The sequence below is a fragment of the Zingiber officinale genome, chromosome 3B (assembly GCF_018446385.1).
Source record: "Zingiber officinale cultivar Zhangliang chromosome 3B, Zo_v1.1, whole genome shotgun sequence".
Lineage (NCBI taxonomy): Eukaryota > Viridiplantae > Streptophyta > Magnoliopsida > Zingiberales > Zingiberaceae > Zingiber > Zingiber officinale.
The window spans coordinates 69327204-69399292 of record NC_055991.1 but is presented as its reverse complement, the minus strand read 5'-3'; the positions used below and the strand labels follow the sequence as shown (position 1 = coordinate 69399292).

The window sequence follows — 72089 nt, the reverse complement described above, 5'->3', positions numbered from 1 at the left end:
TTTAATTATGATTTTGAAATTAATCAAGTTAACTTAATTGAATTAATTAATTTGAGTTTGGGTAACTACTTTATGTTTTAAATATAGGACCATCTAACCTTTTTCTAGATTGAACCTTAATAGTTTTTGTGAGATGACTAATTTTATCTTTGATTTAGATTATCATCTAAGCATTGATTTATATTTGAGTTTGACTTAAATTTTACAATCAATCAATTAAATATTCATTTCATATATTGGCTTCCAGGCTATGGCGAGACACTAGACCTTCTTGGTATGAGATCCACTTCTAGACAAAGTCTTTCAAAGAAATTAGATATTTATTTTTCTTTTTGAAACCCCTAGGTCTAACTAGTCAAGTGTAAATCACGCCTAGGTCCTTATCTAGCTTAGTCTAAGCATGTATAATAAAGCAATAAAAATAAGCATTAAACAAATTTATTTATTGACAAAGATGGTCTCTCTATTGGCTCCCCCTAGATCATAAGCTCGATAGGGTCTATCAAGGTAATGGATCTGATCCTTAGGGATCCGATATTGACCAAGTCCAACTTGATTAACCAAGTTTGACTTGGGGGCCCATGCTTGGACTATTTTTCTATTAGTTCTATTTACAATTAATAAGTAAGACTTGTATTTTCTTTTAGCCTTAAATCCAAGTCCGGATCTGTTATATACTGCTCTTTGTTTTCCAAGAATCAGATCTAGATTCTTGGAACCCAAGATAAACTGTTCCAACATGTCCTTAAGTTTTTTAACTTGAATTTTCAAATTGAAATTTTCTTCCTCAAATTTTTGGACTTGAGTTGAACTTCCATTTTGAACTGGCTCAATCAAAGAACTTAGTTTAGTCTCCTCCTTAAGGAGTGTTACCTCCTTTTGGAGTGACTGGACCCAGACGTTGGATTTGGCTAACTTACGCATAAGATAATTAACTAAGTTATCCAGTTTAGTTATATGAGAAGTACTTACAGTGGGGTTATGCCCTTTGGAAATAGATATGGATCTGTGCCTTCTCTCAGACTCTGTTTCTGAATCGCTCTCGGTTTTTGATTCGTCGACTTGTTCCCAAGCCATAAGCATGAGGAAGCTCGTCTGTTCGAGCTCTTCGTCAAAATCTTTAAAGGAAGACCCATCCCACGTCGCTTGTAGTGCTTCCTTTTGATTCGGGCAGTTGGGTTTAATATGTCCCTTCTTATTGCATCCATAGCAGGTTACCTCGGACTTTACTCTTGGACTTGATTGTACATCTTGGACTGAAACACCTTCTTGATGTCCTTAATGGTGAATCCTTTCTTCTTCTTGTAGAACTTTCATACTAGTGATGTGCGTAGATTATATACTCTTTTATGCATGTTTTTACGCACATTTACATACTTTGAGCATGCTTGATCTATGCATTTTTATACTTCCAGCTTTCCTTTTAGCATATTTGTGTTGGGATCTTAGATGGCTAGAGGGGGGGTGAATAGCTCCTTTAAAAACTTAAACGAAAACTTCTACACAAATAATCGTTAGCACAGCGGAATTGGACAACTAAAGGAGAGAAAAACACAAGCACACTAACACTAGGATTTACGAGGTTCGGGGATAACTTGCCCCTACTCCTCGGCGTGTCCATAAGGTGGACGACTCCTTGATCTTCGGTAGATCGCACCCCGGATAAACTCCGGCTAAAGATCCTCCTTCTCGGTGGAGTAACCTCTCCACAAAGATCACAAGAGTAGATTTGAAAGTGAAGCACAATTACTTACAGAGTGTGGCTAAAGGATTGAACAGTTTAACTTACAGCCACGAAGCAGAAAAACAACGACAGGAGGAATCAGCCAAGAGCTCAACAAAAATGCACAGCCTCTTGCTTGAACGACAGAGAGAATTTTTCCAGAGTTGTTAGCTTTCCTCTCCTCTTCCTCCTTCTTATTTCTATGCTTTCTTCACTGCGTTTGCCTGCATCGAATCACTGCAAACCAGTAGCGTATCACTGTCGCCAAACCAGGCGTCGCCAATCACACTTCTTCCTCATCTGAACTCACACCAATACCATCCTTGGTCTTCACTGGTGTCTCTGAGCTCGAACCAATAAGGAAGAGTCAAGCTGATCGCAGCCAGTGAGCCAACTGAACAAGCCAGTGAACGTTGACGCTTCTTTTGCACAATTTGCAGCGATAACCAGTAGAAAAACTATTTTGTTTTATTCCTTTGATAGTCATTGATTTGAATTCAAACATCACCATGGTACCGCAACTCAGTAACTCAAAAAGCTCACAAGCGGATGTTAGATCGATGCATCGAAATGAATCCGAAATAGCGAAGTAGTAGAAGCCATGCGACATCATCGTGGATCGGTCGCAGACCGATCCATAGCCGGACCGATCGGGACACATCCCGATCGGTCCGGAAGATCCTCGACGGCGTGGACCGATCGGACTATGTGGATCGGTCCACGCACCGTTCCACGCTTTCTCGCGTTCGATCACTTCTTTCGATCGGTCGTAGACCGATCGAGATAACCCTGAAATGCTTACGTGGTTACCGATCGTCCACGATCGATTAACCCACGTATACGTGGTTACCGATCGGTCCACGATCGATTAACCCACAGAATACTTCTGTGTGATTACTGATCGGTCCACAGACCGATCAGTTAACCCACAGAAAGTTTCTGTGTGGATCCTGATCGGTCACCAGACCGATCAGATAGCCCACAGAAAGTCTGTGTGGTTACTGATCGGTTACCCGACCGATCAGTGATCTTGGAGTATTACTGGATCGGTCTGCAGACCGATCCAATGCTACCGAGTGAGTTTTGCAGCTTCCCAGCCCGAAACCCTGAGGTCTTCCTGGTCCCGAGAACGAGCTACCGAGCCCTCTCTGACCTAGTCTGGAGAACGAGCTACCGAGCCGTCTCCGACTCCGTCCGGTCCAGAGAACGAGCTACCGAGCCTTCTCTGACCACTCCGTGCCAAGTCTCCATACTTGGACTTTTCCCATGCCAAGCTCCCTGCTTGGACTTTTCACCAGATGTCTGGTCAACCTTGCCCCATCTGGATTTCCCTTGCCTGGCTTCACTCACCAGGACTTTCCCTCCCAACGGATCAACCTCGATTAGTAGTCAGTCTGAGTTTGATTAATATCTGATACAAACTTAAATCAGTGTCAACATCAAAACAACAGCCAGGTCAGACTGTATCAACAATCTCCCCCTTTTTGTTGTTTGACAACACGATTTAAGTTTAGATCAGAATTGTTCAAATTTTCATAATTTTAGGGGAATCAAGATCCTCCCCCTAAGATGGATACTACACTATATGAGGGTCTTCAAATTTCAAATTTTCATTCATCTAAACTTAGTTATCTTCTCCCCCTTTGTCAAACACCGAAAAGGTGCGAATACGTTAAGATAACTAAAAGAGCTCCCCCTTAACCCTTACTGTCTGTCTCGTAAAGCACTTAGAATGCCCTCTAAGTGTCTCGTAAAGAAATAAAGGACAAACAAGACATGCAAGTGAACAGCATATTTATATCCAATAGAAAATGAAGCATAATAAAGAGCAAGCAAATAGAAAACGGAGTAGCATAAATACAGGAGTAGCATCAGAAGTGCAAACATCCAGGTCAGTCATAAAGACTAACAAATAACATCCAAAATACAGACAGCCAACAAACAAACTGTATCAATCAACATCCTCACACTGAGGAATATCACCATCATCGACAGGAGGGGTGAAATCCTGAGGCGGCATGCCGGAGGATGAATAGCCTGGGTAAGACTGCGGAGGCGGGTAGCATGCCATCCATCCGAGTAGCAACTGCTGTGTCACCACCTGATGACTGCACATATCATCGAAGCGCTGGTCAATATGCCCGCGCAGGTCATCGTAGCGCCGGTCTATCCGAATACGTAGTCCATCGAACTCAGCAGCCACCATCTCCTCGTGTCGATTAAAGCGACTCTCCAGCTCGGCAATCTGCCAGCGCAGATCAGGATCGGCCTCTCCATCGTCAGTAGCAGGCGGAGCAGCAACAGGAGCAACCTGTCGTCGAGGTAACTCACCAAGTGCCCTCCCATCCTTCCACCTAACTGTCCCAGCCTGTCCTAAGATTCCAGACTTAGAAAACGCATGTTTCCCAAGTCAACAATCCTGCTTAACCATTTTTACTATCCTCCCCTTAGAGACGTCAATACCCAGTGTCTCAAGCCAGTCAGTAATTATATGCCCAAAAGGTATATAGATGGTGGAACCGCTCGGCTCGCTATGGGATATGATAGAAGTATAGACACTCGACATGACATCAAAGTCAAGACGCCTACGCAACCCGTAAAGCATCAGACAATGATACGGTTGAATCTCTGCCAATGGTTTGGAAGTAATAGGTAGAAGATAGTTTGTGACAATTTTGAAAAGAATGTAATCAGGAGCAGAAAGGCCAAGGGCTGCAAATGTAGGAAAGTCGACATCTAACTCATCTAATCCATCCGGTCTCGGATGTCCAAAGAAGTACTCATAAATCGAGTCAGAGGAGACATCAAGAGGATGAGGCACGGGTTCAGGCAAAGAAGGATAGAATGAGAACACCGTCCCCGAACACAAACGACAGCCTAAATAATCAAAGAAGGCAATTAAGCTAAAATCAACGTTTTGCTTAGCCACTCTTGATCTATAACTACCATCAAGAGTCTGATGAAGGTTGTTATAGAATTCAGAAACGAGGTCAAGGTTGATATCTCTCTCTAAATATACCAAGGAATCAAGTTTATAGTAGGCTATAGTCTCAGTGATTGCTGGACAAAACTCGTTCATGTATTTTCTATCGACTGATCTACATGGGAGCAACTTGAAGGTCCTTTCCTTAAAAGATTGCTCAAACTGTTGGTTGGGAAATCTTCCCGAACTGGATGGTTGAGGTCGGGAAGGAGCAGCAGGAGCTTTGGATTTGGATTTCTTGGTTGGTTCCTTAGAGGTTCCCTCACCACCAGTGGGTTTCTTCCTAAGGGGACACAATGGGAAAAACGAAAAGCACAGGAGCCACCAACAATTAAGAACCGAAACAACAAAACAACATATTCAGTGAGAAATGAAAACACAATGTCATGTTTTAGAGAGGAAGAAGTTACCTTGGTGTCATTTGAACTTTAGACTAGGGCTTCCGAGGGCTAGAGCTTCGGCTAGGGTTTGGCGTGCAAAGAGAAGAGAAAGGGTAGGCTGGTGGGAAGAGTCGGCTAGGGTTTCGCGTGAACGAAGAAAAGAAAGGATCGGGAGATTTTAAGGGTTTAGATGGGTGTACAGTGAAGAAATGATCAGACGGTTGTCCGATCCAAAGGTATCAGAAGCCTCCTGATCGATCCCTGGACCGATCCAGGAACATCCTGATCGGTCCACGGACCGATCAGGAGATGATCAGTACGATCAGCGAGCTTCCTGATCGGTCGGTAGACCGATCAGAGATTGATCAGTGGCTTTTGTGCCAAATTGATCTGATCGGTCTCCGGACCGATCCAGGAACATCCTGATCGGTCCACGGACCGATCAGGAGACGATCAGTACGATCAGCGAGCTTCCTGATCGGTCGGTAGACCGATCAGAGATTGATCAGTGGCTTTTGTGCCAAATTGATCTGATCGGTCTCCGGACCGATCAGGGATCTCTCTGATCGGTCTGTAGACCGATCAGAAAGGGATCAGTAGCGTTCCAGGTTGATTTGATCGGTCCATAGACCGATCAGTGTCTGATTTCTCCCGTAAGTTCAGTAACTGAAAGTTGTAATTCCAGTAACTGAAAGCTGTAATTTCAGTAACTTGTGTTTGATAATTCGTGGAAGTTTCTCTAGGGAAACGTCCATGTTCAGAGCCTAGAACCTACAAGCATAACTCTTACCTAAAAGTTATGGTCTGAACTTGTTTATAGCCTTGAGGTTTCAGATTCTTATCAAACCAAAAACCGCACACTAACTCCAACCATATGGAGTTCTGTCTTCTTGGTCCTTAAGAGTTCAAAACATACTTTTGCTAAACCCATCTCTATGATCAGGTTCAAGTTTGTCAAAATATAAACAACTTGTCCTAATTTTCAAACAAGGCATGAAAGCTGAAATTCTTGATCCTTGTTATGTTTAGTTTCAAGTTTGTCAAAATATATCCAAGTTGTTATTATTTCCTTTAATAACCTATCGTTTTATCAATCAAAGTCATGACATGAACCAAGCAACAATACCAATCAACACATCAACCATCAACCATGATTAGAAAATTTCTAGGCAAAAGTCCAACCAAGATTCCTTGGTTGGAATATATGAGTAAGATCTAGGAGCCAAATACATATGAATTATGTAATGGCCTTCCCCATACTTAATTAATGTCTCTTCAACCTAATTATTCAAGGGATGCATGATACATTTTGAATAATTGGGTTGATCCTAGCATCTCACCCCATTTCTAGCAAACAAAAATATTTTGTTAAACCTTATAGTTTGTGTGAGATGTTCCCAAGTTGCCCAAATTATTGTCCCAATTACTCTTGTCATTTTAATAGTCCTTATTGATCATGGTGAAGTTCTAATGACCTAAGGAGCCAAACACATTCCCAACTCCCTCCTTAAATGACTAAATTCATTCTCCGGAAGGGGTTTGGTGAAAATGTCGGCTAGGTTTGACTTTGACTCCACATATGTGAGCACAATGTCTCCCCTAGCTACGTGATCTCTTATGAAGTGATGACGCACCTCAATGTGTTTGGTCCTCGAATGATGGATTGGATTTTTAGTTAGGTTGATCGTGCTAATGTTGTCACATAGCACTTATACACCCTTATAGGAAAGTCCATAATCCTCTAGAGTGTGAATCATCCACAACAATTGTGATACACTCTCTCCCATGGCAATGTATTCAGCCTCGGTCGTGGAGAGAGCCACACAATGTTGCTTCCAACTTGACCAACTAACTAAAGATGAACATAAAAATTGGCAACCCCCACTAGTGCTTTTCCGATCCAATTTGCACCCAGCATAGTCGGAATCGGTATAGCCTATCAAGTCAAAAGACTCTGTACGAGGGTACCATAGACCTACTCGAATTGTGCCCTTAAGATATCTCAAAATTCTCTTAACTGCAATTAAATGAGATTCCTTGGCACAGACTTGATATCTAGCGCACATGCCCACAGCAAAAAGTATGTCTGGTCGACTAGCTGTGAGATATAGAAGACTACCAATCATGCTTCTATATTGCGTTAAATCAATTGGTTTTCCACTCTCATCATTGTCAAGGCGAGTGCTTGTCGCCATTGGAGTGGACACTTCCTTAGAGTCACTCATATTGAATTTTCTAAGCATCTCTTGAGTGTATTTTGCCTGATGGACATAAATTCCATCTCGAGTTTGTTTGATTTCAAGTCCGAGGAAGAATGTCAACTCTCCTACTAGACTCATCTCAAACTCACTTTCCATGTGAGAAATGAATTCATTCAAATAGCCCTTGTTATTTGAGCCACAAATTATGTCATCGACATATACTTGGGCTACAAAAATGTTTTCACCATCTCTACGTAGAAATAGTGTTGGGTCTATTTGACCTCTTACAAATCCCTTCTCTAGTAAATATGTTGACAACCTTTCGTACCAAGCTCGTGGTGCTTGTTTAAGCCCATAAAGTGCTTTCTTGAGCTTGTACACGTGGTTTGGAGCTTCGGTACTCACAAACCCCGGTGGTTGTTCAACATAGACCTCTTCTTTAATGAAACCATTTAAGAAGGCAGATTTAACATCCATTTGATAGAGCTTGAAACCTCTATGTGCAGCAAAAGCTAGCATCAAACGAATGGACTCTAATCGGGCCACGGGAGCATAAGTCTCATCATAATCGAGACCTTCGACTTGACTATAGCCCTTGGCTACAAGTCTTGCCTTGTTTCTTACAACTTCTCCCTTTTGGTTTAACTTGTTTTTGAAGACCCATTTAGTTCCAATAATGGTGGTCTTTTTCGGTCTAGGAACCAAGTCCCACACTTGGCTCCTTTTAAATTGACCTAATTCGTCTTGCATAGCTATGATCCAATCAGGATCGTGCAATGCTTCATCAACTAGTCTTGGTTCAATCTCTGAAATCAATGCAACTTCATTTGACTCATTTCTAAAGAATGACCTAGTCCTAACACCTTGTTGGATATCTCCCACAATTTGATCTTGGGGATGACTAGTGGTTATCCTAGATTGTCTTGGTGTTGGTGGTGCCTCATGAATGGTCTCACTAGGCACAGGCAAGGACTCAATATCAGGCAAGGGATCAACCGGAGCCCTTTGTTGTCTTTGCTCATCGTCATCAGAGTCAACCTCGACTCTTTCTTCATTTTGATCATTCAAACTTAGATTTCTAAGTTCAAGTTGAATTTCTCCTACATCCCTTGATTGTTCATTTGATTGAGGGATTTCTTCAAAAGCTACATCAGAGGACTCTTCAATCAATTTAGTCCTATTGTTGTAGACTCGATAGCCTTTGCTGGTGAGCGAGTACCCGACCAGTATCCCTTCATCAGCCTTGGCCGAAAATTTTCCAAGATGGTCCTTGGTGTTCAAAATAAACACCTTACAACCAAACACCTTAAGATGTTTAATTGTAGGTGGTTTCCCAAACCAAAGTTCATGAGGAGTCTTTCCTAAAAACCTATGTATCAGGATTCGATTTTGCACATAGCAAGCTGTATTCACAGCTTCAGCCCACAAGTAACTCGGTAGTGAGTACTCATTGAGCATGCTTCGTGCAACCTCTTGTAAGACTCGGTTCTTTCTCTCCACAACCCCATTTTGCTGTGGGGTCCTTGGAGTTGAGAACTCATGTCTATACCCTTTTGCTTGACAAAATTCTAAGAACCTATGGTTTTGAAATTCACCACCATGATCACTTCTAATGGTTTTAATTGTTGTTGATTTTTTATTTTCAGTTCTTCTACAAAAAGAAATAAAAATATCTATGGTTTGATCCTTAGTTTTCAAAAAGAAGGTCCATGTATATCTAGTAAAATCATCAATAATTACTAAACAATATCTACTACCATTCAATGAAATAACATTGTTACAATCAAACAAGTCCATATGTAATAAGTCTAAGGCAGTAGATGTACTCACAATGCTTTTACCTTTATGAGATGCTTTTGTTTGCTTACCCATTTGGCATGCATCACATAGTTTGTTCTTTTGGTATTTGATGCTTGGTAAGCCTCGTACTAGTCCTTTGTTGGCCAACTTCCGAATGTTCTTCATGTTTACATGTGCCAACCTTCTATGCCAAAGCCAAGACTCTTCTTCTTTTGACATGAAACACTTAATCAAAGCATTAGTAGCACTTTTAAACGATACTTGATAAATATTATCAACCCTTGTGCCTACTAGTACCGTGTCAAGTGTGTCAATGTGTTTAACCAAACATTGACTTGAATGAAATTCAATTGTGTAACCTGTATCACACAATTGACTGACACTTAGGAGATTAAAAGTCATCCCCTTGACTAGAAGAACATTCTTGATGTGGAGGCATTCGGATATATGAATGTCTCCAACCCCTATAACCTTAAGACTACCATTATTGCCAAAAGACACATTATCTCTATTTTTATTTTGTATGGTAGAGAATAGTGACTTGTCCCCTGTCATGTGCTTGGAGCATCCACTATCAACAAACCAAGTTGATAGACGCTCCCCCTCGACCAATGCCTACAAGACACGAAAGACGGATGTTTTAGGTACCCAAATTCTGGGACCTAATGCATCTACAATGAGAGACTTAGGCACCCATGCCTTAGTCACCTTCTTCCTAGTCTCATGAACCCTAGAAACATGTGTTCTATGAAATTGGGTTCTTGACACTAAAGAAATAAAGCTAGACTCCTTAGGTTGGTATCCTAATCCAGCCTTGTTGTAAACCGCCCTTTGGGCATTTAGAATCATGTCTAAGGTCTTAGAGCTGGTTGAGAATTTCTCAAGCATTTTCTTGAGCTTCTCAATTTCACCCTTCAAGGTTTTGTTTTCATCCTCTAGGGCCTCTTGATAAAGGTCATCGACCTCATCTTCCCTAAGGGCCCTTAATTTCTCTATTTCATCTTTTAGCAGTTTAGTTTCTGTTTTTGATTTTTTAAGGGAAGTAGACAAATGTGCAATTGTTTTATAACACTTTTCTAAATGGGGAGATGTTACCTCTTCATCATCCGAAGATGATGAAGTCGCGGCTGAAGAGCTTGAGTCCTCACTCTCGGACTCGGACTCCTCTCTTGCCATGAGGGCTAACTGCCGTGTACTCTTCTCCCTCTTCTCTTCCTCAGATGAACTTGAAGAAGACTCATCCCATGTAGCTTTTAGAGCCTTCTTCTTCTTGACTCTTTCCTCCTTCTTTTTGGCTCGTTCCTCCTTCCTTTTTAATTTTGGACACTCGCTCCGATAGTGTCCCTTTTTGCTGCACTCATAACATGTAACATTAGTTTTGTCAATATTTTGTTCACTAGGTTTACCTTTCCCTTTGTATCTTCTGCTCCTTCTCATGATTCTTCTCACGAAGTTGGCCATCTCGCTTGATGATGATTCACCTTCATCATCGGACTCGGAGGAGGATGAAGATGAAACAATTTCTTTCTCCTTCTTCTTTTCTTTCTTCCTTCTTCCCTCCTTGCTCTTTTCTTCTGCAACCAAAGCAATACCTTTCTCTTTTTGCCCTTTGTTAGCAAGTTCATGTAATTCCATTTCACAAAAAAATTCATCTAACTTAACAATGGAAAGATCCTTGGATACCTTGTAGGCATCCACCATAGATGACCACAAGGCATTCCTAGGAAAAGCTTTTAGAGCATACCTTACGAGGTCACGGTTTTCTACTCGTTCATCCACCGAATGGAGACCATTGATGATCTCCTTGAACCTTCCATGTATCTCACTTACAGTTTCATTTTCCTTCATGACAAGGTTCTGTAGTTGGTTTAGGAACAAATCCCTCTTGGCGATCCGAGAGTCTCGAGTCCCTTCTTGGAGCTCGATGAGCTTGTTCCATAGATCCTTCGCACTTGTGAAAGGACCAACCTTGACAAGTTGATCCTTGGCTATCCCACATTGCAAAGTGACAGCCGCCTTGGCATCGGCTTGTCCCTTGCGAGTTTGCTCGGTTGACCATCTCGATGAGTCAAGTTCCTTACCTTCTTCATCCTTTGGAGGTGAGAATCCCTCCTTGACGGAGAACCACATGGAGATATCGGTCTTGAGGTAATACTCATTGCGGCTTTTCCAGTATTGAAAATCTGCTCCATCGAAATAAGGTGGACGGTTGGTGCAGAGTCCCTCCTTCATGGCCATTGTTTAGCTCTTTGGGTTGTTAAGCCGTAATGAAGAGCACCAGGCTCTGATACCAATTGTTGGGATCTTAGATGGCTAGAGGGGGGGTGAATAGCTCCTTTAAAAACTTAAACAAAAACTTCTACACAGATAATCGTTAGCACAGTGGAATTGGACAACTAAAGGAGAGAAAAACACAAGCACACTAACACTAGGATTTACGAGGTTCGGGGATAACTTGCCCCTACTCCTCGGCGTGTCCGTAAGGTGGACGACTCCTTGATCTTCGGTAGATCGCACCCCGGATAAACTCCGGCTAAAGATCCTCCTTCTCGGTGGAGTAACCTCTCCACAAAGATCACAAGAGTAGATTTGAAAGTGAAGCACAATTACTTACAAAGTGTGGCTAAAGGATTGAACAGTTTAACTTACAGCCACGAAGCAGAAAAACAACGACAGGAGGAATCAGCCAAGAGCTCAACAAAAACGCACAACCTCTTGCTTGAACGACAGAGAGAATATTTCCAGAGTTGTTAGCTTTCCTCTCCTCTTCCTCCTTCTTATTTCTATGCTTTCTTCACTGCGTTTGCCTGCATCGAATCACTGCAAACCAGTAGCGTATCACTGTCGCCAAACCAGGCGTCGCCAATCACGCTTCTTCCTCATCTGAACTCACACCAATACCATCCTTGGTCTTCACTGGTGTCTCTGAGCTCGAACCAATAAGGAAGAGTCAAGTTGATCGCAGCCAGTGAGCCAACTGAACAAGCCAGTGAACGTTGACGCTTCTTTTGCACAATTTGCAGCGATAACCAGTAGAAAAACTATTTTGTTTTATTCCTTTGATAGTCATTGATTTGAATTCAAACATCACCATGGTACCTGCAACCTGTAACTCAAAAAGCTCACAAGCAGATGTTAGATCAGATGCATCAGAAATGAATCAGAAATAGCAGAGAAGTAGCAGAAGCCATGCGACATCACTGTGGATCGGTCAGTAGACCGATCCATAGGTTTCTGGACCGATCAGGACACATCCTGATCGGTCCGGGAAGATCCTGATCGGTCTGTGGACCGATCAGACTATGTGTGGATCGGTCCACAGACCGTTCCACGCTTTCTCAGCGTTTCTGATCACTTCTTTCTTATCGGTCTGTAGATCGATCAGATAACCCACAGAATGCTTCTATGTGGTTACTGATCGGTCCACAGACCGATCAGTTAACCCACAGAATACTTCTGTGTGGTTACTGATCGGTCCACAGACCGATCAGTTAACCCACAGAATACTTCTGTGTGATTACTGATCGGTCCACAGACCGATCAGTTAACCCACAGAAAGTTTCTGTGTGGATCCTGATCGGTCACCAGACCGATCAGATAGCCCACAGAAAGTCTGTGTGGTTACTGATGGGTCACCCGACCGATCAGTGATCTTGGAGTATTACTGGATCGGTCTGCAGACCGATCCAATGCTACCGAGTGAGTTTTGCAGCTTCCCAGCCCGAAACCCTGAGGTCTTCCTGGTCCCGAGAACGAGCTACCGAGCCCTCTCTGACCTAGTCCGGAGAACGAGCTACCGAGCCCTCTCCGACTCCGTCCGGTCCAGAGAACGAGCTACCGAGCCTTCTCTGACCACTCCGTGCCAAGTCTCCATACTTGGACTTTTCCCATGCCAAGCTCCCTGCTTGGACTTTTCACCAGATGTCTGGTCAACCTTGACCCATCTGGATTTCCCTTGCCTGGCTTCACTCACCAGGACTTTCCCTCCCAATGGATCAACCTCGATCAGTAGTCAGTCTGAGTTTGATTAATATCTGATACAAACTTAAATCAGTGTCAACATCAAAACAACAGCCAGGTCAGACTGTATCAACAATTTTCTCTTTTGGTTCGGAGATCTGCTTTTTGTGCATTTTCTGTACACATGAGTTGATTTGGTGAAGAATCTACATCTTTGGGCATGCATTGGAGGAAACAAAGGGAGAAAGCACAGGGCCGTGTACCTCACACGGCCCTGCACTGATATGGAGCTCGGGCCGTGTGGAGTTTGGCACCAACAGAAGAGGAAGATGACACGGCCGTGTGAACCTCGCACGGCCGTGTCAAGATTTGAAGCCAACCAGAGCAGAAGCCTTACATGGTCGTGTGGATCTACACGGTCGTGTGAGGTTTCCAGAGACCAAGCAGGCTGTGGCCGTGTGCACCACACGGCCGTGTAGCTTTTTCAGAGAGTAGAAGGGTTCTGGCCGTGTGGAGTCACACGGCCGTGCAGCTTTGGCAGAGAGGGAACTGGACATGGCCGTGTGAATCTCACACGGCCGTGTCACGGGGCCGTGTGGCGCCCGATTCCCTCCTCTATTTAAACCCTTCTTCATGAATTGAAAGGGGATCTCTCCCCCTTTGGGAGAAGGCAAGATTTGGTGGTTTCCTCCCAATCTTGGGAGGATTTCTGGGCGATTCAAGGGGAGCTCTTGACGATTTCGGCTCCGGAGCGAGGATTGGATCCGAAGACGAAGCTTCTTCGTAGATAAGTTTTCTCTTTCCCCCTTTTCTTGGTTTCTTGGATTGGGGATTTAAGAAATGCTTGTATTCTTTATTTCTTCGGGTTTTCTTCCTCGATTCATGGAGTAGATCTTGTATTCTAGGAATGAAGGGATTATTTGTATGATGGATTGATGTAATCTCTTATGGATTTGCCATTTTCTTGTTTCAATGACATTATCTTGCTTGTATCAATTAGATCTTGAATGATTAATGGTGATTCGTGTTTACTTCTCATTCTTGATTAATTGTTTCGATTTCTTATGGACTTTGTAAAGATAAACTCTCACTCGATCATCCGAGGGATCCACGTGACAGGTGCAAGCCCGTGTAACGACGTTTGAGAGACAATCTTGAAGAGGAAATAGGAATATTCAAGAGAGTAGGATGGATTTTGTGATTAGGTTATTGTATCTTAATAGATTAATAAGTCGTGGGCTTCTACGTTGATATCCGAGGAAGGCATAGTAATAGGTGCACTTCTGTGTAAGGACAACATAGGTTCATGTTTAATTAATCCTATTTAGATACATTTCTCAGTCCTTAGCCGGTTGTCTATTGCAAGAGAGAACCGACAACTTTCTACATGTTTGGCAATTGAGGGATAAGAATTGGTGGACCATTTACATTCGAGAAATCCTACAAAGAAATCGAAACTCCTAGAATCTCCTTTATCATAACCTAAAACTCCAAATTCTTGTTTGTTGATCTTTAAGATTAGATTTGTTTACCTTTACTTTGCTTTTGAAACGATTGGATAGTTGTTTAGCTAACTCGCATTGAGACATTTCTAGTTCTTATTCCAGTCCCTGTGGATACGATAATCTTTTATATTACTTGCGACATTTCCGTACACTTGCGGAGCGTGACAAGTTTTTGGCGTCGTTGCCGGGGAACTGCGCTATAACATTAGGATTTATCAATTGAGTTAGACTAAACATAACATTTGTTTTCCTTTCATATTGCATAGTTGTAACTAATCATTAGATTTCTGTTTTTACTTTCTTGTATAACTTTCACTTCTTGTTAGTTCTTTTTGTTCTAATTCAATTCTGCATTTTTGATTCTTCTATTTTTCTTTTTGTGTCGAATTGCCATTTGCTATCTTGTTCTTGTGTATGCGAAGATCTAACTTTGCAGGGCAATTCTTTCCTTTTGACCCTGAGATTGATAGAACTTTCCATTAAAGAAGAATTCTGCAAAGGCGAATCGAAGAACAAGAATATCTAAACATGGTGTGCAAGTCACTAGGAGATTTTGGAGCTCCGAAGTCTGCAAAACAAATGGGAGCAATTGTTTACCCTAACATACAAGCAAGAAATTTAATACTCAAACCATCTTTTGTTTCCATGGTTCAGAAAACTCAGTTTGGAGGATTGGAGATTGAAAATCCTTATTCCCATTTGATGGAGTTTTATAGATATTGTTGTACTTTGAAATATGAAGAAGTTTCATCTGATATTATTCAGCTGCTTGCTTTTCCTTTTAGTCTGAAGGGTGATGCAAAAAGATGGTACAATTCTCTAATGTCTCAAAGTATCAGAACATGGGATGAGTTAGAGCAAAAATTCCTTGACCAATATTTTCCTCCAAGGAAAACTACTTATTTGAGAAGTCAAATTTTAAATTTTAAGCAATTGGATGGAGAAAAATTGTACCAAGCCTGGGAAAGATATTATTCTCTTCTGCAGTTATGTCCACATCATGGAATTGAGAAGTGGTTAATTATGCATTTGTTCTATGTTGGGCTTTCTTTCTCAAATAAGAATCAACTGGATTTAGCATCTGGAGGATCATTTTTGAAAAAAAGTCTAGAAGAAGCTTTTGAGATAGTTGGCAGAATCACGCAAAATTCCAATGATTGGGCAGAGCAAGATAGTTCATTCTTGACAATGGATATCATTAGAGGAAAGGATGATGTTGAAAAAGGGCTTATCTTGAATCAAAGTGATTTCCAAACATTATTTCCTTGGTGTTGTGCATCATTATCAAAAACGTTTGGCGAAAAAGCATTTTCAACAGAAAAGGGGGTATGTCTTGGTGATCATAAGGAGGAAGATCTATCTTTAGACAATGAAGAGTTGTTAGAAGAAAGCTTGGCTGAGGAGGAGACTATGTTGATAGAACAAGAGCCAGTTTTTCCAGAAATAGTACCCACCTAAACTTGAACTTAAACCATTACCCCCAAATCTTAAGTATGAATTTCTTGGGCCGAATTCTACTTATCCAGTTATAATTAATGCTCAGTTAAATGAGTTTGAAACAAAGAGACTGTTGGATGAGTTGAGGTTGCATAGAAAGGCCATTGGATATACAATAGATGATATAAAAGGGATTAGTCCATCTCTCTGTATGCATAGAATTTTACTTGAAGAGGGGTACAAGAACTCAATTGAGCATCAAAGGAGACTAAATCCAAATTTAAAAGAGGTAGTAAAGAAGGAAGTGATTAAACTACTTGATGCGGGGATTTTTTACCCAAATTCGGATAGTGCATGGGTGAGTCCAGTCCACGTGGTTCCAAAAAAAGGAGGAATGACTGTTATCAAGAATGAAGAAGATAAGCTAATTTCAACACGAACAGTGACAGGGTGGCGAATGTGCATTGATTATCGGAAGTTGAATAAAGAAACAAGGAAGGATCATTTCCCTTTCCCATTTATTGATGAAATGCTTGAAAGATTGGCTAAACATTCTTATTTTTGTTACTTGGACGGATATTCTGGATTTTTTCAAATTCCGATTCATCCTCAAGACCAGGAGAAGACTACTTTTACTTGTCCTTATGGTACCTTTGCCTATCGTCGGATGCCATTTGGGCTTTGTAATGCTCCAGCCACTTTTCAGAGCTGCATGATGCCAGTTTTTTCAGATTTAATAGAGAAAATTATGGAGGTTTTCATTGATGACTTCTCAGTTTATGGGAATGACTTTGATTCTTGTTTGTCAAATCTTTCTACTGTTCTAAAAAGGTGTGAAGATACAAACCTAGTGTTGAACTGGGAAAAATGTCATTTTATGGTTAAGGAAGGAATAGTTTTGGGGCATAAAATTTCAGAGCGTGGTATTGAGGTAGATCCAGCAAAAGTGGAAGTAATAGACAAATTACTCCCACCCATCAATATAAAAGGAGTTAGGAGTTTTTTAGGACATGCTGGTTTCTATAGACGCTTTATTAAGGACTTTTCAAATATTTCCAAGCCATTAACTAATCTGTTGATTAAAGATGTTGAGTTTTGTTTTGATAGCGAATGTATTGAAGCCTTCAATAAAATCAAGAGTGCTCTTACAACAGCTCCAGTCATTCAAGCACCTGATTGGGATCTTCCTTTTGAAATAATGTGTGATGCTAGTGATTTTGTAGGAGTTTTGGGACAGCGAAGAAATAAGATTTTGCATGCGATCCATTATGCAAGTAAAACACTTGATGCAGCCCAAGTAAACTATTCTACTACGGAAAAAGAATTATTGGCAGTGGTATTTGCTATTGATAAATTTAGATCTTATCTAGTGGGATCAAGAGTAATAGTATATACTGATCATGCAGCTATCCGGTATCTACTTGGAAAGAAGGACGCTAAACCTAGGTTAATCAGGTGGATTTTACTTTTGCAAGAGTTCAACCTTGAGATTAGGGATAAGAAAGGAGCTGAAAATGTAGTAGCGGATCATTTGTCTAGAATATCTCAAAAGTCAGAAAATGAGGTGGATGTTGATTTGCCTATTGATGACATATTCCCGGATGAACACTTACTAGCCTTATCAAGTGTGAAAACTCCTTGGTACGCAGATTTTGTGAATTTCCTTGCTAGTGGAGTGTTACCTCCGGATTTTTCTCATCAACAAAGGAAAAAGTTTTTTTCAGAAGTTAAGAATTATGTTTGGGATGAACCTCTCCTGTACAAGAAATGCAATGATGTGATTTATCGAAGATGTATACCTGAAGAAGAGGTTAGAGATATCTTGTTTCATTGCCATTCTTCGTCCTATGGAGGACATTTGGGTAGTTCAAAAACGATTACGAAAATTCTTCAAGCAGGATTTTATTGGCCAACCTTATTCAAGGATGCTAAGTTGTTTGTTCAATCTTGTGACCAATGTCAGAGAACTGGGAATATAACTAGAAGAAATGAAACGATGTTAAATTACATTCTTGAGGTTGAGTTATTTGATGTTTGGGGAATTGATTTCATGGGACCTTTCCCTCTTTCATATGGGAATAGGTATATTCTTGTGGCGGTAGATTATGTGTCCAAATGGGTAGAAGCTGTGGCATCTCCTACGTGCGATGCGAGAACAGTTATCAAATTATTTAGGAGTATTATCTTTCCAAGATTTGGGGTGCCAAAGGCAGTCATTAGTGATGGAGGATCACATTTTATAGAGAAACAGTTTGAAAACTTACTTAGAAGATATGGAGTGAAGCATAAAGTAGCAACACCTTATCATCCTCAAACTAATGGGCAAGCTGAGATATCTAACCGGGAAATTAAGTCCATATTGGAAAAGACTGTATCTACTTCAAGGAAGGATTGGGCGTTGAAACTAGATGATGCTTTATGGGCATATCGAACTGCTTATAAAACTCCTATTGGGATGACCCCATTTCGATTAGTTTATGGTAAGCCTTGCCATCTTCCAGTTGAACTAGAACATAAGGCTTATTGGGCAATTACAAATTTGAATATGGATTTAAAAGAAGCAAGGGAGAAAAGGAAGCATCAGTTGAACGAACTTGATGAATTAAGGATGGATGCATATGAGCATGCTAAATCTTACAAAGAAAGGACAAAGAAATGGCACGATCAACACATTCTTCGTAAAGACTTTAATGTGGGAGATTTGGTTTTGTTGTTCAATTCAAAATTAAAACTTTTTCCTGGGAAGCTTAAGTCAAGGTGGACGGGTCCATATGAGGTAAAGAAGGTTTATCCTTTTGGAGCTGTAGATATTTGGAACGAAGATTTTGGGATAATTAAGGTAAATGGTCAACGACTGAAAAAATATATTCATGGCACGAAAATAGAAGAGGTACAAAGGTTGTATTTTTCTGAACCTCGCCCTCCAGATTGAATTCTTTTAGCTAGTATAAATTCATTTTGTTGGTTTTTACTTGTTTTTGATTTTTGTTTTCAGGATTAGATGCAAAACAAAGCCCGACCGTCTTCTATACACGGCCTGGCAAAGGTTGCAGAGAAGGGAAGTGCTGGGGCCGTGCCACCCAAACACGGTCGTGTAAAGAATCCCGAGGAGAAAGATGAATAGGCCGTGTCCCAGACACGGCCGTGCGAAGTTTGGGCCGTGTCTCAGACATGGCCCGTGTCTGGAATCCAGAGAAGAAAGGGAAGGGGGCCGTGTCACAGACACGACCGTGCGATGAGAAATGATCATGGCCGTGTGATATCACACGGCCTGATCCACATCTTCTTAAGGAATTAGGGCACGGGGTGGGGGCGGCACACGGCCGTGTACCGCCGCTTGCTCCTTTTCCCTATCTCCCCATTTCTAAAGGATTGAATTACTTCTTCCAATTTTTCCTTCTCATTCTTCTTTAGGAGATTTGATTTTCTTCCATGGAAAACGTGATTGAGGAGACTTCGGCCACAAGAAAAGGGAAGGAGAAGGTGGTTGCAAGAAAGGAGAGGAATGTTTGCTTTAAAGGTATTTCTAATGACTTTGGTATTGTTTTCTCTAGTGATGAGCAACGGTATAGATATTCGTCTTTATGTAAACGACCTCTTTTAGGCACTAGGTTTCTTGATGTTGAAACTTTAGAAACTTTGGGGTTTAAGGATGATTTAGTTTGGCTATTTGAAAGGATAGGATGGAGTGGTTTAGTGAACATGAGATATCCTACTTATCCTATAATTGTTTTTGAATTTTTAAGCTCAATAGAAGTTGATAATGTTCAAGGTGGGGGGAAGTGTAAATTTCGATTGTTTAATGAAAATTATGAATGAACGTTGGGAGATTTTAATACTTGTTATGAGTTGCCAAAGAATGATGTGTGTGTGATTTTGCCCCAATTTGAGAATTCACATTTTTGGCAACAAATTTCTGAACAACCGTTATTTCATCCTCATAATTCCAGAGTTTGTCAAATTATCAATCCTATTTTTAAATATGTTTATTTGGTCATGAAAAACACTATATTGGGAAGGGAGGACAAAGAGGGATCGGTAAGACTTGTAGATTTGTATTGTTTGTGGGCAATGGTCGAAAATGTTCCAATTAATTCTGGTTATTTCTTTCTTAGACATTTGGAAAAATTAGGGAAATCAAATTCTACGACACCTATTATTTTGGGGGGATTACTTACTCAATTGGCCTTAGTATTAGGATGTGATTTGAGTGAATTAGAGGTGGTGGAGAGTTCTTGTACGTTGGATTTCAATTCATGTTTAGCAATGAAAATGATTAAGCATGAAGAGCATGGATTTAGTTTAGTCATTAAAAATGGTTTCCCTTTAAAATTGCCCAATCATGATTTTACTACAATTCATAATAAAGAGAATTGGTGTTTAAAGTTAGCTAGGCAACAATCTAGAGCTTTGTCAACTTTTACTCAAAAAAATGTTTCTAAGGGTAACCAAGAGATTCATAGTTTTATGTTTCAAGAACTTAATTCTGCTTTAAAGAATATTCATAGTGATTTAGATTCAACTAATGAATTTCTTGAAGATAAGGAGCTTATGGAGGAGGAACTATTTAAAAAGCTACAAGATTGTTTCAAGAGTGAAAGAGAATTGTGTGATAAGATTTCTAAAATGATGAATGCTTATAGGGCTAAAATGGAATTTCATGAAGATCTTAGATGTTGTATGAGATTTGCGCAGGATGATATTGATAAATTGTTTGAATATCATAATTTTTTCAGAAACGAAGTTAAATGGTTTGTTAAAGTTTTGCATCTTCCTTCCCTGATTTTCCTGATCTTCCACCTCCTCCACCATATTGATTTCATCGGGACGATGACAAGTTTAAGTCTGGGGGGGTGTCATATTGTTTAGTTTGGTTTTCAGTTTTTAATTTTTGTTAGTTTTTCATGTTGGTTCTTATTTTCATTGCTTGTTGCTTTATTTTGCTTGTTTTTGAAATAATCATGGCAAAAAAAATTTTTGAGAACATCAAATCTTCACTTATATGCTTTCTTGGATTCAAGTGAAATGTTAGCACGATTATTGTCTTGATTCATGATGTTCGAATGATGCTAGTAGTAAACTTTGTGTAGTTCTTTTTTCTATCTTGGGAAGCATTAATAAGCTAAGAATCTTATGGTGATGAGTTTTAGTTTTGGTTCAACCTTAAGGATTTTATCTTCACTACACTTATGCTTAACGCTTGAATAGTTGATGTCATTGAAATAGTCATGATTCATCTTGTTTGCTTAGTACTTGGTTTCCATGGTGATTTCTCAACTTTCATTTTGGTTACTGGATGAGGCTCAAATCATTAAAGCTCATTTGGAAAAATCAAAATATCCCAACATGTGTGCTAAAAGTACATTTGTGAATAAGTTTTGCACAATGCAAACACTTATAAAAAAAATAAATAATAAATAAAAGAATAATAAGGGATATAAAAAATAGTTGTCATGAGTGGAATCTAGCAAGTCACCCCTTTGAGACCGAGTTAGGTTACTGGGGAAATGACTGCTTAGCTTCTCTTGAGATTGAGCACACCTTTGAGACCTTGGGTTAGTTGAGAAATATGAACCAAGTGAATGGTGAGTAAGTGCCTATCACTGGTTACTTGTCTTTCACTGGCAACACTAGGAATTCAAATTTGATGACGACTTGACTAGGACATGGATTGAAACTTGAAGGGTGTTGAGTTACTTTTACACTGCGCACAAGATTCTTATGCTTGAACCATACTTTACTTGTTTGCATGATCATGCTTGTTAATGAAACTTTTTGATAGAGTTAGGAAAGTGCACTGGGTTTTATGAATGTGTTGTAGAACATAGGAATTTAGACTGCAGCATTTTGCTTGACGACAAGCAAAGGTTTAAGTCTGGGGGTGTGATGTGCGTAGATTATATACTCTTATGCATGTTTTTACGCACATTTACATACTTTGAGCATGCTTGATCTATGCATTTTTATACTTCCAGCTTTCCTTTTAGCATATTTGCTCTTTTGGTTCGGAGATCTGCTTTTTGTGTATTTTCTGTACACAGGAGTCGATTTGGTAAAGAATCTACATCTTTGGGCATGCATTGGAGGAAACAAAGGGAGAAAGCATAGGGTCGTGTACCTCACACGGCCCTGCACTGGTATGGAGCTCGGGCCGTGTGGAGTTTGGCACCAACAGAAGAGGAAGATGACATGGCCGTGTGAACCTCGCACGGCCGTGTCAAGATTTGAAGCCAACCAGAGCAGAAGCCTTACATGGCCGTGTGGATCTACACGGCCGTGTGAGGTTTCCAGAGACCAAGCAGGCTGTGTGGAGTATTTCCAGTGAGCAGAAGGGTTCTGGCCGTGTGGAGTCACACGACCGTGCAGCTTTGGCAGAGAAGGAACTGGACATGGCCGTGTGAATCTCACACGGCCGTGTCACGGGGCCGTGTGGCGCCCGATTCCCTCCTCTATTTAAACCCTTCTTCATGAATTGAAAGGGGATCTCTCCCCCTTTGGGAGAAGGCAAGATTTGGTGGTTTCCTCCCAATCTTGGGAGGATTTCTAGGCAATTCAAGGGGAGCTCTTGACGATTTCGGCTCCGGAGCGAGGATTGGATCCGAAGACGAAGCTTCTTCGTAGATAAGTTTTCTCTTTCCCCCTTTTCTTGGTTTCTTGGATTGGGGATTTAAGAAATGCTTGTATTCTTTATTTCTTCGGGTTTTCTTCCTCGATTCATGGAGTAGATCTTGTATTCTAGGAATGAAGGGAGTATTTGTATGATGGATTGATGTAATCTCTTATGGATTTGTCATTTTCTTGTTTCAATGACATTATCTTGCTTGTATCAATTAGATCTTGAATGATTAATGGTGATTCATGCTTAATTCTCATTCTTGATTAATTGTTTGGATTTCTTATGGACTTTGTAAAGATAAACTCTCACTCGATCATCCGAGGGATCCACGTGACAGGTGCAAGCCCGTGTAACGACGTTTGAGAGACAATCTTGAAGAGGAAATAGGAATATTCAAGAGAGTAGGATGGATTTTGTGATTAGGTTATTGTATCTTGATAGATTAATAAGTCGTGGGCTTCTACGTTGATATCCGAGGAAGGCATAGTAATAGGTGCACTTCTGTGTAAGGACAACATAAGTTCATGTCTAATTAATCCTATTTAGATACATTTCTCAGTCCTTAGCCGGTTGTCTATTGCAAGAGAGAACCGGCAACTTTCTACATGTTTGGCAATTGAGGGATAAGAATTGGTGGACCATTTACATTCGAGAAATCCTACAAAGAAACCGAAACTCCTAGAATCTCCTTTATCATAACCCAAAACACTAAATTCTTGTTTGTTGATCTTTAAGATTAGATTTGTTTACCTTTACTTTGCTTTTGAAACGATTGGATAGTTGTTTAGCTAACTCGCATTGAGACATTTCTAGTGCTTATTCCAGTCCCTGTGGATACGATAATCTTTTATATTACTTGCGACATTTCCGTACACTTGCGGAGCGTGACAACTAGATTGACGAGTTCGGCTGCTATCTCGTCATCGTTGTCTTCTAAGTCCGGTTCTTCGTCAGACTCAGGTTTAGTTTCACGCTTTGCTTTAGCTTCCCATGTTTTGCTCGTACCTACAATCAAGGCAATACCTTTCTTAGCCATAGGTGTATTTGTTGGTTGATACTCGGAATATCGTACCGGTTCCCCTGTACAAAAATTTTGTACGAGTCCTGAACCTTTCCTAACAACCTATTGTGTTATTTAGAAATTAAACTTCGAATCACAAATAGAACTTAACAATATTGATTCAAATTTAACTTATCTGTTCTTAGAGGTTTAGACTTGGATCGCAAATGATGCTTAACATTATTGATCCAAATCCACCCATGTTACAAATTCGATTAAATATTTATTTCAAAGATCGGCTCCCAGGTCAAACATGGTGAGGCACATGACCTTCTTCGGTATGGGATCATCCACCATTGCCTTGACAAAGCCTTTCAAAGAAATTCAATATTTAATCTCCTTATAGTAACCCTAGGTTTAACCATTAAGAACAATCGAATCATAAGATCAAAAAAGAACAAAAGAAACATAAATTCGAATCACAAATCTGAAACCTAGAATCACTAGCCTCTTGTGTTTGGTATTTCAAGATCTAAACAAAAGGATGAACTAGTTATGATGTGGAAACTAATAACTAGTTATACCTTATGTAGCTAATAGAGCTCACGATCTTCTGTCATATTCTTCCTCTTATCTCGGGCGTCGTGTGGGCAACGATCTACCGAGACGAGCATCCACCCAAGGCTCCTTCTTCTCCTTGCAACTTTCGGCCACCAAGAATCTCCTAGAGATGAAGGTCTTCGGCCACCAACCAAGCTCCAAGGGATGGAAAGAAACAAAGCCTCTTTTCTCTACTTCTTCTCCAAGCAAAATCCAGCCACCAAGAGTCTCCGAGAGAGTTGATGCCGCCGGCCAAAGAAGAAGAAAAGGAGGAGAGGATGAGGGTCGGCCACACCAAGGAATAGAAGAGATGAATACTAGATCATGTGTTGTGAGGTGAGGCACCTTTACCCTCTCTTTTATATTCCTTGGTCTTGGCAAATAAGAAAAGTTTTATAAATAAAACTTCCTTATATTCCTTCCCAATGTTTAAGAAGAAAAATTTAATTAAAATTTCCTTATTAAACCTCTAATGGTCGGCCACCTCATTGTCCTCCAAACAAGGAACGTTTTAAAAAAAAATTAAAACTTCCTAATTTATTTCTGGAAATTTTTAAAATAAAAATTTCTCTTTAAAAAATTCCCTTCATGGTTGGTTATAAAAGGAAACTTTTATAAATTAAAATCTCTCTATTAAAAGATGTGGATGATAACAAAAAGGAAAGTTTTCTCCAAAATTAAAATCTTTCTTTTAACTACAAATAAGGAAAGATATTAAACCATTCTCTTAATCTTTTGTAGAAACTATAAAAGGAAAGATTTAATTTTAAAACTCTCTTTTAAACCATGACTTTCACATAAGAAAAGATTTTAAAAATAAAATCCCGTTTAATTTTATTATGGTCGACCACCAACTTGGGCTCCAAGTTAGGGTCGGCCACCAACTTGATCCATCCAAGGATTGATCTTGGTTGGCCCTTGCTTGGGCTGCAAGCTTGGCTTGGTCGGCCACCTTAGGATGGGCAAGAAGGTGGGTATCAGACTTTATAAATAAGGGGCTACGACAGAGACCGAGAGGAGGAATTGATTTTGGTCTCCCGATGAACTTGAGCTTCCCGTGTTCGCCCCGAACACCCAAGTCGGGTTCATCGATAATAACTCATACCACTAAAGAGTTATTATTGAACTACCACACCAATCCCATATTACTATATGGGCTCCTTATCATAAGTGTGTTAATCTCCCTGTGTTTAAGATATCGAATATCCACTAATTAAATGAGTTACTAACAACTCACTTAATTAATATCTTGCTCCAAGAGTAGTATCACTCAACCTTATTGTCATGTCGGACTAAGTCCACCTACAAGGTTTAACATGACAATCCTTATGAGCTCCTCTTGGGGATATCGTCAACCTATATTGCTTGGACACAGTTTCCTTCTATAATCAACAACATACACTATAAATAATATCATTTCCCAACTTATCGAGCCTCTTGATTTATCGAGCTAAATCTCACCCATTGATAAGTCAAAGAAATAAATACTAGATATATGCGCTTGTTATTATATCATGATTAAGAGCACACACTTCCATAATAACAAAGGTCTTGTTCTTTTATGTAGTCAGTATAAAAAGAAACTACCTTAAATGGTCCAGCTCAATACACTCTAAGTTTACTAGTGTAATTTTATAGTCAAGATAAACTAATACCAAATTACACTACGACTATTCCAATGGTTTGTTCCTATCCATCTTAGTCGTGTGCAACTATTTATAATTTATAAAGAACTGATAACATGATCTTCTGTGTGTGACACCACACATCATGTTATCTACAATATAAATTAAATGAACAACTGCACTTAACATATAAATATAGACATTTGACCATTGTGATTCTTTATTTCAAAATAAATGTTTACAAAAAACTAGGCTTTTAGTATACACTCTAACAATCTCCCACTTTTACTAAATGACAATGCTGTTATAAATGCTGCCATACCTCTGATTCCCATTCCTTCAACATGTCGATCCTAAGATTTTGCCGGAAGGGCCTTAGTGAAAGAATCTTCCAGGTTATCTGCTGATGCAATCTTAGCGACAACAACTTCTCCTCACTTTATGATATCTCGTATCAGGTGGTACTTGCGCTCTATGTGTTTACTCACCTTATGGGCTCGTGGTTCCTTCGAGTTTGCTACTGCAGCGCTATTATCACAATAAATTGTGATGATTTTGGGCAAACCAAGAATCACATATGAGTCCATTAGGAAGTTCCTAAGCCATACAGCTTCTTTGGCTGCCTAAGAGGTTGCCACATACTCAGCTTCCATGGTTGAGTCTGAAACATATTTCTTCTTAACACTCCTCCATGCAATGACTCCACCTCCTAAAGTAAACACATTGCCTGATGTAGACTTACTATTGTCCATATCTGATTAGAAGTCAGAATTCCTGTAACCCACTGGGAGCAAATCATCTGCTTGGTATACCAGCATATAATCTCTAGTCATTCTCAGGTACTTTAATATATGTTTTACAGCAGTCCAATGTCCTTGTCCAGGGTTACTTTGGTATCTGCTAACCATGCCCACGATAAAATAGATATCCGGTCTTGTACACAGCATTGCATACATAATGGCTTCCGACAGCCGAAGCATAAGGAACTACCTTCATGTCCTCTATCTCCTTTGATGTCTTCGGAGACATCTCTTTAGATAAAGCTACTCCATGCCTGAAAGGTAGAAAACCTTTCTTGGAGTCTTGCATGCTAAAACGAGCAAGGATTGTATCGATATATGAAACTTGGGACAAGCACAACATCCTTTTCTTGTGATCCCTTATTACTTTGATCCCAACAATATGTGCGCATTCTCCTAAGTCCTTCATATCGAATTGTTTTGACAACCATACCCTTACTTCCGACAACACTTTGATATTGTTTCCAACTAACAAAATGTCATCTACGTATAGTACAAGAAATACCACCACGTTACCATCACATGTCAGTATACACAAGACTCATCCGGACACTGAATAAATCCATACGACTGGATTACTTCATTAAACCGGATGTTCCAAGACCTTGAAGCTTGCTTCAGTCCATAAATAGATCGATTTAGCTTGCACACTAGATGCTCTTTGCCTTTTTCAATGAACCCCTCTGGCTGCTTCATATGGATGTTTTCTTCAAGTCTTCCGTTAAGGAAAGCTGTCTTGACATCCATTTGCCAAACCTCATAATCCATATAAGAAGCAATAGATAAGAGTATCCGGATAGACTTAAGCATAACTACTGGCAAAAAGGTTTCCTTTGTTAGAGTGTATATTAAAAACCTAGCTTTCGTAAACATTTATTTTAGAAATAAAAGAATCACATTGGTCAAATATCTATATTTATTTGTTAAGTGTAGTTGTTCAATTAATTTATATTGTAGATAACATGGTGTGTGGTGTCACACAGAGAAGATCATGTTATCAGTTCTTTATTAATTATAAACAATTGCTCATGACTAAGATGGAAAGGAACAAACCATTGTAATAGTCATAGTGTAATTAGGTATTAGTTTATCTTGACTAATAAATTACACTAGTACACTCTAAGTGTATTGAGTAGGACCATTTTAGGTAAGGTCTTTTTATACTGACTTAATAAAAGAACTAAACCTTAGTTATTATGGAAGTGTGTGCTCTTAATCCTAATATAATAACAAGCACATATATTTAGTATTTATTTCTTTAACTTATCAAAGGGTAAGATTTAGCTCGATAAATCTGTAAGATATGTGAATTTATTATGGGGTTATCAAGAAATAACCTTACGAAATTTTTAGGAAATTTTTAGAAATTTTTCCGGGATTAAAGGGAGCTCGTATGAGCTGTTTAAGGGGATGAGCATATCGAGAGGGAAGAAACCAGTGTAAATTGATATGTATTATTGGGTTTGATTGAGGAGTTATCTAGGGTTTTATTCCCTTAACCCTAAGTGAATTTTATTAATAGAGTCTGATTCTCACTGGAACCCTAGAACCCGACTCGAGCCCCTCTCTTCCTTCTCCTCTCTCTCTCTCTCGCGAACGCTTGAAGCAGACGACGCCCTCGACGATCGGCGATTCTCTTCGTCATATCTCGGTGGCGATGGCGAGGAGCGATCTTGGAGCATTGAGAGGGAGGGGATAGTCTGCTTCTTTCCGATCCTTTTCTCCCTTCTCTGATCTCGGCGAACAACGGCGACGGATCCTTGATCTGTGGATTTCGCCGGCTGTTGGAAGGGAATCGAGGGTATCGGCATTGGATCTAGCAGGCGTCGACGAATTGGTGAGATAACGACCACTGTCTCCTTCCCCTGTTCGTCCAGCAAAACTTTACCCCTTTCCTGGTCAACTGAGTCAACGACAGAGCTATGCTAGAGAAGCCCTCAACAAATCTGCGGTAATACCCTGCCAGACCAAGAAAGCTACGAATCTCCTGTACAGACTTTGGCTACTCCCAACTGGTAACAGCCTCTATCTTTTGTGGGTCCACGGATATACCACTGCTAGAAACAATATGTCCCAGAAAACCCACATAAGATAACCAGAATGCACATTTGCTGAATTTTGCATAGAGATGTTCTCGCCAGAGCGTCTCCAATACTATACGAAGATGTCGCCTATGCTCTTCTTCGGATCGAGAATATATCAAAATATCATCGATGACACACAATCACGAACTGATCCAAGAACTCAAGAAATACCCTATTTATCAGATCCATGAAGACTGGTGGAGCATTGGTAAGCCCAAATGGCATTACCAAGAATTCATAGTGTCCATATCGAGTACGGAAGGTTGTCTTCTGTATATCTGAATCTCTCACACTGAGCTGATGATAGCCAGAGCGCAGATCAATCTTAGAATACACACAAGTATTCTTGAGCTGATCAAATAGATCCTCTATACGTGGAAGTGGATATTTGTTCTTAATAGTCACTACATTCAGCTGCCGATAGTCGATCCATAATCTCATCGATCCGTCCTTTTTCTTCACAAAAAGTACCGGAGCTCCCCACGGAGACACACTAGGATGGATAAACCCTCTATCCAGCAGATCCTGTAACTGTACTTTTAGCTCCTCTAACTCCTTAGGTGTCATGCGATACGGAGCCTTGGACACCGGTGCTGTCCCCGGGATCAACTCAATTGTGAACTTCACTTGCCTTTTCGGGGGCAAGCCGGGTAATTCTTCTGGAAATACGTCAGGGTACTCCTGAACTATAGGAATGTCAGATAGCTGAGTGGTAGTATCCTGATCAATCTTAATCATAGATAACAAATACCCCCGACATCCTTGAGACAATAATCTCTGAGCTTGCATTGCTGAGATGACAGAAATCCCCTCATCCTTGGTACCCATGAATACCCAGGATGGTAGACCCGGAGGTCTAAATGTAACCACTCTAGCGCTGTAGTCGACGGTAGCATAATATCTGGCTAACCAGTCCATACCCAAAATGATGTCAAATTCTAGCATATCCAGAACCTGCAAGTCCACCATAAGGGTCTGACTTTCGAAATCCAGCAGATATTCTTTAATCTCTTGACTGATATCGAGTATCTCTCCCGAGGGTAAAGATACCGCCAATGAGTGAGTCCGATGAATGGGTAGTCTACAAATCTTACTCAGAAATGCCCGGGAAATAAAAGAGTGTGAACTACCAGTATCAATCAACAATTCAGCAGGAAAGGAATAAACAGTAATCATCCCCCGAAAGAACGATCCCTCGGCCCGCTGTGCCTCCTCGCGAGTAATAGCATACACTCGTCCTACTTCAGGGCATGATGGCGATACTCCAGTAGTAGTCTGAAACGGTGCCAGTGGAGTAGTAGTGAACTGCTGAGGCTGGTGAGTGGTAGCATACTGCTGAGGCTGATGAGTGGTAGCATACTGCTGAGGCTGTACCACTGGACCAGAGCTAGGCGTCGTCATAAGGTTCTGCGGTGCCGGATATGTCTGATGTGAAGAAACTGTAGGGGCATACTGTATAGCAACTGGTACCGCTGAGTGCCCATAGCCTTGGATGTGATATACCTGTGCCTGAGAAGGTGGCATATGCTGCTGATACACAGCACTCTGTGTCCTCTGTGAGTTCTTCGACTGTCGCGTCTGAGTAGTACGGCTCCCCTGTGGAGTACTCTTAGTCGTCTCCATCTGTGCCTTCAGTGTGCAATCTCGAGTCACATGGCCCGGAAGCTTACAATAATAGCATACGTCTTGGCCCAATGGGCAATCAGGTCTAACATGCCCCTCAGTACCACACCTATAGCATCTAATCTCACTAGATGAATCTTTCTGAAAAGATTTAGATGAACCAGCTGAGGATCGTCCCGTCTTCGCTGATCGATAAGACTCCCCCGAAGTCGTCTGGGATCCCTGCCATTTCTTCCGCTTTTTCTGACCCTTGTTCTGTTGTTTCGGATTTGGAGCTGTACCCTGTGCCTTCTGTTTATCCTTTCCCCGCTCTTGAGAAACTTGCTGCTGTGTCATCTCAATCATCAATGCTCTGTCCAATGCCTCTCGGTAAGTGCTGGGAGTAAAACCCGACATCCTGATACGAATATACGCCGCAAGGCCCTGGGTAAACTGGTCTAACCGATCGCTGTCCTGAGCAACAAGCTGCGGGCAGTACTCAGCTAATCGGTTAAACTCTGCCTCATACTCCATCACCGATCTATCCCCCTGCTTAAGACTTAAGAATTCTTGTCGACGGGCTATACGGTAAGGAGCTGGAAAGTACTGTCTCTCGAAGGTGTCTCGGAACAAGGTCCAGGTAATACTCTGATCCCCAAAGAGTGACTTCTGCATCTTCCACCAAGTAACAGCCTGATCTCGGAGGTGATATGCAGCTAACTCGGCTTTTTCTTCCTCGGTACAAGACAAATACTCGAACGTATCCTCCACATTTCCCAACTAGGAACGAGCAACACTAGGGTCGGGAACTCCATAGAATAAGGTAAAACAATCCTTTCCCGACTGGGCCAGTAACGGAATCCGAGCTTTGTCCTTCGCCCAAGAAGTAGCAGTAGGAATAGGGGCTACCGGTGGTATGGTGGGAGGAACCAACTGAGGCTGAAACCCCGGATCTCTCGTAGGTACCTGAGGAGTCTGTCTACTACTATCAATTTCCACTTCTGTAGGACCCCGAACAGAATCCGCCTCGTACTCTACTTGCTCTGCCTCTACGGACCCAACGGGCTGCTTCCGGGGTCGCCCCGGACCACGACGCGGATGAGGGGTCGTATCTCCGCGCTTCATTCCTGATATGAACAACAATGTAAGACTACAACAACAAAATACAACAGTAATTTAACTTACATCCTATAGCTTGGAGATATCCTGCCGCTGCCTGGTTCCAATATCCGAACAGTCACATCAGAAAAATATGAATCCCGAGTGTAAAACCTCGTAAACTTCGTAGTCCTCGTAAAACTCGTAAATCTTGCAATCCTCGGAAATCCAAGACCCGAGAAATAGATGGCGTAACCTCAAAATCCAAAACATAAAATAACGTAAACTTCCAAAAATCCAAAACCCGAAAAGGAAAGAAAAATAGGCCTCATAAACCCGCACTGATACCATTAAATTGTCACGCCCTGGGAAGTACCTCCCGAAAAATTTCGCCAGCACCTCCCCTGTACCGGTGACAATCTGAAACTCTCATACATGCAAAATACGTCAGCCACATGCGGCTGAGATATATATACATAAAAATAACCACAACCACGTAGTTGAATATGTAGCCCACACGGCTATCACAAAAGCACAGCGGAAAACGAATATGAAACCCACAAAATTGAAAGTCCACAAAACACACCACAGGTATAAGTTCACAATACACGTATCAAGACATAGTATGATATAACAACACCAAATCCATGAAACATAAAATGCTAATAGTAAAAGACTAAAAACCGATAAGAATCCTCAGATGTAATGCGGGAAGTGGGACCGGCTGGCAGCATACCCCAAGTAACTCCATGTCATCTACCTACTACCTGTAAATATAACAGTATAGACGAGGTGGTGAGTACAAAGAACTCAGTAGGTAAGAACAGAATAAAGCATGGTAGGTACAACCACATAAGGATCAAGGGATACAGTCTCCATAATAAGAATAGAATCATGCTATCAAAACATAACACAACTAGCCATATCTAATACAAGAACTATACATAAACATACCTAACACAGTAGATGCACATGCTCGACTAGAATCAATACCATGATACCAAAATCAGGGAACTCACCGGACTAGAAACAGATCTACTCGAGACACCTGTGCAAATATAGATACGGCTGCATATACATGTAAAATAGATGACATGTATGCAGTATGACACCCAAATGCAACATACATAGCGCAAACAAATGCAACAGCACACAATCACATGCAACTAATATCTACTAGGCATGTATGCGAAAATATCTCCCCAGATGCACCGTGCATCATATGCAAAAGTGCATGCATGCTCCATGGTCACCCCCGCCACCTCTCTAGACACCACGACCCCTGTATGGATGAGAGGCTTGGGTCCGTGACAAACCATACTAGCCTCCAGTACATGCACCGCTATAGGCGGCCGAAGCGGACGGTCAGCTAAGTAGTTATATAACTACACAGCTAAGGGTCCCTGACCACTCACAACTCAAGCCCTCTGACTACTGTACCCTCAAGACCCACTACTCCAGAGTGGTCGAGGCTGACAGAGTATAATCACCGAACGGCTGAGCAAGCGCGACAGGACTAGCTCCACTCCTAGCTACCACTCTCCAACAGTGGCCGAATGGGCAGCTATAAACAACTGACGACCCCCTCACCACAAGGGAGGCATTAGTCATCAGTATGCAATGAATGATGACATGATGTGAATAGTCATAATATAGATACCATCATCCATCGTGTAACCCAAAAACCCCCAATAACCACCACAAACGTATATACATACTCCAACACACAATATGGTCAACAACCTACACAACCCCAATACCACATACCCGTCACATCAATATGCATGGTAAATACGCTAATCACACCAACCAGATAACTTTATAACACCAACTCTACATATGCACATGCACAGAGTTCCGATATCAAAGGTGAGACTGTATCGAGGTAAACTAGATCATATCAAAGCTCAAGTAGAAAGAGACAAGCAGGAATAAAACAAATATACAGATTTAAGGTAATGCAATCTAAGCATCCGAAAATAACCATGCTTTATAGTTCAAAGAACTAAATAGAAGATAAGGAAGAAATACCCGCCTCGATATATCTCGAAATCAACAGAACCACCACGTCACGCAACTCGTCTAGATCAAGGTCCTGTGTCACATATACAGTTTATGTAATATACATTTACATATACTACACATAAATGAATCACCTAAAAATAAATAGTCAATTCTAGAGTAATAGCTAACCATGATTACTACTCCTTCCCATTATCATCCAATAAGAAACTAACATCAACATCATGATCTTGACTTCAGATTTAGGTTAATCTAGATTTACCACCTTTAATTTCCCAACATAGTAACACTTACCACTGTTAACCAATCCCGATCAACAACCCACAGCATTCTTAGCAAAACAGTATGTTCAACATCTTGAACAACAGAACCGAACAACTCACAACTTTTGTTGATTCCAACATTGATCTAAATCAAGGAATACAAAAAAACCCACTAGATAACACCCACTGCAACCATAGACCGATCAAGAGAACAGAACAGTGAGAATTCACTAAAAATCTATGAACAACACAATAACCAACTGATCTCCTTACCTCTGCTTCTTCTATCGCCGGAGATGATCACAACTCCAGTGGAAGAATCAATCCAATCAAGCTGTGGTGGCCGGAATCACCACACAACCTCTGTTCTCAGAAACAAAACCACTCGAATCAATACTAGAAGAAGGATCAGAATCCAAATTTAAGACAGAAACCTACCCCTTACCTCGAATATCCCGATTAGGGCTCGATCTTATTCTTGCTAACGAATAGAGAAGAGATCGGAAACCCTAATTCACAACCAAAACCTACCCGAATCAAAATCAGAAATAAGATCAGAGTATCGATTTCGAGACCAAAACCAAAACGCTTACTTCCAAGAATCACGGCTAGGGCACGATCTTGCGAGACGAGTTTTCAGGAACTTAAGCAAAGACTCATTTCTGCACCTATACTAGTACTTCCTTCTGGAGATGATGGCTCCGTACTTTATACAGATGCATCATTACAGGGGTTAGGCGCGGTACTCATGCAGCATGGATGGGTAGTTTCTTATGCCTCACATCAGTTGAAAGAGCATGAGAAGAATTATCCAGTGCATGACCTGGAATTAGCAGCTATTATTTATGCGCTAAAAATCTGGAGACATCATCTATATGGGGTTACCTTCGAGATATTCACCGATCATAAGAGTCTTATGTATCTAGCTACTCAGAAAGAATTGAACTTAAGACAGAGAAGATGGATGGAATTCTTGAAGGACTATGATTGTACGATCAACTACCACCCAGGGAAAGCCAACGTGGTAGCTGATGCGTTGAGTAGAAAATCCCGAGGAGTTCTAGCTTGTCACCGTGTGATGGTTACTGAATTGGTACAGAAATTTTCTGGGTTGGGATTGGTAGAGCAAGGTCAGACTTAGCGAGGTATTATGTTATCTATGGTTGCCCAGTCACCCATTGTAGAAAGGATTAAAGAAGCTCAGACTACGGATCAGCATCTGCAGTTTTTGTGTAGCAAAATCATTCCAGGACAGCAGACAGGATTTTCTTGCGATGAAAATGGAATTCTATACTTCCGGGGAAGGTTGTGTGTTCCTGAATCACCTCCTTTGAAGGAATGCCTACTCCAGGAGGCACACCGGTCCAGATTTGCGATACATCCTGGTGGTACACGCATGTATAGAGATCTGAGATGTTCATATTGGTGGACTGGCATGAAGAAGGACATTGCGGATTTCGTTGCACGATGCCTTGTATGTCAGCAGGTGAAGGCTGAACATCAGAGACCCGCTGGTTTGCTTCAGAAGATTCAGATACCTGAATGGAAATGGGAGCACATCACGATGGATTTCGTCGTGGGATTGCCCAGAACCCGACGAGCACATGATATGATTTGGGTAATCGTTGATCGGTTAACCAAATCTGCTCATTTTCTACCGATACATAGGACGGAGTCATTGGATCGACTAGCGGAGTTATATTGTAGAGTGATTATCAGGCTTCACGGTGTACCTCTCAGTATTATTTCAGATAGAGATCCGCGGTTTACTTCATAATGCTGGCAGAGTTTACAGCAGGCTATGGGTACAGAGTTGCGATTCGGTACTGCTTTCCATCCCCAGACAGATGGTCAGTCGGAGCGTACCATACAAACGCTGGAGGACCTACTGAGATCATGTGTCATAGACTTCAGAGGTAGTTGGGAGGATCATTTACATTTAGCAGAATTTGCCTACAACAACAGTTATCATTCAGCGATACAGATGGCACCTTATGAGGCGTTGTATGGCAGAGCCTGTAGATCTCCCACTGTAATACCCACTAAGCTTGTAGGATAAATATATGAATGTGGGATTTTGCCTTAGAAAATAATAGGAAGTGAGTTGAACAAAAAAGGAAATAAAAAGAAATAAAAATAGGAAGAGGTCAAGGATTGAACCATGAACCTCTTATATGATAATTCATAGAATTAATTAGTAGAAACCAATTGGGATAGAGAGAAGATATTGATAGCAAAGGAGGGAAACTTATGATAAAGGTAAGAGTAAAAGCTAACCAAAAGAAAATAAGAAAAGAGCAAGAGAAAGGCAACTTGCCTTCCTCCCTTCATCTCCCTCTTCCTCTTTGATTTTGCCGAAAATAAAAGAGGTTAATTAAGGGGATTCATTTCCCCTTATTTCACCATGAATGATGAGGATAAATAAACAAATAAAAGTAAAAATAAAATAGAAGAAAAAGGCTAAGGGAGAAGGAAAGCAAAAACTAAGTTTGCTACCTCTTCCCCCTTAACATAAAAGAGAATATGTAAAGGGAAAATTCTATTTTCTCTCATTTTTCTCATTCTCTCCTCTCCCTCACGGAAACCTCAGTTCCCCCTCTCTCCATTTTCGGCCCCGAGCCAAGGTTTTCTCCTAAGAAAACCTAAGATACAAGGAGGACTTAGCAAGGGAATCAAGGGAAAGGAACTAGAAGAAGAGGCTACTTCTTCTTCACCATACCTTAGATCCACAAGCGAAAAGGATGTAAGCTTCCCCTCACCTGTGGTACAAGGCTTTTATGTGCTTTTTTGATTTTATGAGGATTTTAAAACCTAGAAACAAGTTTAAGAAAATTCGGCCAAGAAGAGCTTTCAAAATCTAGTGATGTTTAAAACTAGTCTTCATTTCATGATAGATTTTATATGCTATGTAGAAGGGTTTTTCTTCATGTTTTTATACCTATATGATACTTGATCAGTGGGGTATTTAACCCTAGAATTTCGGCCAAAAATATTTTAAGGAGGCTAGGGAAATTATTGTTCTACCAAATTAGTACAAGATTCTCCCTATGAAATATTAAGGATCTTGTATTAGTTTTCTTGCTTAAAAGATATTTGAAACTAAAAGAAAACCTCTTATATGTTTCGGCCAAGAAATGGTTTAGGGTTAGGAAGACCTTTAAATTTAAATAACCATGCTCATGTGATAGAATACAAAGATCTTAAAGGATTTGTATGCTTGAATATTGCTAGAATTTCATGAACTCCTTCTTAGGATTTTTTCGGCCATGATGAGATGGATAGCTTAGAAAAGATTAAACAAAATTTTAATATGCTCAAGACCTCTGTGATGTTTAGATATGAAAGTTGTTTAATGCCCTCATGCTTAATTAGGGTGTAGAAAAATTAGTTGCATGACATATAACATGTATGACCACAAGGGGTCCTAGCTTATTCATGAACCAATTTGTATATATGTTTCTTAGTAACTTTTGCCATGAAACTTACTTAGTTTTTTCATGCTTTAGGCCACTTAAGAACCTAGCTAAAGAATGGTAGGTTTCGGCCATGAGAAGAAAATAAAAGAAAAAGAGAAAAAGAAACCTAGAAAGCCTAAGACACAATTCATATGTATACTCATTATGCTTGTCCTTATACATGCTATGAAACTTGTATAAATTCTCATGCTTTTAGGCTATTTGAAGCAAGTTTATATTCTATGAGTTTCGGCCAAGTAGGGTTTAAAAGACCTAGAGGCCTTAGAAATGAAACCAAATGTGTTAAAAGTACTTCTTATGAAAATAGGATAATGTGTTGATTGTTTCACATGCTTGTAAAATTTTTCCTTGACCTAAATGAACCATTGAATGTTTCGGTCATGAAGGAATAGATGCCCTCGAAACCCTAGGACTTAAATTAAATATGCTCATGTCACTCTATATGAAATATGATAAGTAGAAAGCCAAGGTTCAATTGCTATATGTTGTTTTATGACCTAAAATGATGCTAGGGTATGTTTCTGCCATAACTATTGTATGATGCCTTGTATGAATTTATACATAATGTTAGTCCAAGTTCACATGCTTGTATGCTTGTTTGTAGCCCTAATGAGAACTTGTTAAATGTCGGCCATGACATATGTTAAGGGCTTAAAGAACTTAGGAACTAATTCAAATGTGTCAAATGTGTTTACCTTGTTCCTTGGTAAAAATGTTATAAATATGATTTAAAGTTGTCCATGCTTTTATGTCATATGGAACCTTGTTTCACACCTTAAGGTTTCGGCCATATGAAATTAGGGACTTGAGGAACTTAGAAATTAAGTTAATCATGGTTATAATGCTTCCTATGAAAATGTTATGATGATAATTTAGGTGCCACATGCTTGGATGTTGTGTTTAACCTAAATTGAGCTCTAAAGGGTTTTGGCCACAAGGGTTTAGGAAGCTTACAACCAAGATAAATATGATACCATGTTTCCTATGATAGGATATTCACAAGATACACCTTTATGCTTAATATGTATGCTTGTGATTTATGACTTATGATATGAGATATGCATATTTTCATGATATGACATGTGCTTAAGAAATATGCATGCTTTTATGATATGATACGTGCTTAGAGACATGCATGTTTTATGATATGATATGTGGTTAAAAATGCATGCCTTGATGATATGTTAAGTGCTTAAAAATGTGCATGCTTTAAAATGTGATATGTGGTTAATATATGCATGCTTTGATGATATGTTAAGTGCTTAAAAATGTGCATGCTTTAAAATGTGATATGTGGTTAATATATGCATGCTTTGATGATATGTTAAGTGCTTAAAAATGTGCATGCTTTAGAATGTGATATGTGGTTAATATATGCATGCTTTGATGATATGCTAAGTGTTTAAAAGAATGCATGCTTTATGTTATGATATGTAGTTAAAAATGCATGATCTGATGCTGTAATGTATGCCTAAGTGATGCATACTTTTATGAAGTGATGTATGCCTAAGTGATGCATACTTTTATGAAGTGATGTATGCCTAAGTGATGCATACTTTTATGATGTGATGTATGCCTAAGTGATGCAAACTTTTATGATATGATGTGTGCCTAAGTGATGCATGCTTTTATGATACATGATATGTATGACATGTACTTTACTTTATATGTGAGTGGCTTGTACCAAGGGTGGGATCCATAAGCGCCCCGGGGACTAAGGACCTCGTTAGGGATGGGCTCCTAAGTGCCCCTAGGACTAAGGGCCTAGTATGTTTACCTCGTAGGGTTCAAGACTTGCTACCTTGGACCTACAAGGTTGCGCGCAATATGTAAGTGGTACATAGACGGGATCCCCCTTATGTTGAGATTACTTTCAAGTATATATGTAAAAGAAAATGGTTTTAAAGATCATGAGACATACACATGTTTTTCGGATACATGTTTTCCAAAATCATATTGCATACACCTTATGATTATGCTATGTTTCATGTTATGCTCTTGATTATGATATGCCATGATAAAGTATGATTATGTTATGTTCATGCTATACCTTATAGACATGTTTCGGCCATGGATTTGTTGATGCTTGATATATAGATTTCGGCCATAGATATGATGATGCCTTGATGTACATGTTTCGGCCATAGTATGATGCTTTGATATACATGTTTCGACCATGCTTTGATAGACCATGATACTTGTTTGTTATGCCACGTCTAGCTATGTTTTATGCAATGCACTATGTATATGTTTCGGCCATGGTGATGCTTGATATGCTATGACTAGTTGTGATTATATTATGATGCAGGATATGCTTGAATAGAATGCTATGTTATGCCATGATTAGTTGAGATTATGACTTGTTGATGCATTCTTGATTTTGTGCTGATTGTTGGTTTTAGTGAGTAGGAAAGGAACTTACTGAGCCATGAGTGCTCATAGCTTACTTTCCTTGTACCACAGATAAAGGAAAAAGATGGATGAGTTAGAGGAGCAGCAGGAGGGGCAACGAAGATGTGTGTGGCAGTGGCTAGGCAACCAAATAAATAAGAACATGCTTAAAGTTTCTTTAAAAAACTATGCATTGGTATTTTATGACTTGTGATACCTAAACATGTGTGGCTGGACATTATGGTTCCACTGGATTTGATGTTATGATTTTGATGCCATGTGATAGTATAGTTCAAAAGAAATTTAAAAGAAAAGTTTTTGTTAAAACTATGAACATTATTTTAAGTCTTCCGCTGTTTTAAAAAGAAAAATTTATACGTAGAGTATCGTAGCCCCGTCCCTTAGGGTAGCAGGGAGGGCGGGCGTTACACCCACCCTATGGGAAGAAGTTGGGGAATCCCAGATTTTGGGGCCATAGAGACTTCAGCGTGATGCAGAGATGGTTCGTACTATCAGGCGCAGGTTGTCAGAGGCTCAGGATCGGCAGAAGAGTTATGCGGATCGTAGACGGAGACCGTTAGAGTTTGCTATTGGTGATCATGTATTCTTACGGGTATCCCCTACGAAAGGAGTAAAAAGATTTGGCTTGAAGGGTAAGTTGGCACCTCGCTATATTGGACCCTTCCAGATTCTCAAGAGGATAGGTGAGGTAGCGTATCGGTTAACGCTACCTCCATCACTTTCCGGGGTGCACGATGTTTTCTATATATCTATGATGAGGAAATACGTACCGCACCCTTCACATATTCTCACAGGTGTATCAGTTGTACTTCAGCCAGATATATCTTATGAGGAGATTCCAGTTCAGATTTTGGACCGCAAAGAGCGTCGGTTGCGGAACAAGGTAATTCGACTGGTTAAGGTCGGATGGCGGAACCACACAGATGAAGAAGCCACTTGGGAATTGGAAGATAAGATGCAAGCTAGTTACCCACACCTGTTTACTGAAGGTGAGTAAAGTATATTTCAGTAATTAGAACTAGTTTATCTACTACTTCTTGCTCCTAGGAGATAGTGGTAAATTTGGGGACCAAATTTTTATTAGTGGGGGAGAATGTAAGATATGTGATTTTATTATGGGGTTATCAAGAAATAACCTTACGAAATTTTTAGGAAATTTTTAGAAATTTTTCCGGGATTAAAGGGAGCTCGTATGAGCCGTTTAAGGGGATGAGCATATCGAGCGGGAAGAAACCGGTGTAAATTGATATGTATTATTGGGTTTGATTGAGGAGTTATCTAGGGTTTAATTCCCTTAACCCAAGTGAATTTTATTAATAGAGTCCGATTCTCACCCGAACCCTAGAACCCGACTTGAGCCCCTCTCTTCCTTCTCCTCTCTCTCTCTCTCTCTCTCGCGAACACCCAAAGCAGACGACGCCCTCGACGATTGGTGACTCTCTTCGTCATATCTCGGTGGCGCCGGTGAGGAGCGATCTTGGAGCGTTGAGAGGGAGGGGATAGTCTGCTTCTTTCCGATCCTTTTCTCCCTTCTCTGATCTCGACGAACAGCGGCGACGGATCCTTGATCTGTGGATTTCGCCGGCTGTTGGAAGGGAATCGAGGGTATCGGCATTAGATCTGGCAGGCGTCGACGAATTGGTGAGATAACGACCACTGTCTCCTTCCCCTGTTCGTCGGCAAGCACCGATCATGCCCTAGCCGTGATTCTTGGAGGTAAGCATTTTGGTTTTGGTCTTGAAATCGATCCTCTGATCTTATTTCTGATTTTGATTCGGGTAGGTTTTGGTTGTGAATTAGGGTTTCCGATCTCTTCTCTGTTCATTAGCAAGAACAAGACCGAGCCCTAATCGGGATATTGGAGGTAAGGGATAGGTTTCTGTCTTATATTTGGGTTCCGATCCTTCTTCTGGTATTGATTCGAGTGGTTTTGTTTCTGAGAACAGAGGTTGTGTGGTGATTCCGGCCACCACAGCTTGATTGGATTGATTCCTCCACTGGAGTTGTGATCATCTACGGTGATAGAAGAAGCAGAGGTAAGGATATCGGTTGGTTATTGTGTTGTTCACAGATTTTTAGTGAATTCTCACTGTTCTGTTCTCTTGATCGGTCTATGGTTACAGTGGGTGTTATCTAGTGGATTTTTGTGTATTCCTTGATTTAGATCAATGTTGGAATCAACAAAAGTTGTGAGTTGTTCGGTTCAGTTGTTGAAGATGTTGAGCATACTATTTTGCTAAGAATGCTGTAGGTTGTTGATCGGGATTGGTTAACAGTGGTAAGTGTTACTATGTTGGGAAATTAAAGGTGGTAAATCTAGATTAACCTAAATCTGAAGTCAAGATCATGATGTTGATGTTAGTTTCTTATTGGATGATAATGGGAAGGAGTAGTAATCATGGTTAGCTATTACTCTAGAATTGACTATTTATTTTTAGGTGATTCATTTATGTGTAGTATATGTAAATGTATATTACATAAACTGTATATGTGACACAGGACCTTGATCTGGACGAGTTGCGTGACGTGGTGGTTCTGTTGATTTCGGGATATATCTAGGTGGGTATTTCTTCCTTATCTTCTATTTAGTTCTTTGAACTATAAAGCATGGTTATTTTCGGATGCTTAGGTAGCATTACCTTAAATCTGTATATTTATTTTATTCCTGCTTGTCTCTTTCTACTTGAGCTTTGATATGATCTAGTTTACCTCGATACAGTGTCACCTTTGATATCGGAACTCTGTGCATGTGCATATGTAGAGTTGGTGTTATAAAGTTATCTGGTTGGTGTGATTAGCATATTTACCATGCATATTGATGTTGAGTGGACATGTGACGGGTATGTGGTATTGGGGTTGTGTAGGTTGTTGACCATGTTGTGTGTTGGAGTATGTATATACGTTTGTGGTGGTTATTGGGGGTTTTTGAGTTACACGATGGATGATGGTATCTATATTGTGACTATTCACATCATGTCATCATTCATTGCATACTGATGACTAATGCCTCCCTTGTGCTGAGGGGGTCGTCAGTTGTTTATAGCTGCCCATTCGGCCACTGTTGGAGAGTGGTAGCTAGGAGTGGAGCAAGTCCTGTCGCGCTTGCTCAGCCGTTCGGTGATTATACTCTGTCAGCCTCGACCACTCTGGAGTAGTGGGTCTTGAGGGTACAGTAGTCAGAGGGCTTGAGTTGTGAGTGGTTAGGGACCCTTAGCTGTGTAGTTATATAACTACTTAGCTGACCGTCCGCTTCGGCCGCCTATAGCGGTGCATGTACTGGAGGCTATTATGATTTGTCACGGACCCAAGCCTCTAGGCCATACAGGGGTCGTGGTGTCTAGAGAGGTGGCGGGGGTGACCTTGGAGCATGCATGCACTTTTGCATATGATGCACGGTGCATCTGGGGAGATATTTTTGCATACATGCCTAGAAGATATTAGTTGCATGTGATTGTGTGCTGTTGCATTTGTTTGCGCTATGTATGTTGCATTTGGGTGTCATACTGCATACATGTCAGATATTTTACATGTATATACAGCCGTATCTATATTTGCACAGGTGTCTCGAGTAGATCTGTTGTTAGTCCGGTGAGTTCCCTGATTTTGGTATCATGGTATTGATTCTAGTCGAGCATGTGCATCTACTGTGTCAGGTATCTTTATATATAGTCCTTGTATTAGATATGGCTAGTTGTGTTATGTTTTGATAGCATGATTCTATTCTTATTATGGAGACTGTATCCCTTGATCCTTATGTGGTTGTACCTACCATGCTTTATTCTGTTCTTACCTGCTGAGTTCTTTGTACTCACCACCCCGTCTATACTGTTATATTTTCAGGTAGTAGGTAGATGACATGGAGTTACTTGGGGTATGCTGCCAGCCGGTCCCACTTCCCGCATTACATCCGAGGATTCTTATCGATTTTTAGTCTTTTACTATTAGCATTTTATGTTTCATGGATTTGGTGTTGTTATATCATACTATGTCTTGATACGTGTATTGTGAACTTATACCTGTGGTGTGTTTTGTGGACTTTCGATTTTGTGGGTTTCATATTCGTTTTCCGCCGTTCTTTTGTTATAGCCGTGTGGGCTACATATTCAACTGCGTGGTTGTGGTTATTTTTATACATATATATCCCAGCCGCATGTGGCTGACGTATTTTACATGCATGAGAGTTTCAGATTGTCACCAGTACAGGGGAGGTGTTGCCGAAATTTTTCGGGAGGTACTTCCCCAGGGCGTGACAAAATCAATAGGCCCGATAAGTTGGGAAATGATATTACTTATAGTGTGTGTTGTTGATTATAATGGAATCTGTGTCCTAGTTATCTAGGTTGAGAATACCCCCAAGAGGAGCTCATAAGGATTGTCATGTTAAACCCTGCAGGTGGACTTAGTCCGACATGACGATGAAGTTGAGTGGTACTACTCTCGGAGATAGATATTAATTAAATGAGTTGTCAGTAACTCATTAAATTAATGGACATTCGATATCTTAAACACAGGGAGACTAACACATTCATGATAAGAAGGAGCCCATAATGTAATTTGGGATTGGTGCGGTAGTGTAATAATAACTCTCTAGTGGAATGAGTTATTATTGATGAACTTGAGTTGTGTATCCGGGGTGAACACGGGATACTCAAGCTCATCGGAAAGCCAAAACCAATTTCTCGTCTAGGCCCTGTCGTAGCCTCATTAAGCCTCAACAAGTCCATCCAAATAAAAGTCCATCTTAGTGTCCAAGAGGGGGGTCGGCCCAAGGCTTGGTGACCAAGCCAAGGGCTGGCCACCATCTTCTTAAGAGGGCCTCCCTTTTGCTTGGTGACCAAGCAAGTAGGGGCCGACCACAATAAATTCAAATAGGAGGGGTATTTTAAATTTTTTAAATCTTCTCTTTGTAGAAATCTACAAGTTTAAAAAAAAAAAAATTTAAAATTAAAAACTTTCTTTGTTTGAATTAGGTCACATGGTTTAAAAGAAAGTTTAAACACTACAAGAATTTATGGATTTAACCACACCTAATAGACAACAGTTTTTCAAGAAATTGTTGTCTTTTTTCCATTTAACAACAGTTTTATTGAAAACTGTTGTTGTTCACCATAATGTTTTTTAAATAACAACAGTTTTTCAAAACACTGTTGTCTAATGTGTGTCAAAGACAACGGTTTTAAAAAACTATTGTCTTTTATTGTTGCTTATGTGATAATATACAACAGTTTTATTAAACTGTTGTCTATTGAATGTTGTTGAATCCTAAAAACACAACAGTTTTTTTAACTTCATGAAAAAAACCTAAAACCCACTTCTCTGTGACTCTTCAAACGAACAAAAACCTATCTCCGACTCCTCCTTCGCGCCTCCTCCATGGAAGATGCTCCTCCTCCAAATTTGACTTTATTTGGAGGTCAAATGATGGAGATCAAGCAGAATTAATATGAGTCGTTGATCCAGATCAAACGAAATCTTCCTCCTTCATTCAGATCTAAGTCATTCAACCACTACTAGAAATAAGGCCTATTATGATATTTTCTTAGTGACAGTTAATTTTAAATGTCAATATAAATATTTTTTAATGACACTTAGTAAAAACAGATTATTTATAAAAAAATTATCTTATTAGATCACCTGACAAAATTTATAAATGTCATTACAATTTAAACCAACCTATTTATTTTCACTGACCTAGACTCCTCTTTCCTTGCCGTCGTTCCTTTTCTCTTCAAATCCCTACCTTTTCTCTTCGCAGCTTCTTCCCTCTCCGCCGCGAGCAGGGAGCCGCGAACAGGGAGGATCTCTTCTTCCCTCTCTGTAGAGACTAGGGAGGATCTCTTCTTCTCTCTCACTGGTTTTATTTCTCTCCGCAAGTTGATCCTCAAACCCTAGCCAAAATGGTGATCTCTAATTGAAGATCCAAGCGTAATTCTACGATGTGGCACTTCTTCCTCCTCATCATTGGCATCTTTCCTATGGCATTCTTTATCCTCCTCCCTTCCACCACCACAGGACCGGTGGTGGCCAATATTGAGTAGAATTCGTCATCTTCGGCTTCTGATCTGTACTAACCTAGCCTCTATTTTTCATGTAGATCGATGTTGACCCTCCGATCAAACCTCTTAAACACGCGAGCGGAGCTGATACTGAAGTAGGTGGAGACCACGCCGTCGTTGCCTCTGCCTACATCTCATACGCGCGTCGTCTCAATCTAGAGTGCTCAAAGCAGATGCGGGTCTTCTCTGAGTTAGTTCGCAACCTCTCCCTTCTCCTCAGTGTCTCCTTTTTTCGCCTGAACCATTTAAGTTTTTACTTGCTTGAGATGTACATAAAATTGCACAAAATTCTATTCTTGGATGATGATATTGTGGTGCAGCGGGATCTCACAGCATTGTGGAAAATTGATATGGATGGGAAAGTGAATGAAGCAGTTGAGATATGCTTTGGGTCTTTTCACCGTTATGCACAATATATGAATTTCTCACACCCCTTGATCAAGGAGAAGTTTGAACTTGATGCGTGGAGGAAGGGAAAATGCATTGAAGCAGAATCTTGTAAGTTACCAACTTTCTAGTGGTATCATTTGCAAAATTACATTTGTTGTTTTACTAAAGAAATTATTGTCAGATGACTATAACTTCATTTTGAGTTAACATATTCTATGAGAAACATTGACTATTATACAACATGTCATATATATGAATTGGTTTGATACCATTTAGTTTTGTCATCACTTTTATTGTATTATCACACAGTTTATATTTTTTTCTCTCTATTCAAGAAGATGATGACATATAGATTTGCTAATTTAATTTTGATGTAAAAATTTTGTTCTAAATTTCCTTTCATTTTTGCATCTTTGAAATATTATGGATTTGCACAAAGATGCTCAAATATTTGTGTCAGTTTAATGCAATGATGTAATATGATCCTTTTTGCTGCAAGAGTATTTGGGCACGCATAGAATGCATTTACTACAAACTGAGATTTTTAGGATTTTATCTATCTTCTCTTCCTCTTTATCTTTTCTTGTATTTGCATGTATATTGTTTAAGTTAGTGAAGTACCATTATCAGAACGAGTTAAGTATGAGGTAATAATTTATAATTATGTAACGACCCGCCTCCTACTAGCTAGGCTGCGAAGCCGATCGCTACAGTTATGCTGTGCTGGACTATTAATGCGAAATGAAAACTGGCTAATTTAAAATTTTACTGAACTAAATGCTGTAAAGTTTAACTTAGTGTTCTGGGTGTACCTAGGAGTCGTACACATGCTAGGGGAGGTGTTTACAACTGATAATAAACTTCAGATCAATCCACAGACCGATCTACTGATACTGGCACGGTAGGAAACTCCGGATCGTTCAACCGACCGATCCATAAACTACACTGCAATCCTGTGCGCTGCTGGATCGGTCTGCCGACCGATCCAGCTGGTCCCTGATCGGTCAATGAGACCGATCAGTGGCTTACTGATCGGTCTGCTGACCGATTAGTGAGCCATTTTTTTTGCGACCCAGCTCCTGATCGATCCATGGATCGATCAGGGAATGAACAGAAGCTTCTGTTCGCAGAACCCAGGTCCCTGATCGGTCTACCGACCGATCAGAGACTCCCTGATCGGTCTGTTGACCGATCAGAGACTCCCTGATCGGTCTACCGACCGATCAGGGGTTTCTGATTTCGTATCAGGCCCCTGATATCAGCACTGATGCGTCCCAAAGTCATTACACAACACTATAAAAACTACGAGAAACATTCTACTAGGTAATGGCTAACATACTAAACATGATTAAGGCATAGAATACTAATTCATGGCATGTAAACATATGGAAACCAAAACTAACAAGGTTTTAAACTGTTCTCTTGCTAACTAACAGAAACATAAGATAACGCTTGCTATAAGTACTAATGCATACTGAACACGTTCTAATGCATAATAAAATAAAACTAGATCCCTAGGATCTTTATTCCAGTTCCTTCCACACACATCTTGATCTGCATTGACCTCCAGCCTCCACTGCTAGTCCATTTTCCTTTTACCTGTATATGCAGTATAAGGAAAATAGTATCTGTAAGCTAAAAAGCTTAGTAAGAAACCATCTACCTCACTAAAACATGCATACGATGCAAATATGATTTTAAATCATGCTGTTTGAAAGGATATGCTAAGTATACTGAATAAACTAAACATTGCATGGCATATAAGCATACAATCATGGCATATCTAAAGCTGAACATGATATCAATCACATGGTATCAATGAAGAACTAAGCTGATACTAAAAACTAAGCTAAGCTAATACTGAGCTACTGCTAGGACTGTACTGAATTCACGAACTAATTTGTGAAAGGTTGAAAACCATATACATATAGTAAGTGAAAATACTAAACATGCTGCTGATGGGCCCTGACAACTGTACGTGCGCATCCCTAACTAGACCAGGGATTGCAAGTTCCGAATCTAGTAGGGTTTACTAGGTTAGCTAAACCTAGGGACGACTATGGGAGCCCAACCCAATGGATATCTAATCCAGTACAGTGCCACTGAAAAGTAAAATACTGAAATAGCTAATACTATTTTGCTGAATCTAGGTTATCTGAACCTAGAACTAGGTTGTCTGAACCTAGAGGCGACTGTGGGAGCCCACCCATTTGGACATCTAGTCTCATAAAAGCTGAAATAAACTGATCATGCTAATTAACATGTTCTATGGCATTTAACTAAATGCCCACTGTATCATAAGGTTGTGCTAGGCATTTTGTCGAGCATTTGGCGCTCCCTAACTCTCCTCTCGATCAGGGAGACCCCCTCTAGGCACCCAGCAGCGTCTAAACCCCTATCTACAGAGGATACACGTGCTCGGCCCATCTAGAGATGCTCACTAATCCCTAAATCTGTGAGAAGAGTTAAAATACACACTATATGCTGACAAAATTCAATAAAACTAATCTAATGCATAAAGAAAACACGCGAGAGCTACTTATACTGCAGGTGAGGGGTTTCTTACCTCGTATATGAAGTTTCTTACGATTCTAATCGTTGAAATTCCGGTGGAGATGACTCCTTCGACAAACATCTCGCGTCTATGCGTTCCTCTCGCGAAGGAGTGCGTCCTCGTGCCGAAGTCGTCGCCGGAGAGTGCTCTTAGGGTCCTAGGGAGAGAACCCTAGGGTTGTTTGGGTGTTGGCGCTGAGAGAAAGAGAGGAAGAAGGAGTTGGCGTCGGTGAGGGTTTGGAGAGGGAGGAGTTGCCGAACCAAATAAAAATAACCCAAACCAACTTAAGTTTTTAATTTATATTAAGTGGGTAACTAGGCCCAACTCAAATATAAATATAAATGTTTCTCTTCTCTTTCAGCACGGCCCTGCTGGGTTCACCGGTTACTAAGGCTAACTAAAGGTTTAGCGGACCCGAGAGGCCCCGGGTTCGATTCCCGCTTAAGCCTTTTTATTCTTCTAATTATTTTTGCTACTTCTGCTACTCGGAAAATTCTGGAAAAATAACTAAAAATTCCAGAAAAATCATAGAATAATTCTAATGCATGTTTGAGAATTTTCGGGCGTTACAATCCCCCATACCTTATAAAAAGTTCGTCCTCGAACTTAGAACAATTCTGGGTACTTCTGTCTCCCAAGTTGCCTCTTCTGCTGTGTGACTGTGCCAAATGACTTTGACTAATGGTAGTTCCTTGTTCCGCAATTTCTTAACTGCTCGGTCTATTATCTGAATAGGCCGACTATCATAGTTGAGGTCTTCGCGGATCTTTACCGACTGGGGCTCAATCACCTGGGTGGCATCTGGGGTATGCTTCTTCAGCATAGAGACATGAAATATGTTGTGGACAGCTGACATTTCCTGGGGTAGCTCTAGCTCATATGCTACCTTGCCCACTCTTCTGCTGATAAGGTATGGTCCCACATATCTGGGACTAAGCTTGCCCTTCTTCCCAAAACGCATCACTCCCTTCATGGGAGCTACTCTGAGGAATACTGTATCCCCGACTGAAAACTCTAAGGGTCTGCGCCGTGTATCAGCATAGCTTTTCTGGCGGCTCTGAGCTGTCTCTATCCTCTGGCGGATCTGCTGTATAGCTGCTGTGGTATCTGCTACTAGATCTGTCTGAAGTTCTAGTTCTTTCTGTTCACCACTCTCATACCAGCAGATTGGAGACCTACACCTCCACCCATAGAGAGCCTCGTAAGGTGCCATGCCAATAGTGGCTTGATAGCTGTTGTTGTATGAAAATTCTGCTAAGCTCAGATATTTGCACCAACTTCCCTTGAAGTCTAGGGCACACGCTCGGAGCATATCTTCGAGTACCTGATTTACTCGCTCCGTCTGACCATCTGTCTGAGGATGGAAGGCTATGCTGAATTTCAATTTGGTGCCCAGTGCTGACTGTACACACTCCCAGAAGTGTGATATAAATCTGCTGTCTCTGTCTGAAATAATGGTTCATGGAACTCCATGAAGTCTGACGATCTCCTGAAGATACAACTGAGCTAGCTTCTTCATGGAGTAGGATATCTTGATAGCTAAGAAGTGAGCTGATTTAGTCAACCTGTCGACTATTACCCAGATGGCGTCAAAACCATTCGTGGTTCTGGGCAGTCCCACTATGAAATCCATAGAGATATCCTCCCACTTCCATTCTGGAATCTGTATAGGCTACAGAACTCCTCCGGGTCGCTGATGTTCTGCCTTGACCCTCTGACAGGTGAGGCAGATGCTAACATATCTGGCGATGTCTCGCTTCATCCCGGGCCACCAAAAATGGTTCTTCAGGTCTTGATACATTTTGGTGGAACCTGGATGCATCGCATAGGGAGTCTTGTGAGCCTCATCTAAAATCTGTCTCCGTAGCTCCTCCTGATCTGGAACACAGAGTCTGTCACTAAAATACAACACCCCGCTATCGGACACTCTGAATTCTCTACTTTCTGATTCTGCTAGCCCTTGCTTGATTTTCTGAATTTCAGGGTCCTGCTCCTAAGCTGACTGAATATCACCAAGCAAGGTAGACTCTAAGGTCATAGTAGAGAGCTGTCCAACGATGAGTTCAAGACCGAAATCCACGATCTCCTTCTGTAGGGCCGGTGACATGGCTGTAAGAGATAATAAGGTAGCACTGGATTTTCTGCTAAGTGCGTCGGCTACCTTATTGCCTTCCCTGGATGGTAGAGGATGTCTATATCATAGTCTTTGACCAGCTCAAGCCATCTGCGCTATCGCATGCTCAGATCCTTCTGAGTGAAGAAGTACTTCAGACTCTGATGATCTGTATACACTCTGCACTGAGCTCCATATAAGTAATGTCTCCAAATTTTGAGAGCGAACACTACTGCTGCAAGCTCAAGGTCATGAGTAGGGTAATTCTTTTCGTAATCTTTGAGTTGTCTGGAGGCATAGGCGATCACCTTGCCGTTTTGCATCAGTACTGCTCCTAGTCCCAACTTAGAGGCATCAGTATAGATGTCAAAGCTACTGGTGTTGTCTGGTAGAGCCAAAATAGGAGCACTGGGCAATCTCCTTTTTAGCTCGCTGAAGCTGTTCTCACAGTCCTCTGTCCACTGAATTTTCCTGTTCTTTCTGGTAAGAGCTGTCAGTGGGGAGGCTATCCTGGAGAAGTCCTCTACAAACTTTCTGTAATATCCTGCTAATCCCAGAAAGCTCCTGATTTCGCTGGCGTTCTTAGGTCTCTTCCAGTTACTTACTGCTTCTATCTTGCTGGGATCTACCATAATACCATCCTTTGAGAGGATGTGACCCAGGAAGGACACCTGATCTAGCCAAAATTCACATTTCGTGAACTTGGCGTATATCTGGTTTTGCTGAAGGGTCTGCAATACTAGTTTCAGGTGCTCTGAGTGTTCTTCCTGAGTTCCTGAGTAGATAAGAATGTCATTGATAAACATAATAACAAAATTATCTAAATACTCCCTGAATACTCTGTTCATGAGATCCATGAATGTAGTTGGAGCATTGGTCACGCCAAAGTGCATGACTACGAACTCGTAGTGTCCGTATCTGGTTCTGAATGCTGTCTTGGGTATATCCCCTTCTTTAACCTTCACCTGATGATAACCTGATCTAAGATCTATCTTAGAGAACACTGCTGCTCCCTTCAGCTGGTCGAACAGGTCATCGATTCTGGGAAGGGGATACTTGTTCTTGATCGTGACTTGGTTCAGTGATCTGTAGTCTATGCACAGTCGCATGCTTCCATCCTTCTTCTTCACGAACAATACAGGCGCTCCCCATGGTGAATGACTCGGGCGTATGAAACCCTTGTCAAGCAGCTCCTGTAGTTGCTCCTGAAGTTCCTTCAGTTCTACTGGAGTCATGCGATAAGGCGCTTTGGAGATAGGATTTGTACCGGGAATGAGCTCTATCTCAAAGTCAATCTCCCTGTCTGGTGCTAAACTCTTCAGGGAAGACTGCTGGGTAGTCACATACGACTCGAACCTCTGCTAGCTGTTGGTTCTTGTCCTGGCTGGCGTTGACTACGTGTGCTAGGAATCCTGTACATCCTGAATCCAGTAGCTTCTGTGCTTTCATAGCGGAGAGAAACTTCTTGGCCTTTCTCTTTGGTTCTCCGCTGGATTCAAATTGCATTGCCGCTTCAGGTTGGAAGATGACTTTCTGTTTACGGCACTCTATGGTAGCACCGTATCTGATCAGAAAGTCCATTCCAAAGATAACGTCATAGTCGGTCATTTCTAGCACTATCAGATCACAAAAGAGCTCTCTGTCTACTATGATGACCGGCACTGCTCTGAGCCAGTGCGTGGATGCCATGATCTCTCCTGAAGGTAGTGCCGTCAAAAACTGACCACTGAGTACCTCTGAGGGTATTTCTAATTTTTCGGAGAACATCCTTGCTATATATGAATGGGTTGCCCCAGTATCAAATAGAATAGTAGCACTATACTGTAAAATGCTAATATGACCTGTGACAACTGTCGAGGCATTGGCTACGTCCTCTCTGGTGAGTGAGTAGATCCTCGCATTCACCATAGCTGGAGGGGCTTCTAATCTGCCCTGGCTGATAAGTGGACCTTCTAGAGCGGCCTACATCTGATATAACTGAGCTGGCTGGCCTGCATACTGAATCTGCTGTGGCTGAGGAAGACCGGTCTTGTTCGGGCACTGCTTGGCCATGTACCCTTCTTGTCCACATTCAAAGCATCCTCGTGTGCCCTTGCGACAAACCCCTGGGTGGAATTTTCCACAAGTGGCACACATTTGGATAACTGGGTCGCTTGCTAGATGGTCCTCCTTTTGGGTCACTCCCTGATTTGCGCTTGCTGTTGGAGTTCCCTTTACAGTTAGAGCTGTGGCCTTGCTGTTTTTGAGTGTGAGAGTTTCCTTGGCCTTTGGACTCTGAGGAGACTTGCTTCTGCTGCTTTATGCTGTTCTGGTAATGCTCTGTGGTCAAGACACTACTCACCAACTCCTCTGTGGTTTGTGGCCTATGTATGCCACCAGCCACGTTCACTGCTATCTCTGGCCTCAGCATCTTGAGCATCAACCGGATTCATTCCTTCTCTGTGCTGACCAGCTCTGGGCATAGACGAGCCAACCTGTTGAATTTCTTCACGGCTTCCTCAACTGAAAGGTTGCCCTGACGAAACTCAGTGAACTCGTCGTAGTGGCGGTTTGTAACCCGTATGTGAAAGAACTCCTCGAAGAATTCTTTCTCGAAGTCATCCCATGACATCTGGTTCACTCGGCGCTTCGTTCTGATCCTTTCCCACCACATGCGTGCGTCTCCTGTCAGGCAGAAGGAGGCACACTTCACCTTCTCGTGTTCTGGCCAGTCCAGAAGCTCCATCATGCTCTCCAGTGTTTTGAACCAGGCTTGTGCATCCCATGGTTCACTAGTGCCTGAGAAGTTCTCTGGCTTGACCCGCTGCCACTGGATCAGATAGGCTTCCTTTCTTGGCTCCGCTGCTGATCTGGTTGAACCTCTAAGACTTCTGTAGTCGTCAAATTCGGTTCCGGGGTGACTGTGGGGGTACTCTGCTGATTATCTTTTAAGGTGTCTATTTCCTGTTGCTGTGCAGCTATCTTCTGCTGTAACTGATCCACTAATGCTGAACTGCCTGCCTCTTGCTGGGGCTCAGTAGCTAGTGCCCTTCTAGCTGGGCGTCCTCGTGCCATTTCTAAAGACGTAGAGAACATAACATAACTAATGTAATCACAGTTATATAACTACTGATATCATGTTTAAAAACTATCACATACTAACAAGCAGTAGGCATATAAACATGAACTGTAATAACAAAACAAGGAGCATAAATAAAGTAGAGGTATTCTTACTTGGAAGCTGCAGGTACAATGCTGATGTGTGTGTAGGAAGTATGGAACACTGCTCTGATACCACTCTGTAACGACCCGCCTCCTACTAGCTAGGCTGCGAAGCCGATCGCTACATTATGCTGGGCTGGACTATTAATGCGGAATGAAAACTGGCTAATTTAAAATTTTACTGAACTAAATGCTGTAAAGTTTAACTTAGTGTTCTGGGTGTACCTAGGAGTTGTACACATGCTAGGGGAGGTGTTTACAACTGATAATAAACTTCGAATCAATCCACAGACCGATCTACTGATACTGGCACGGTAGGAAACTCCGGATCGTTCCACCGACCGATCCATAAACTACACTGCAATCCTGTACGCTGCTGGATCGGTCTGCCGACCGATCCAGCTGGTCCCTGATCGGTCAATGAGACTGATCAGTGGCTTACTGATCGGTCTGCTGACCGATCAGTGAGCCATTTTTTTCGCGACCCAGCTCCTGATCAATCCACGGATCGATCAGGGAACGAACAGAAAGCTTCTGTTCGCAGAAACCAGGTCCCTGATCGGTCTACCGAACGATCAGAGACTCCCTGATCGGTCTACCGACCGATTTCGTATCAGGCCCCTGATATCAGCACTGATGCGTGCCAAAGTCATTACACAACACTATAAAAACTAAGAGAAACATTCTACTAGGTAATGGCTAACATACTAAACATGATTAAGGCATAGAATACTAATTCATGGCATGTAAACATATGGAAACCAAAACTAACAAGGTTTTAAACTATTCTCTTGCTAACTAACAGAAACATAAGATAACGCTTGCTATAAGTACTAATGCATACTGAACATGTTCTAATGCATAATAAAATAAAACTAGATCCCTAGGATCTTTATTCCAGTTCCTTCCACACACATCTTGATCTGCATTGACCTCCAGCCTCCACTGCTAGTCCATTTTCCTTTTACCTGTATCTGCAGTATAAGGAAAATAGTATCTGTAAGCTAAAAAGCTTAGTAAGAAACCATCTACCTCACTAAAACATGCATACGATGCAAATATGATTTTAAATCATGCTGTTTGAAAGGATATGCTAGGTATACTGAATAAACTAAACATGGCATGGCATATAAGCATACAATCATGGCATATCTAAAGCTGAACATGATATCAATCACATGGTATCAATGAAGAACTAAGCTGATACTAAAAACTGAGCTAAGCTAATACTGAGCTACTGCTAGGACTGTACTGAATTCATGAACTAATTTGTGAAAGGTTGAAAACCATATACATATAGTAAGTGAAAACACTAAACATGCTGCTGATGGGGCCTGGCAACTGTACTTGTTATACGCGCATCCCTAACTAGACCCGGGATTGCAAGTTCCGAATCTAGTAGGGTTTACTAGGTTAGCTAAACCTAGGGACGACTATGGGAGCCCAACCCAATGGATATCTAATCCAGTACAGTGCCACTGAAAAGTAAAATACTGAAATAGCTAATACTATTTTGCTGAATCTAGGTTATCTGAACCTAGAACTAGGTTGTCTGAACCTAGAGGCGACTGTGGGAGCCCACCCATTTGGACATCTAGTCTCATAAAAGATGAAATAAACTGATCATGCTAATTAACATGTTCTATGGCATTTAACTAAATGCCCACTGTATCATAAGGCTGTGCTAGGCATTTTATCGAGCATTTGGCGCTCTCTAACTCTCCTCTCGATCAGGGAGACCACCTCTAGGCACCCAGCAGCATCTAAACCCCTATCGACAGAGGATACACGTGCTCGGCCCATCTAGAGATGCTCACTAATCCCTAAATCTGTGAGAAGAGTTAAAATACATACTATATGCTGACAAAATTCAATAAAACTAATCTAATGCATAAAGAAAACACGCGAGAGCTACTTATACTGCAGGTGAGGGGTTTCTTACCTCGTATATGAAGTTTCTTACGATTCTAATCGCTGAAATTTCGGTGGAGATGACTCCTTCGACAAACTTCTCGCGTCTATGCGTTCCTCTCGCGAAGGAGTGCGTCCTCGTGCCGAAGTCGTCGCCGGAGAGTGCTCTTAAGGTCCTAGGGAGAGAACCCTAGGTTGTTTGGGTGTTGGCACCGAGAGAAAGAGAGGAAGAAGGAGTTGGCGTCGGTGAGGGTTTGGAGAGGGAGGAGTTGCCGAACCAAATAAAAATAACCCAAACCAACTTAAGTTTTTAATTTATATTAAGTGGGTAACTTGGCCCAACTCAAATATAAATATAAATGTTTCCCTTCTCTTTCAGCACGGGCCTGCTGGGTTCACCGGTTACTAAGGCTAACTAAAGGTTTAGCGGACCCGAGAGGCCCCGGGTTCGATTCCCGCTTAAGCCTTTTTATTCTTCTAATTATTTTTGCTACTTCCACTACTCGGAAAATTCCGGAAAAATATCTAAAAATTCCAGAAAAATCATAGAATAATTCTAATGCAAGTTTGAGAATTTTTGGGCGTTACAAATTAATTTAATGATCTTACTATTTTCCTTGCTTGATCTTCAATTAAAAAATAATTGACCACTATGTTTTATCTTCAGCCTAGTCTTTGAAATGGAAACTGAGTCTTTTTACTACATGTTTTCCTTTTTGGTGCTAAATATCTTCCATCTTAAAGTATTCATCTTTTTAACAGTTAGTTTGCTCGAGAAGGGGCATGTTTGCATTGTTTTACTAAAGAAAATCATTTTGATAAAATGGAAAACTAAATATAGCATTTTTGAGGCAACAACTACCAACAATGACTTGCATACATAGTTCTTTCAATCTATCAATGTGCTTACCATATTGTGATACTAACATTTATATTAACAGCTAAACACGGAATTGTTTGCCTTATGTATTTTCTATGTAGTTTAAAAATTTTAACCTACTGTAATCCTTGCTCTATATTTGCTAATATTCTTATTAACATAAAACTAAATATTTTAGGAAAAAAAGGGAAGCCTTCAACCTATCCGAACATAGACTTTTTTTCAATGTATCATTCAAATATACTAGGAAAGAGATTGTTGCATAAATTTTTTGCCGATTGTATGCCTTATTAGCTTTTACTACCGCTATTCCATTAACATTTAATTTGGTAATGATTACTAAAACACTTGCTGTTGTTGCAGAATGAAAATTGAATACTATGAAAATTAGGTACACTTTCACTGGGATTGATCATAATCTACTCGACAACCACGTGACTAGAAATATATCTCAAGGATTTTTGTGAACTTGTCAATCCTCTACCACCATTTGACTAGAAAGGCTAATATGATAGCTTGGACTTATCATCTGGAGGTTGCACTTGAAGGAATGATAGTTTGGCCTTTTCATCTGGTATGATTTTAATTTTGTAGTGAAATATTATTAAGTTTTTATCTTTATTGTGTTATTAAAATTTTAAACAAATATGAAATGTATTTGCAGTTGACAATAAGAGAAAACTACTATTAGAGCATATGGAATGATACTTCATCTATTTCTCATTTGGTATGATATTCAATCTTTTAAATTATTTTTATTAATTTATATTTTCATTGTTTATTTTACTTACACAAGTAAATGCATTGTATTTGTAGGTGGCAAGTACTTGGATTTTGCTTATAATATGATGGTTGAAGATTATTCATATTAAATTAGTTGAGTTTTTATTGTACAAGACTTTGTTTGTTCTAAAACTTAATGTTTTGAGTTCATTTTATTAGTATTTAGTTAGTTTTGGAATCAATACTTTTATATTAGTATTGCATATGTAAATTTGACTCAAATGATTATTGGATGAATAAAAATTACATGTGATATGATTGCAATTAGGTATGTAGAAGAATTGATTAGCAACTTTTATGATTGCAATTAGGTATGCTGAGTGATATGACCAATGTTCATTTCTATTGTCGGGAAATCAAAGCCTTCGCTCATACAAGTAAGTTTTTGTAATTCAAAATATTTTCCATTGATTAAAGGAGCACACATGATAAGTTTGGTTTATTAATTACTTCTTTTAATACTACAAGAAATTATACAAATGATGTATGACAGGTATAGAAACATGATATCTTCTTTTTGGAACTCATGATTTAGGTTTATTCTGGAAGCCTTCGCTGTGCTCATGCAATTCATCAGTGCTTGGAAGAGGAGAGGTATGTACTTGGCTTTCAACAACATTCAGTATTAATTGATACTTTATCTATGTGTTGGTTCCTCTATTCATTGCCTGGAAAAATAATATATATATGAATTCATTTAGATTTTAGCAAATATTGGTGCAGTAAGAATCTTGTATTTTCTTTCAGGCATATTTTTTACCTTATGTGTATCTTTTTTTGTGTCAACCTTTGATGTTTCTATGTGGTGCAGTAAAGTACCATGTCTATATATATTCCTAATGGCAAGTGAGGTCAACAATCTAATACTAATTTGTGTTGATATTACAATAACTTAATGTCATGTATTGTAATCCACGATGTTGCTTAGGAGTAAACATTGCTTTATTTACAAAGTTCATTGCAACAAGTGGTCGCCATAAGGTACTGACTGCCAGCAAATAGAATTGTGGGGACAACTACTTAAAATGGTATGCCAAGTAGATTTTTAATGTTTCTTTTAATTTAGAGTATATCACAATAATGAAAAAAATAACAAACCTAGTTAGCCAGTTTTTGTTATATACTTTGTAAACTCTAAAGCTCTATATTACTGGAGACTAGCTAGACTTGTTGTTGTTGAATTGGATTAAAATCATATGATTTTTATTTTCACATGAAGTAAAAGGGTGTTTAGAAGATGCACAAGTAGAGAAGATTTGATCCAACAAAACAAGATACTTTGGCATATATATGTGTGATATATTGTTATGGGTACTATTTAGTTTTGTAAACTTCGATGTTTGGATGTTGATGTTTGGTACTTTAATGATGTTTGGATTGTAGATTCTTGATCAATGATATTTTGTAGATAACTTAAACTGAAATTGAGGTATGCAGTAATTTTAGTTTGTGCCTAGAAAGAAGTATTGTTATCATATTCAATTGTGTACATCGTCTTTGTCATCATCATCTTTATGCCATTTACTCCTGGGAAATGACTTAACATGCAATCATATGCTATTTACCTCAGGGAAAAGATAATGACCATACCTAGAAAGGAGAAGAAAAGAAAAGCTAGGAGGGAGGAGAAAGCAGAAAAGGCTGCAGTTCTCGATATGGTGTTTAGAAGATGCACAGGGTGTTTAGAAGATGCACAGGTAGAGAAGATTTGATCCAACAAAACAAGATATTTTGGACTTCATATATATGTGTGATATATTGTTATGGGTACTATTTAGTTTTGTAAACTTTTGTGATGTTTGGATGTTGATGTTTGGTACTAATGATGTTTGGATGATGATGTTTGGTACTTTAATGAAATTTGCACTGGATGATGTTGTTTGGAATGTAGGTTTTTGATCAATGATATTTTGTAGATATATTATTTAAATAAAATAATGGTTATAAAATGATGGAAAAGATTCAGTTTTTTATTTATTGTCAAAATGTTGTATATTGTACCCAAAGACATCAGTTTAAATATGTGAAACTGTTGTCAATGGCGTTAAAAGACAACGGTGAAAAATCATTGTCAAACTGATGTTAAATAACATTGATGGCTAAAAAGACAACGGTTTTTAACCGTTGTCATTGGCTAAAAAGACAACGGTTTTTAACCGTTGTCATTGGCTAAAAAGACAACGGTTTTTAACCGTTGTCGTAGACAGTTCAAAACTGTTGTTGAAGAGCATATTATTAAAGAAATACGCTCAAAGACAACGGTGAACAACTATTGTCGTTGAATAAAAAGACAACGGTTTTTTACCATTGTAAAACTGTTGTCTTTGTCTTCAAAGACAACGGTTAAAAACTGTTGTCTTTGAGCACCCCCTTTAACAACACAGCCTTTAACAACAGTCCGAAAGGGGCTACGACAACGGTGAAAAACTGTTGTTGTAAGGCTTTTTTCTTGTAGTGAAAAGTTTGAAAACTTTCCTTTTTAACCATCCTCATGTTTTTTAGAAAAAAGGAAGATAGGTTTTAAATTTGAAACTTTCTATTTCTGCAACCATGTGAAAAAAAGAAAATTTTAGAAGAGAAGTTTTAAATTTTAAAATTGGTTTTAAATTTTAAAACATTCCTTTTTTTAACTTCCACAATAGGAAAGAGAGCTTGTAAAATTTTATAAGAGAATTTCTTATTTTATAAAATTTTATAAAAATTATTTTTCTCCTTGATGATGTGGCCGGCCACCCTTGCTTGGTGCCCAAGCAAGGGGCCGGCCAATCAATCCATGATTGATGATTGAATCAATCAAGAGGAAAGAAAAGGAAAAATAAAAAGGGAAAAGGAAAAACAAGAGGAAGATTTTAATTTTTGTAAAAATCTTTCCTTATTTGCCTTGGGCAAGTATTATAAAAGAAGGAGAGAAGAGGCCTTATGTACATCAATTCTTATTCTCTTATTGGTGATCTCCATTGTGGTCAGCCCTCTCTCCCTCCCCTTTCCCCTTGCTCTCTTTGGTTCCTTGTTGGTGGTGGTGGCCGAATACTAGAAGGAGGAAGAAGGCTTTGGGTGGTGTTCATCTTGGAGGAGCGTCACCCCCACGACGTCCAAGGCGAGGCGAGGAATACGGCAGAAGATCTTGAGGTCATTAGCATACAAAGAAGAGGTATAACTAGTAATTGTTTTTTGCATCATACTAGTTCATCTTTGTTAGAATTCCAAACACAAGAGGCATATAATTTTAGAGTTTCGGATTTGTTTCAAAGTTGTGTTTTTTGGTTTTTCAAGTTTGTGATTCGATTGTCCTTTTGGTTAAACCTAGAGTTATATAAGGAAATTAAATATTAGCTTTCCTTAAAAGGCTTTGTCTAGGCGGTGGTGGATGATCCCATACCCAAGAAGGACTAGTGCCTCGCCATGCAGTCCTGGAAGCCAATTTTGGAAATTAATATTTAATTAAATTTATAACGTAGGTGGATTTTGATCAATAGTGTTAAGTTCCGCTTGTGATCCAAATCTAAACCATTAAGAACAGATAAGTTAAATTTGGAATCAATAATGTTAAGTTCCGTTTGTGATTTCTAATTTAATTTTTAAAGAATACAATAGGTTGTTTAGGAAAGGTTCGACACTTGTACAAAATTTTTGTACAGTGGAACCGGTACGATCTTCCTAGGACCAACCAACATCCTCATAGTTGATTCCCTCTTTCTGAGTATACCCCTTCGCAACAAGCCTTGCTTTGAAGGTTTCCACCTTCCCGTCTGTCCCTCTTTTCCTTTTGTAGATCCATTTACATCCAATAGCTTTTACACTATTTGATGATTCTACAGGCTCCCAGACTTTGTTAGAATACATAGATTCAATTTCAGAGTTCATCGCTCTTTGCCAAGATACTACATCTTTATCTTGGAGTGTTTCGTCATATGTCTGGGGATCAGGTTCTTATTTACCAGGGATCAATTCCAAAGACTCTCCCAAAAACATGAATCTTTCAAGTTGCCTCACAACCCTCTCACTACAAAGAGGCACTGTCTATGTTTGTGTATCATTTGTGATACGTGTTGCAGTTTCTTTTGATATTTCATCTTGTACTGTTGATACTAGACTAGATGTGTCCTCCCTAATTTCTTCTAGAACAATTTCACTCATGGGCTTATGGTTCATTACATAATCATCCTCTAAAAATCGAACATTGGTGCTAATAATGATCTTTTGATTTTTAAGATTATAAAACAAACTACCTTTCATTCCCTTAGGATATCCCACAAACAGACAAACTTCTGTACGTGATTCCAACTTGTCAGTATCTCCCTTCAGCACATGTGTTCTAAATGAAATACCCCATATCCGAATATGACTCAGACTAGGCTTACGCTCATTCCATAATTCCATGGGAGTAGAGGGTACTGATTTAGAAGGTACCATATTCAGAATATACACTGTTGTTTCCAGAGCATATCTCCAAAACGAATTTGGTAATTCTGAATAACTCATCATCGATCTAACCATTTCCATAAGAGTCCTATTCCTTCGTTTTGCCACACCATTTTGTTGGGGTGTACCAGGTACAGACAGTTGAGATTGAATCCCGGTCTCTGATAAGTAATTCTTAAACTCTCCAAAGAGGTATTCGCCACCATGATCAGACCGTAGTGTCTTGATATTTTTACCATGATGTTTCTCTACATTAGCCCTATACTCTTTGAATTTATCAAAGCACTCAGACTTGCGGCGCATCAAATAAATGTATCCATATCTCGAATAATCATCTATAAAAAAGACAAAATATTCAAAACCACATCTTGCTTAGATAGACATAGGACCACACAAATCAGCATGAACCAGTTCTAACACATCCTTGGCTCTATACCCCTTGACCTTAAAAGGTCTCTTGGTCATTTTTCCTTCCAAGTAGGATTCACAAGTTGGAAAGTTTTCCAACACTAATGAACCCAAGAGTCAATTGGCTGTTAGCCTTTGAATCCTACTTAAGTTAATATGACCAAGTCTTAGATGCCAAAGATATGTTTGGTTCATTTCCGAAGGTTCCTTTCTCTTATTAGAATTTGAAGATGTGTTATTAATTTCCATTTCTTGCTTTGTGTCAGAGAATGGATTTAGAGTATACAAATTGCCTACTAATGTACCAGAACAGATAATAACCCTATTTTTCTTGATAACTACCTTCTCATCAAAAGAAACAGAATATCCATCCACAAACAATTTAGAAACTGAAATTAAATTATTTCTAAAAGTTTGTACATAAAGATAATTTCTCAAAATCAAATTTCTATTCCTATTGAATGATAAATAGATGCCTCCCACTGCAACAGCCGCCACTTTCGTAGCATTTCCCATGTAGACGGTTATCTCTCCTTTATATAGTCGACGGATTTCCTGGCACCCTGCAATGTATTGCAGACATGATCAGTGACTCCTGTATCTACACACCAGGTGCTAGTAGATAACACCGCTAAACATGTTTCAACTACTAGGGAATAAGATATACCTTTATTGTTCTCTCTCCTACGAGGATAGCCCGCCTTCCAATGTCCTGATAGCTTGCAAATGAAGCACTTGCCCTTCGGCTTCTTCACTCCTTCTTTAAGTCAAGTACCTAGAGGTTTATTCACCTTCTTTGCTGACCCAGCTTGTTTTTCTTCTTCTTGCCTTTCAACTTAGAAGTAGAAACATTTTCAGCAAAGTGAATTTGAGAGTTATGACGAAATAACCCTTCTGCTGCTTGAAGTTCTGTTAGTAGTTCTGCCAATGAATACATCCTTTTATTCATATTGTAGTTCAGGCAGAACTACTCAAAACTTTTGGGTAGCGTTTGAATAATAATATCGACCTGAGTTTCCCCATCGATTTCAGCTCCAAGAATTTGTATTTCGTTCAAGTAAGCCATCATCTTTAGGATATGATCCCTAACAGGTGTACCCTCTATCATAGTGGTTGTCATCAATTTTCTCATTACCTCTTGTCTAGCAGCTCGATTCTGGTGTCCGAAGAGTTCCTTGAGATTGTTCATCATATCATTGGAAGTTGGCAAGTCCTGATGTTGATGTTGCAGCACATTTGACATCGAAGCCAAAATGTAACACCGCGCCATTTCATCTGCCTTGACCCATTTCCTATGATACTCAATCTCCTCTTCACTAGAATCGCTATTAGGCACATTCGGGCAGACCTCCAATAGTACAAACTTATAGCCTTCAGCAGTAAGAACAATGTCCAGGTTTCTTTTCCAATCTATATAATTGGGACAAGTAAGTTTGTTCTCTTTCAATATAATGGTCAGTGGGTTGAAAGTCATCCTAAGAATCATAAAATAAACTTTGGTCAAGACTCTAAATTTAGAATAATATTGATTCCTCAAATAATACTATTTAAATTTACCAACACCGTGAATTTTGCATGTCACGTTAGTATGGACGTATATAAAATCAACATTTGTAAGAGGAGGTTTTACCCATTAATTTTATTATCTTATCATCCTAACTTTATGACAAATAAAATTAATAGTTGGTTTTCCTTTGGTCACACAAAACAATAGCAGTGACTCCGTTGGGGAGGATACTATTGAATGTGTCTAAGTGTATACCATTACTAGATAGTTAGTCCATTAAATATGGATTGTGCCCCCTTCAGTTGGAGAAGATCACACGCTCCTAAATAATTTCCAATAACGATCCATAAAGGAAGTTTGATCTAGTGATCCACAAACAAACTCATCCGTTGTGGAGGGAGGCACTCAGAGCCAACACATAAGTTTGTTGCATCACTTACAAACCAATAATGGGGACCGTGGAATTTATTTACTAATCCCTCTCTGACTTAGTTTTTTAAGATGAGGATTTTATCATGCAAGCACACATCACATGCACACACACATCACAGTAAATAAAAGAAATAAATATGGAAATTAATTTTCCAACTATTATGGCTTCTTCCATTACTGTCCTTTGTGTGCACTTAGCCCTAGGGTTCATGCCATCGGGTCCATCGAGCTTCCTTTTCTGCTGCGCCTCTGGTCCACCAATAGTACCACGCCTTGCAAAGATACGATCTGCGACAAAAATATAATTTTACATATATCGATCGTAAGGGAATGTACATAAAGTCTAGATCGAACAAAAAAGTAAAATCCTAGGGCTAATACAACTCCTGCTGTATTTTGTACATAGAATCATGCACACATATAAAATGCCCTTGACATGTCCAAGGGTCCAATCACACATAATCACATTAAGCCATAATAGTTGGAGCCTGCAACTACAGAGTTAGCATATCCTACTATTACCCTGCCTAAAATATGTATGACATGTGCATAATTAAACTAAAAACCAAACACAGAGAGGCAAACCCTAGCTCTGATACCAATTGTTGGTTGCTACTCGAAATATCGTATCGGTCCCCTGTACAAAAATTTTGTACAAGTCCTGAACCTTTCCTAACAACCTATTGTGTTCTTTAGAAATTAAACTTCGAATCACAAACAAAACTTAACATTATTGATTCCAAATTTAACTTATCTGTTCTTAGAGGTTTAGACTTGGATTGCAAACGATGCTTAACATTATCGATCCAAATTCACCCATGTTACAAATTTAATTAAATATTTATTTCAGAGATCAGCTCCCAGGTCAAACATGATGACGCACATGGCCTTCTTGGGTATGGGATCATCCACCACTGCCTCAACAAAGCCTTTCAAAGAAATTCAATATTTAATCTCCTTATAGTAACGCTAGGTTTAACCATTAAGAACAATCGAATCACAAGATCAAAAAAAACAAAACAAACACAAATTTGAATCACAAATTTGAAACCTAGAATCACTAGCCTCTTATGTTTGGTATTTCAAGATCTAAACAAAAGGATGAACTAGTTATGATGTGGAAACTAATAACTAGTTATACCTTATGTAGCTAATAGACCTCACAATCTTCTATCGTATTCCTCTTCTTATCTCGGGCGTTGTGTGGGAGACAATCTACCGAGACAAGAATCCACCCAAGGCTCCTTCTTCTTCTTGCAACTTTCGGCCACCAAGAATCTCCTAGAGATGAAGGTCTTCGGCCACCAACCAAGCTCCAAGGGATGCAAGGAAACAAAGTCTCCATTCTCTACTTCTTCTCCAAGCAAAATCCGACCACCAAGAGTCTCCTAGAGAGTTGATGTCGCCGGCCAAAGAAGAAGAAAAGGAGGAGAGGATGAGAGCCGGCCACACCAAGGAATAGAAGAGAGGAATACTAGATCATGTGTTGTGAGGTGAGGCACCTCTACCCTCTCTTTTATATTCCTTGGTCTTGGCAAATAAAGGAAAGTTTTATAAATAAAACTTCCTTATATTCCTTGCCAATATTTAAGAAGGAAAATTTAATTAAAATTTCGTTATTAAACCTCTAATGGTCGACCACCTCATTGCCCTCCAAACAATGAAAGTTTTAAATAAAAATTAAAACTTCCTAATTTATTTCCGGAAATTTTTAAAATAAAAATTTCTCTTTAAAAAATTCCCTTCATGGTTGGTTATAAAAGGAAACTTTTATAAATTAAAATCTCTCTATTAAAACATATGGATGATTACAAAAAAGAAAGTTTTCTCCAAAATTAAAATATTTCTTTTAACTATAAATAAGGAAAGATATCAAACCTTTCTCTTAATCTTTTGTAGAAACTATAAAAGGAAAGATTTAATTTTAAAACTCTCTTTTAAACTAAGGAAAGATTTTAAAAATAAAATCCCTTTTACTTTTATTGTGGTCGGCCACCAACTTGGGCTCCAAGTTAGGGCCGACCACCTACTTGATCCATCCAAGGATTGATCTTGGTCAGCCCTTGCTTGGGCTCCAAGCTTGGCTTGGCCGGCCACCTTAGGATGGGTAAGAAGGTGGGTATCAGACTTTGTAAATAAGAGGCTACGACAGGAACCGAGAGGAGGGATTGATTTTGGTCTCCCGATGAACTTGAGCTTCCCGTGTTTGCCCCGAACACCCAACTCGAGTTCATCAATAATAACTCATACCACTAAATAGTTATTATTGAACTACCGCACCAATCTCATATTACTATATGGGCTCCTTATTATCATGAGTGTGTTAATCTCCATGTGTTTAAGATATCGAATGTCCACTAATTAAATGAGTTACTAAGAACTCACTTAATTAATATCAAGCTCCAAGAGTAGTACCACTCAACCTCATTGTCATGTCGGACTAAGTCAACCTACAAGGTTTAACATGGCAATCCTTATGAGCTCCTCTTGGGGACATCATCAACCTAGATTCCTAGGACACAATTTCCTTCTATAATCAACATAACACACTATAAATAATATCATTTCCCAACTTATTGGGCCTCTTGATTTATCGTGCTAAATCTCACCCATTGATAAGTCAAAGAAATAAATACTAGATATATGCGCTTGTTATTATATCAGGATTAAGAGCACACACTTCCATAATAACAAAGGTCTTGTTCTTTTATGCAATCAGTATAAAAAAAACTACCTTAATGGTCCAACTCAATACTCTCTGAGTGTACTATTGTAATTTTATAGTCAAGATAAACTAATATCAAATTACACTACAACTATTCCAATGGTTTGTTCCTATCCATCTTAGTCGTGAGCAACTATTTATAATTTATAAAGAACTGATAACATGATCTTCTGTGTGTGACACCACACACCATGTTATCTACAATATAAATTAAATGAACAACTACACTTAGCATATAAATGTAGACATTTGACCAATGTGATTTTTTATTTCAAAATAAATGTTTACAAAAAATTAGGGTTTTAATATACACTCTAATAGTATTAGTCCATTCATGTAATTCAAACTCTAAGAATAATTCATCTAATCTAATGGAGAAAAGGTCCAATTATAAGAATAATTCAAACTTATAAGCATCTACCATTAATGCCCACAAGGTGTTCCTAGGAAATGCATTTAATGCATACCTGATAACGTCGCAATTTTCCACCTTTTGTCCGATTGCGTGGAGATAATTGAGGTCTTGGATGCGTGTGTGTAATTGACTTACCGATTAACCATCCTACATTTTTATGTTATATAACTTATTTAAAATTAAATCTCTTTTACTTACCTTCGTAGAGCTCGATCAGCTTCTCCTATAGTTCTTTCTCACTTGAGAATGGGCTGACTCGGTTCAATTCTTCTTTGGTTAAGCCACATTGAAGAGTTTGTATTGCTTTTTCATTAGCTTCAATTTTCTTACGAGTTTGTGCGTCCCATTTGTCGCAGGGGACAACTGCTCCGGTGTTGTTGACTGGTAGGGAGAAGCCCATTTGAATGATGATCCATATCTCGAGTTGGGTTTGGAGGTAGTACTCCATTTGGCCCTTCCAGTAGCCAAAATCTTCACCTGAAAAAAGCGGTGGGCGAGTTGTACTGTAGCCTTCTTAGTGAACCAATAAAACAAGAATCTCGCACACAAAAGAATAATAACAAATGTTCCAAGACTTGGTCTTAGATTAGTAGTACGGTAGAAAAGTAAAACTAGCAATTCATTGATTTCGATATAAAATATTAATAAAAATATTAAAAAATATATATTATTACAAATTTTTGAAAATGTGATATTTTGTTAAAACTGACCAATGGTGAAAAGATGAAAATAAATTTTTCAAAAATAGTTTTGGAGGAAAAAATGAAAGGGGTAAGGTTTTATTTTTAACAAAAACGGACGAAAAAGCGATGAATAAGAATGCTTGAATGGTAGTTGTATTGATTCAGAGCGACCCCGCTCTGATACCAATTATAGAATCCAAAAGTGATTGAGGGGGTGAATAGCGTGCATGGCTATTTCATTCAATTTGAGTAAATACGTAGCGGAAAAAGAGAACAACTAAACAATCGCAAACACCAAGAGTTACTTGGTTCGGAGCCTATGGCGACTTCTACTCCAAGACCTACACGTAAGAGTGCTTTCGATGGTCAATCACTAATCAATCCAAAATAGTACAAAATGATTACAGTTATATACTGGCAACTCTATATGAAGAAATCTATAGAAGAATCATTTTCAGAACTTTCAGGCGTCGTGGAAGCGTTTTCTTAGCAACTCGAAGAACCGAAAGTCGATCATTGTGTTGTTCTGAAGCTCCTGGTCAAAACTGCTTTTATAGGCTGTTCCGGGCACTCGGAAACCCTCCGAGCATCTAGACCACGTGGCTCAGCTACTCATGTGTGGCACATTAGCTTGGCGATAAATTTTAAGTTTCAGGCACTTGGACCGACTCCGGGCGCCTGGACCAGCTCGGGGCGCTCGGACTCCGGGCACCTAGACAAATTTTTTCCAACCATTATTTTTTGCAAAATAAAGTTAGTTCAGGTATAAAATAATATATACAAATTGAAATTTGATAGCCTCTGACTGTCCAGTTCTGACTTTGAGTTTCATCGAAACTCTAAGTCGAACCGACGCCTACTATTCCCTCTTTGGGGAACGCGTCCTCACCTACTCCTCTCAGGAGAAGTAACCTGTTGCCAGATTGATCCTCCAGATCAACTTGACTTTTTCTCAGGGTCTGAAGATTTCGGTCTTCATGCTCGACATCTGCTCCACGACCCACCTAGACTTCCATCCGATTCGTGACACCAAGATTTCAAACTAGAGTCCCCGACTCTACGATTTTTGGAAGAAGCCTTCGACTCGGCAAGACTTTCCGCCTAGAGTTATCACCCCCTAGGATTTTACACCTGCCTAACCGTAGCTAGGACTTTTGCCTAAGAACACTTAGGAATTTCCTGCAATCTCATACAAACTCGTTATATCACAAATAATCTTAACTTGAATCCTTTACCATTATCAAAACTCAGGTTCGATCATCCGATGCTTCCCGCACCAATACTTTTCGCTATCTATGTGGGATATACATGTTGTTTCATCTCTTTAACATCTCTCCTACAGATGTAAATCCAAAGAGAAAGATATCTCAAGAACCCACAATGAATGGAAGAAGAAAGAAAGAAAGAACTAAATCGATAAGACTGATGAAAAGAACCTCGACCCAATGCTTAGGAAAGCATGAGCCTTGGTATAGAAGATGGAAGACGCCACAACCTTAGGATGGAGGTTGATAAGTCTTTGAACGCCACAAGGAAATGCCTTGATAAGTTCTAATTCAATGAAGAATCAACAAGTGAGAGCCTCACCATGCTTTAGAATGAAAAATATGTCAAAGATACATGTGTGGCCGTCACCCCCTTTATTTATAGCTATAAGGTGACCAAAAAAAGGTCAAAAGAAAGCCCATTTAATAAAGGCTTATGTAGACTACTTAGCCATTTTAAGCTTATGGTTTTATTACAACCCAAATAAAAATAGAAATTGAGTCTAGATTGAGCCTACATATCCCTACTACATAGACATGAGACTTAAGTGCTAATGAAGCTCATCTAAAGCTTGAATTAGGTTGACTATGCCGAATGACTTACTCTTGATCAAACCTTCTTCAGTGGTAGCTTTGGCCTTCACATCTTCAATTAGTACATTAAGTGCTTCCTTCATCTTTCTAGCCTTAGCCCTTGTAATTGGTCCTCCATTGATGTATAAAGGATCATCATTAACATCTAGAGTGGGTTGACCATGATCCATATCGTTAGCTTATTGCTCTCGTTCTTTGACTCCATCATTCTCCCTTTCCCCTAAAGGATTCGTCCTCAAATCTTGAACACCTACATCAAAGGGAGAAAGATCAAAAAAATTAAATGTAGCACTGACATTATACTCACCTGGTAAGTTAAGCTTGTATGTATTATCATTGATTCTAGCAATGACTTGAAATGGACCATCTCCTCGTGGATGCAACTTAGTACGATGTTTAGTAGGGAATCTTTCCATCCTCATATGAACTCAAACCCAATCTCTGGGTTCAAAGATCACTTTCTTTCGTCCCCTATTGGTTTGCGCAACATATTGTTCAGTGTTCTTTTCAAATTGTGATCGAACGTCTTCATGCAGTTTCCTCACAAACTCAGCTTTTCTGGTACCATCTAAACTGGCATGCTCAGAGACAGGCAAATGTGACAAATTTAAAGGAGTTAAAGTGTTGAACCCATATACCACTTCAAAAGGTGAAAACTTAGTAGTAGAATGCACAGATCTATTATAAGCAAATTCAACAAGTGGTAAACAATCTTCCCAACCTTTTAAATTCTTTTGAATGATAGCTCTCAATAAAGTAGATAAAGTTCGATTACTACCGCAGTTTGTCCATCTATTTGTGGATGACAAGTTGTAGAAAACAACATCTTTGTTCCCAATTTTCCCCATAGTGTCTTCCAAAAGTAGCTTAGGAACTTTGCATCACGATATGAAACTATGCTCCTCGGTACTCCATGAAGCCGCACAATCTCCCTAAAAAATAGATCAACAATATGGTTAACATTACCTATTTTCCTACAAAGAATAAAATGAGCCATTTTAGAAAATCTATCCACAATGACAAAAATAGAATCCATACTTCATTAGACCTTGGTAGCCCTACAACAAAGCCCATGGAAATATCAGCCCAAGGTTCATTAGGAATTGGTAAAGGTGTATACAATCCATGAGGTAAAGATCTAGATTTTGCTTGCCTACATGTAATACACTTCTCACAAAACTTGACTACATCTCATTTCATGTGTGGCCAAAAGAAATGCTCTACCAACACTTCTAGAGTTTTTCTTACTCCAAAATGTCCCATTAGTCCACCACCATAAGCTTCTTGGATTAATAATTCCCTTAATGAACAATTATGGACACACAACCTATTCACTCTAAATCCCTCATGCCTATAAAACTTCCCAAATGTAGCATGTTCACAAACATCAAACATATTTCCAAAGTCAGGATCATTAGAATATAGATTTTTAATGTATTTAAATCCTAACAATTTAGTGTTCAAAGTAGAGATCAAGGTATACCTTCGAGACAAAGCATATGCAACAATGTTTTCCATACCTTGTTTATATTTGATCACATAAGAGAATGATTCAATAAACTTCACCTATTTTGTATGACGCCTATTCAACTCGCTTTGGCTCTTCAAATGCTTTAACGATTCATGATCAGTGTGAATGACAAACTCTTTGGCCACAAGTAATACTGCCAAGTCTCTAAAGCCTTCACCAATGCATACATCTCTTTGTCATAAGTTGGATAGTTTAAAGCTGCTCCGCTGAGCTTCTCACTAATATAAGCAAGAGGTCGACCTTCTTGTATTAGCACAGCCCCAATACCTATTCTAGATGCATCACACTCAATTTCAAAAGTTTTAGCCAAGTTAGGTAATGCAAGTAATGGTGCAGAACTTAGCTTCTCCTTAAGTAAGTCAAAAGTTGAAACTTGTTCACTATCCCAATGAAACCCAACATTCTTTTTAACAACTTCAATCAAGGGTGCAGCTATAGAACTAAAATTTTTAACAAACCTCTTATAGAAACTTGGCAACCCGCGAAAGCTACGTACCTCAGTTATCGTTTTTAGTGTTGGCCACTCACGAATTGCCTTAACCTTTTCTTCATCAACTACTATTCCCTTAGCACTAACAATATAACCAAGAAACTCAATTTGACTAGTGAAAAAAGAACATTTTTGAAGGTTA

The 72089-nt window shown here is 39.7% G+C and overlaps 2 long non-coding RNA genes across 3 annotated transcripts; both read left to right on the top strand.

Moving 5' to 3' along the window:
• Positions 1-45680: 45680 nt before the first annotated feature.
• On the top strand, positions 45681-57257 carry LOC121968344. 2 transcript variants are annotated; one of them, XR_006108080.1, is made up of 3 exons: positions 45681-45833; positions 45964-46141; positions 57056-57257. It is a non-coding gene; the product is annotated as an uncharacterized LOC121968344 (long non-coding RNA). The 2 variants fall into 2 exon arrangements; XR_006108081.1 differs by having other exon boundaries at positions 45721-45833; positions 45977-46141.
• Positions 57258-57742: 485 nt separating this feature from the next.
• Positions 57743-59088, top strand: LOC121968345. Its single transcript, XR_006108082.1, has 3 exons — positions 57743-57852; positions 58011-58069; positions 59046-59088. It is a non-coding gene; the product is annotated as an uncharacterized LOC121968345 (long non-coding RNA).
• The last annotated feature ends 13001 nt before the right edge of the window (positions 59089-72089 follow it).